This window comes from Lynx canadensis, chromosome A1 (genome assembly GCF_007474595.2).
Source record: "Lynx canadensis isolate LIC74 chromosome A1, mLynCan4.pri.v2, whole genome shotgun sequence".
Classification (NCBI taxonomy): domain Eukaryota; kingdom Metazoa; phylum Chordata; class Mammalia; order Carnivora; family Felidae; genus Lynx; species Lynx canadensis.
Genome location: NC_044303.2, coordinates 12,866,109 through 12,938,197, shown reverse-complemented (window position 1 = coordinate 12,938,197; position 72,089 = coordinate 12,866,109). Strand labels below are relative to the sequence as shown.

General features: G+C 39.4%; 1 protein-coding gene across 1 annotated transcript; it reads left to right on the top strand.

Moving 5' to 3' along the window:
• The first annotated feature begins 46,148 nt into the window (after nucleotides 1-46,148).
• On the top strand, nucleotides 46,149-48,288 carry LOC115510674. Its single transcript, XM_030311143.1, is given in 2 exon segments — nucleotides 46,149-47,426; nucleotides 47,428-48,288. Coding segments are annotated over 2 exon segments (2,139 nt in total).
• The last annotated feature ends 23,801 nt before the right edge of the window (nucleotides 48,289-72,089 follow it).

The window sequence follows — 72,089 nt, the reverse complement described above, 5'->3', positions numbered from 1 at the left end:
CCATTCATAAAATGGTTATAATAAGACCTCCATCATGGAGTAATCGTATAGACTACCTTAAATAATACATTATAACTACTTAGTACATAATAAGTGCCCAGTGAATATGAGTTATAGTTATTATTTTGTCTAGTAGAGATGATGTCTGAACTAAATTCAAGAAGAGGAGTAATCTGCTGAGGGTTAAGTAAAGTTAGGAGATTCCAAGAGAAGGGAAAAGATTTTAAAATAATAACATAACACATTTGGGGAACTGTTAGCACTTTAGTATGAAATATATCTATTGAATATTTACATATGCCAGTCACCAGTTTTAAAGCTGAGGATACAGATATGGACAATTTTGTCTTTAAAGCATTCATTCACTCTATGGAGAAATATACATACATACATGCACACACACACACATACACACACACAAATGTAATACAAAGCAGATTGTGGTAGGCATTACCACTGTTCACATATACAGTTCTTTTCCACTTCTGAGCACATGGGAAGTCTATACCTCCCCATCTCTTTAAAATTAAACATGACTGGGGCGCCTGGGTGGCGCGGTCGGTTAGGCGTCCGACTTCAGCCAGGTCACGATCTCGCGGTCCGTGAGTTCGAGCCCCGCATCAGGCTCTGGGCTGATGGCTCAGAGCCTGGAGCCTGTTTCCGATTCTGTGTGTCCCTCGCTCTCTGCCCCTCCCCCGTTCATGCTCTGTCTCTCTCTGTCCCAAAAATAAATAAACGTTGAAAAAAAAAATTTAAAAAAAAAAAATAAAAAAAATAAAATTAAACATGACTATCTGACTTGATTTAGTCAATTAAATATGAGCAAAAATAACATGGCACTCCTGTATGGAAGTATTTATTTCTAATACTCAGCTCTCTTCCCCACTCTGCTCTTGCCTCACTGACTGCAAAAGCCTAAAGAATACTAAAGCCATTTGGATCACAGAGCCATTTCCCAGAGAACAGGTGTCCTAGAGTTTTGTCCAGATCTCTTGTGGACTTTGGGGTATGCCACAAACTGTTGTCATGTTAAGTCATCAGGTGTTTGGTTCTTACCTCAGCATAACCTTGCCTATTTTTACAGATACATATATTGTTGCCGGAAACAGGTGATTCCATAACAAAGAAAATGAAAAGATGTGGAGGGCTTGGATGGTTGTGGTGAGTAAACTGATACTGGAAGCTACAAAGATGGTAACCCACGGTAAAAGCAGTTAGAAAATTCTAGTCAAAACTAACTTTTTAGGGAGATCATGAACATAATTAAGTCATAGTAATATGGGAAGAGATTGAAACACAGAGGAAGTAGTGAGTGTTGGCTGCAGTTGACTATGCTTGACATGGTACTCTGAGAAATAAATGAGCTGAAAAAGGGAAGACAAATTTGCAAAAGGCCAAGGAGCAGATTGCTCCAAAATAAGCCACTTTGGCATGAACATTAAGTTGAGTTAAAAGCAATCAAAACCCAGCAGATTCAGGAAAAGCTCTTTACCATTCCCTTAACTGCCTAAAAAGAACTTAGATTGAGAATCTGCTCCAGGAAGAGAGTGATCTCCACAGATAACTACATTATAATATAAACTACGGGTGGTAAACAAAGAGGAATTTAGCAAAGTCTGTTGGTTAAAATTCCTCTCTATGTCCCATTGTGTCTGTGTGGTCCAGCAAGCATTTGTTTACCAAACATTTACTCTTTTTCATCTTCTTATGAATTGCATTTCTTCCTTTGAAGTCCCAGACTTGTACACCCTTCTCCTTAGTTCAGAATGATATAGGTACCTCATTTTTCTTGACTATCTTTGGAATTTCATGTGTGTTTGGATTCCCCATCATATGAAACTAAATTTTATTTTTGTCTGTTACTCTGTCTCATGTCAATTCAACTCTTAGTTCAGTTAGGAGGAATTTGAAGGTATAGGAAGTTTCTTCCTCCCCAACACAAACATAATATTTTTACAAATGGAGAGGTCTAGAAATTCAGAGAATTTTTCTATTGCTTCTTAACTGCAAACAGAAAAAAAAAATGAGAAGAACTTTTAGAAAAGATGGCCCATTAAAACTGAACCTTGTACTGGAACTAAATTAAGGATTTGTCATCAGATCTATTTTGAAAATCTTTGGATAAATTAAAGTAATTCAGGGCAAATATCAAATTTGCCCTGATGTCGTATCTAGTAAGTCTTCCCAATTGGTTAAGATGGCTCAGGGAAAAGAACCTAGAGTTTTTCCATGTGCCTGACAGTCTCAGGTAGCTATATTTCACTCAAGGAGAGGTCGAAGTAGTAGCTCATGAGGGTAAAAAAGTAAATCAACCAGTTATATACAAATATAAATCTTAGGTTCTTACCTGTTCAATTCCAGGCAGTTTTATACACCAAGAGCCACACACACAGTCCTCAAGACTTGAATCTTAGTTTTTGATTCAATTTGAAAACTGGCTGATTTGAAAACTAAGATTCAAGTCTTGAGGACTGTGTGTGTGGCTCTTGGTGTATAAAACTGCCTGGAATTGAACACGTAAGAATCTAAGATTTTGAAAGAATCATATAGCAAAAGAATCATGTAGGCTAGACTAAAAATGACTGGTTTTTAAATTTTTATTTTTTTATTTTTTTTAACGTTTATTCATTTTTGAGAAACAGAGAGAGACAGAGCATGAGTGAGGTAGGGCCAGAGAGAGAGAGGGAGACACAGAATCTGAAGCAGGCTCCAGGCTCTGAGCTGTCAGCACAGAGCCCGACACGGGGCTCCAACTCACAAACTGCGAAATCATGACCTGAGCCGAAGTTGGACACTCAACTGACTGAGCCACCCAGGCACCCCAAAATGACTGATTTTTAAAACTAAAAATGATCCTTAGGCCCTCAGAAATCAATGGGAAGGGAGTGAGCTGAGAAAATGCTGCAGCACCCAAAGAAGGCATTCTCCAGCAACTGCTCTACAATGATAATGGAATAGAAAGTCTCACAGGGGGAAGAGCCAAGAGCTAAAGAAAACGATAGACTGATGAGTAGCATACAGGCCCTAATCATACACGACATTCTCTATTCCCAAGGTTGAGAGTTGTTGCAACATTTTCCCAGGGGGATTTCAGTGGTGCAGTGTACCAGGGATGAATGTGTATCTTTATTCTTCCTCCATCTTACTGCTATTGTGGTTATACTATTATAACACGTTATAACATGTTATACTGTAGTATATAGGTATGTGGGAGAGATACAACTTACCTAATTAGTTTATAGAACTGTGCAATAAGAGGAGATATGCCACGGCCAAAGTGACCAAACGCCTCACTCAGAGACCCTAGACTTGGAGTGGGATGCAGTTATTTGGTTGAACTTTTGAGCCATAATCCCTTAGGGAGGAGTAAATACTTTTGCATGTCAGAAGGAAATTGAACTCACTGTGTGTTGTGTGATAGGATTAGGTAGTCATCAGGGCTATCCACCAGATATTTCCAGCTCTCCTTCAGGCACATGGTTGGAAATAAGTGCTTTGCCCTCTTGAAATTGAATGTGGCATCTGACTTGCCTTAGTCAATGAAATTTTGTCAGAAGTGCTACAAGTTATTTCTAGCCAAAAGTTTTTAAAACCAGTATGCAATTCCATCCTCTCTCTTTCTGTCTGCTTTGGCAACGGTGCTCCAGATAAAGTCCACTTCAGCAATCTGGGTCCCAGAGTGAGGGTGATGTGAAGCAGAACTCACAGCTTACCTGCAGAAGATGCTTGGTATGAATAGATTCTTGCTATATTAAGCCAGTAAGACTGCAGGATTTGTTTTTTAACCCAGCCTAACCATCCTGTTAAGACTGATCCATTAACAATGGTACAAGGTGCCTCGTGATTTCATCCCTGCCTACTTCTCAAGCCATACCCCCAGTCATTCCCTGATACACATGATATTCCACCAGCCCTAGTAAACTAGTTTTAAAATAAAATCACTATATGGTGTAGAGCATGGATTGGAGGAGAAAAGAAACTAAAGAATCAGTCAGATTTATAGAAATTGACAACCCCTCACAAGTACACAAAGGAGAGTGTAAAGAGTCAGAACATAAAAGGTTGAGGACAAAATAAAGGTATTTAAAAGCTGAGTGGAGGAAGCTATTGAAAAGGCAGGAGAGAGGCAGAAGACAACCTATCAGAGAAATTCTGCAGAAATCGAAGGAGAAACATTTCAAAACTGTAAAGTCTACAGCATCAAGCCTGGCAAAAAGATGAGGTAGGATGATGAGATGAGGGTTAAGAAGAAATAATGGGATTGGACAATTAACAAGCCTGGGTTGTCTTCAAGAAGTTTCTATGAAGGAGGGGATCAATAAAAGTACTGAGGAGACTTGGACACAGAATGGGAAGAGGGAGGGAAAATTCCAGTAAGACAAACATAAGCTTGCTCCTGACAGTCACTGTCTCATTCTTCCCAATAAGCACATCTTCCTCTCAGGTTGCTTTACCCCCAAGCCCCAGGGACTCAATCCAAGAAGTGAGGTCTAGATCACACTGGGCCCAATCCAGGTGTATGATGGTTAATCTTGGTGCTAAATCTCTGCAAGAACCAGTATGGACTTAAAATCTAAGCTACGCCAAGCCTGAGAGTGTACAAGCCTAAATCCCTGGATAAGACTCTCTAAGCGGCTGTCTCTGAGGGTACCTTAATGTGGTGGAAGGAGCCAATATCTATTATGCTTCTTAGATCTGACATTCCATTTAATCCTCACTACAGCTCTACAAGATGTGCATTAAAGTCCCCATTGAGTGAGTAAGAAAACAAAATCTCAGAGTGTTTAGATGACTAACTCAAGGTCAAACTGTTGTAGGCAACACACAATATCTTCTTGACTCCAAAGTCCAGGCCGGTGTCATACTTCTCAACTTGGGGTGTGGTCACCACTGGGTACACATGACCCCTCACCATGACATAGAGGAAGAAATAAGGTAAACACGACAAAATTTTTTTTAAATAATAAATCTATTATACAGTGTAATTTAAAAGTTACATAAAGGGCACCTGGGTGGCTTGGTCGGTTAAGCGTCCAACTCTTGATTTCTGCTCAAGTCATGATTTCATGGTACATGAGAGTAAGCCCCATGTCAGGCTCTATGCTGACAGTGTGGAGCCTGCTTGGGATTCTCTCTCTGTCCCTCCTCCCACCTTCTCAAAATAAACAAATAAACTTAAAAAAAAAAGTTACACAAGTTTGTAAGATAAAACCTGAGACATCCCATTATCCCTAGACACTGGCCTATTTGCTCCTTTGCCAGGGTGAGAAACACTGTATGTTCATACTGTCTAGAAAGACCTAGGCTTACAGACAAATTTCTAAAACCAGAATCACAAGGAATCAGTGGTGAGAGAAACTGAGCCCATGCATATGGCAAATCTCTCCCTGCAGTACATCCTTCTGAACCCCAGGCTTCCGAGTGCACACAAGGTAACTTGGAAAGTTGAAAAGATTACTCAGAGATATGTAGCTATCCCAATTTATTGGCCTGGAGAAATGCCAAAAAGCAAGATTTTCTCCATATTTCATCTCCACCCCCCCCAAAAAAAGGATTTGGGCCAAATGAAATATAAACATTATTGATATACATAGACAAATATCTACAATATCTGATTTATTCATTTAGCTTTACACACATATATAAAAACATATTTACAATATATTTAGCAATATTGCATTTGTCTAGTCTTGCAATACTTGAAACAATTTTATTCAAATGTCTCATATGCACCTGTCTGTGTTGCCCCAACCCTCATTTTCTAAAAATGTTTAATTATTTTGAGAGAGAGAGAGAGAGAGCTAGAGCGAGCAGGAGAGGGGCTGAGAGAGAGGGAGAAAGAGAATCCCAAGCAGACTCTACACTGCCAGCACAGAGCCTAACATGAGGCTCAATCTCATGAACCATAAGATCATGACCTGAGCCGAAATCAAGACACTTAACTGACTGAGACACCCTGGCACCCTCTCACCCTCATTTGATTCACTTTTCAGATTCTAACAGTTTTCCAGAGTCCATCATCTGTTTTACAATCTAAATTGACTGAGAGATATTTTTAATTTGCGTAGGTGCCATCAGTGAAAATCTCATCCCAAGCCACGAGTACCATCGTATTTTTTTCAGGAATATATACTTTTTTATTTGTCTTATAGGCATTTATTTGCATATATATCCACTGTATTGCTCCCAAAATAACCTTTAAAACTTTAAGTCTTCCTTACATTCAAAACTTGAAATTACTTGGTCATACAAACAAGGATATAACCAAGGTGTGTCAAAATTTTACCTTTTTTTTTTCATCAGTTCTGTCAGCTGAGCTAAAAAAGTTTTCAAAATTAGCATGCCTTAAGGTATTTTCAAGCCTATGGGTCCCAAATGTCTTTATTATTCAAAATAAAGTAATTGAGGCAGTACCTTGTAATGTGAAACTCCTCTTTCCCCTGAGTGATGATTGTTTAAGGTAGAAGAAAAACTCACCATGTAGTCCAACATAAATGGTAACTATTGATGCCAGTGCAAAAACCTGCCTCTAGAACCCAAGACTTCAAAGGGGAGTCACTAATTAACTATTAACAATTCAAAAGTAGGTTATACCTTCATGGCGTGAAGAAATCAGCCATAGAGTAATAATAAATTTCTCTTTCTCTTGCCTCAATTTGTCCCTCTCCTAGCTTGACTATATTTGATTTCTATTCATAATTCAATTCCAGAACAACTGATATCACTTGCTGAGTCTATTGCAAGCCCCAGATGAATTGTGATTGGTAGTTTGGGTTTATGTCAACATAGCCTTTCTCAAAGATAATTGCTTATGAATGAGGGAGAATCTATTTCCATGTGACTGAAAACCAAACTGAGATCAACAAACTTAGAGCCCCTTGAGCATATCACTTAAAAATCAAATAAAATTACATTCAGGGGTCTTCATTAAAGGTTGACATTCTTTGAGTGATATTTACTTAATAACATTATCTGACATTCCCTGAGCTGATGTTTCTCAAATACCTCTGAGCAGTTCTTTCAATGCCTAATAAAAATGTTCTATGCTGCTCACTTCCATGTTTATATTTCCAAGCCCTGATTTTCATCCATGCTTCACTCCAATCTGCCCCTTGAATATCATTTCAAACCCTAGGATGTCCCACTATCACCTAAAATTCCTTCATGTAGAGAGTTTTCTAAAGGATATCTTTGCATCATCGCACCTTGGGAAGAGAAAATAAAAGTTACACTTAATACATTTGACTTAGAGTATATGCGTCTGAGTAAATTAATTGCTTTGTAGTGATCAGAAAGAACAGGTCATAAAATAGCTCCAGTCCTTTTTATTACTAAATTTTGTGCCCCATAGCAAGATTTTGAAAGCTGAGCTAATAATAATTGCATACTTGTTTTTCTGACCACGTTATAAGTGCGTATCAAGTGAGAACTAAATATTTCCTTCTGCTGTTTGAATACCCCTCAGTGAGTACTTCCTTGTGTGTTTATAAATGTACAGTTGTGGGGATGTGTGTACCTTTGTGTGTTTGTGTCTGAGTATGTTTGCATGTGTATATACATCTTGTGTTGATATGTACATGTCTGTGTGCATCATACAAAGATTCAACTCAAATCACTCACATAATGAACACTTATGTTGGCATATCCTCTTCCTCTTCAGATATAGCCCTGCCCTTCCATCAGTCCACCATCAATCCCTTCTGTCCACAGGAGGAATATCCTGGATTAAGTCAATCCCATCTTGGAATCAGAGAGAAACAATAGGGCAAACAGACTATGGAAGCCATCTTTTTCTCTGTCTACCACATTTAAATGAAAGAAAAGATACAGACTCTTTGTACTATATATAAACATAAAGCTTCCCCCCCCACACACATCTTTAGAACTATAATGCTTTTAAAAAGTGCTAAAAGGTATTTTAAGGTCAAGATATCAAAATGAGACAAAGAAAATGAAGAAAAATAACTTCTGAAGTTGGGGCGCCTGGGTGGCTCGGTTGGTTAAGCATCGGACTTTGGCTCCAAGTCATAATCTCACAGTAAGTTCGAGGCCCATATCGGGTTCTGTGTTGACAGCTCAGAGTCTGGAGCCTGCTTCATATTCTGTTTCCCTCTCTCTCTGCCCTTCCCCTGCTCACACACTGTCTTTCTCTCTCTCCTCTCAAAAACGAATAAACATTAAAAAATTTTTTTTAATTCTTATGTCTGCAAGCATAGGTATTTATATATTCAGGAGAAAACTATTCAACTTACTTTTTAAACCATTATCTAAAAACATCATTATGAGCTAGTAATGGATTTGGAAAAAAGAAGTCCCTTTTTGTTTTATTTATTTAATATTTATTTAAATATTAAATATAAATAAATAAATGTTAATAAATATTAAATTATTTATTTAAATTTAAATTTATTTAATATTAAATATTAAATACCCATTCCTATAACCAACTTTGGGACTGTGTGCAATATTCTTCACAGACTTCCCCTCTGACACACAACCTTTTCCTCCTGTCACCAGTCATTGTTCTTCTTCATCCCTCATATACAACACAGTCCCAGTTACCCTCCATGGTTCTTTTACAATGTCTTCCTCTCCATACTCACAGCCCTCCGTTCAGTCCAGACCCATCTCCTGACAGCCTTATGATCACAACACCCTCCTTACTGATCTCCCTGACTCCACAATCTTTCTCTCAGTCCATCTTGCCCATGGCACCAGATTAATCTTCCTAAATGCTCCATATCCTTATTCTGCACTGGTGCCAACTCACTGGTTATCAACAAATCAGGCTGCGTTTAAATGAGGGCCACTGAATAGAGAGGGGAAGATAAGATGTTTCTGAGCCTTCTTGGCTAACAGACAAGGACATTTCATGGGGGTAGAGAGAACCAGTGTCTCAGCCTGGTCTACCCTTATCCATCAGTCAGCAATCTTCAGAAACATACCGACTTTGCAGAGGACCTCATGGTCTATTTCCATTTTTGTGTCTGCTGTCTTCCTAAAAATATGATAAACCTCCTAAGAATAGGAACCATGCCATATGCAGTGAGTATATCCTCTACAGCGATCGGGGGGTACACGACTGGGCTCCTCTCTTCTCTGTCAACTCTGCCCCCTTGGACAAGACAGGAGATTTTTTTTTTTTTGGAGCCTTATTCCTTTTATGTAAATGAGACCAAGAATACCTGTCTCAAACTAGTTTCAATAATTCCATTAGCCAATGCAGCTAATGCGCTTACTGTCGTACCTGGCACACAGTAGGTACCGAGTTAAGTGTAGTAACTATGATTTTTGGCTGAGCGGAATGCAGCTACATCGGCTAAAAACCTTTGAAGACGTGTGCTGTGAGCATTCCCTGCTCTGAAATTCTGCCTGTGAGACAAAGAAGCAAGTGGCACAAACAACAAAGGCCTTAAAACCAATCGCCATGGCTAGAATTTAATCCGATATTTGAATTCGAGGGTGACAAGGCTTGTAAGCAAAGCAGCTGGTTCTCAAGAAACCCCCAGCCCCCCGCCCACAGAGATCCCTGCCACAGGAGATAGCCAAACTGAGTGAGAATGAGCTATTTGTGTAATCTCTGTGCCCTTATTCCAAAGCACTGGAATCAGTTTATCTTGAAGTGCATCCTAATTTCGTCACTCTGTTCTCTCTGACAACCACCCAGATGGTGGGCCATCTCTCTGGAGGAAAGGTTCAAGCTCAGCACCCTAATAATAACCATCACTGTGCCCAGAAAGGGGGGAAAGTTTCAGTCTCTCTTCCCCCTTTTTGAAAAAGGTCATTAAAAAAAAGTTATTGTTTCTGGTTCTCTGTTACCACTAGATGGTACTAGCCAGCTGCTTGTCATCTTTTTTATTTTGTTTTTTGTTTACTGATTGAACATTAAACCAAGAGACTGATCACAATAACAAGCTTTTTAGAAGTGAGACTTAGGGAGACCTTGGTCAGTCACCAGAAAGTCACTCAGGTGCCATTTCTTAGATGTGTCAGCACTTCCCTTTGGCATTCATTTGTATAAGTCCTTTTTTGCCCTCTCCTGGATAATGGAAATATTTAGTAATCATACAGATGACTCATGTCACATGTGCCCCTGTGTTTGGGACCTTACGAATGCCTGGGAGAGACGTGGAAGACAATGACTTTGACTTGAAGGCAGCCAGAGTGAAAATTGGATTTTCCACTATTCTCAGGAGTCCTGTCCTACTGCCTCTTTATTTAGGATATCTTATTCTTGTCTCAGCTTCCCAGCACATCCCTGATGCCTTAGGCTTTCCATACAGACATTTGGACCTTCTCTTTTCCGGATGGGAAAGACAGCAGTAGCCATCGCAATAAGCAAGTCATGGGAAATACTGGAAGAGACCGGAGAGTATGACCCTGACATCTGACCTTCTTCTTTCCCAAGCTGGTTGAAGAGAAATAGGGGGCACACCCCACCCTATCCCCACACTCTCTTTAAGACAATAGATGCCACTAAAGCCCAGCCTCACCTGGGACGGATGGATTGTAGGAAGTGGGAAAAGGGGTCCAGGTACTTGATATTGCAATTTACAATTAGGCTATGAGAATTAACAGGGAACCAATGGTGGGGGAGTGTGCTATGTTAAACCAAGATTAGTCACAAGTAATCATTTGGGGATGGGTATCAATCAGAAATTGTAGCGTTCGTGCAAAATATTTTAACTGAAGCAACATTTACCTATGATGCAGACCTAACTTTCCATTCCAGCAAAACCTCTATTTAACTGTAGGAAGTTGGAACAATGGCTCAATCTTTCTGAGACTCAGTTTCTCTACCTGGAAAAAAAATGCATCTTTTGGGTAAGATTATTAGACAAAGAGAAATTAAGTCAGTAAAGCTCCTGGCATTTAGCAGGAATTCCCCAAACGTCCCTCCCTCCTTAAACAGCTATAATGGCAAGTAGCCCTTAACTACCACCCAAGTCTCTCCTGAGGCTAGAGACTGAGTGCCCAGGAACTGGTCCCCAGTCACTGAAATTAGTGTAAGATGTAAGAAAACCTTGAATGCCAAAACTTTGCTTAACTTTTCATAACAATAGCAGTGGCTTTCACACCTCCTGTTCACATGTCCCATTTGTCTTGAGAAGGGGCACCTGCAAATCTCAGGAGAGGTTACCATCTGTGAGACAGCTGCATATTACTATCCATTTTCTTAAAGAAGTATTTCATTTCCTTAAACAGGATTTTTCTTTTGAAAAGAGAAACAATTTTCTTCATTGTTTTCTTTTCCCAGAAATACTTCTTAAAGGCCAGTGAGACAAATCAAAGGACAATATGAAATGATGGTGTAATCTTTCCTATCTCACTTGAAGGAAAGTATAGTGAAATTAGCAGGTTGTACCATACAATAATTGCTACAGGAACACAGCATGACAGTAAGTTAACATGGAATATTTGTCTCTGGATATAGAGAACAACAGATTTTAAAAGCAATGATTTGAACAAACTACAACACGTTCTAACTACATGGGGAAAGGACTGTTGAAATTTGACTTCTTCCAGTAAATGTTATTAAACAGCAAGTTGTCACAATCCAGCAAGTAAGCAGTTGCAGAATTAAGGAATCTTCTAGTTATCATTAAAATTGCAGGTACCTCAAAGCTAGTCCCAGAGGAGCACAAAAATGAAAGAAAGCTCAGCCTACATGGGCAGAAAGTACACAGAATAACATCTCTCATACGTTAATTTGTGCTTTCAAAGGACCTGAAACTTTTAGAACGTTAAAAACTTCAGAGTTAGAATGAAAACTTTGGTGTTTTTGGTAATAGACAGCTCCAGCATCATACTGGAAATGACTCCCAAAGCCATTTGTGTGAAAGAGAACTTGGATCAATTAGTGATGCCTGGGTGCTGCAGACAGGAGTGGCTGGTTCAGTGTCTCTCCAGTACACTTCTAGTACTTCATGAACAGAACTATCAGGATATTTACACATCAATTGATAATCATCTGTTTATATGATAGACCTTCCCTTTGTAGCCCCAGCACCCAACAAAGAATCAATACATCCATTTATAAAGACAAAAATAATTACTCTTGGATTCTGAGCAAATCATGGAGTAGGAAGCATCAGAAATCTGTTTTCCCTTGGGGCGCCTGAGTGGCTCAGTTGGTTAAGCATCCAACTTCAGCTCAGGTCATGATCTCGAGGTTCATGAGTTCAAGCACTACATCAGGCTCTCTGCTGTCAGCTCAGAGCCCGCTTTAGATCTTCTGTCTCCTTCTCTCTCTGCCCTTCCTCCACTGGTTCATTTTCTCTCTCTCTCTCTCTCTCAAAATAAATAAACTTAAAAAAAAAGAAAAGAAATCTGTCTTCCCTCCCAGACAATAATCTGGTGTAACTATTTTGGAAATCCGGAGTCTATTGAAGGCTTACAATGACCAGCGGAAAATTTCACCAGTAAATTAGGTCTTGGAAGGTAAGTTGTGGTTAACATCAGTTAATTTCAACTCTTAGCAAGTTAGCAGCTATCTATCTATCATTCCCCAGCTAAGTGACAGGCAGCTGCACATGTCTCCCTGGAGTAGCCCACACATAGCTTATGAGAGCCAGAAGCAGCAAAAAAGGAACTTTTCCTTCAAATATTGGAGATCTGTGCTCTGATCAGTGACTGCTGCTTCTGATCAAATGGGTGCAGCTGAAGGCAGGCAGCCACTGTTATTATACCTCCTCATTCTTGAAAGCCCCTCCCTCTGGCTGAAGTGACATAAAGGCAAAACTGGATTGAGCGATTTAAAAGCAAAACTTGACTGAGTCTCTGGGAAAAGAGAATATGGGAATTATTTTATACTATTCTTTTGTGGTAACATTTTGGTAAGTTTTGGAATCATTTCAAAATAAAAAGAAAAAAGCAAATTTGTCAGCACAAAAATACATACGTACATGTGTACATACATACATTAAGTAAATAAGTAAGCAAATACACTGGCCTTAGTTTGGGTACCCCAAAAATCAGAGCAAGAGATAATGACCTGGGTATAGTATTTATCTGGGAAGTGACACCAGGATGCAGGATTTGGGGGAAAGGGGAAGTTGAGTGAGATGGGGAATATGGAAAAGCCAATATGACGGTGTTTGTTCATGCAGGTGTTTCTGTCGCAATCTGGGCTTGACTGCACATTTCTGTCCATCTTTATAAAGAAGTACTTCAGTTCTCAGCAGAAACATTATAGGCTAGGAGATAGTGGAATGATTTATTCAAAGTGCTTTAAAAAAAATCTGCAACCAAGAATACTGTACCCAGAAAAATTGTCCTTCAGAAACAAAGAAGTGATAAAGACTTTTTCAAACAAACAAAAACTGAAGGACCTCAGTACTACCAAGCATGCCTTATGATAAATACTGAAAGGAGTTCTTCAAGGTGAAATGTAAAGACGCTGATTCATAACATAAAACATAAAATATACAAGGTGCTGATAAAGCTAAGTATACAGTCAAATTCACTAGGCTCTAATTCTGTACTTTGGTACATATTAACCACTTAATTCTAGTATCTAGTAATATGTTAAAGGACAAGAATATTAAAAATAACTATAGGGGCATCTGTGTGGCTCAGTCGGTTAAGCGGCCGACTTTGGCTCAGGTCATGATCTAACGGTCCGTGAGTTCGAGCCCCACGTCGGGCTCTGTGCTGACAGCTCAGAGCCTGGAGCCTGTTTCAGATTCTGTGTCTCCCTCTCTCTGACCCTCCCCAGTTCATGCTCTGTCTCTCTCTGCCTTTCAAAAATGAATAAATGCTAATAAATAAATAAATAAATAAATAAATAAATAGAATAACTATAGCTACAATAATTTGTTAATGAATACACAATATAAAGAAGTTGTGACAACAACAATATGAAAAAAAGGGGGGTAAAAGGGTAAAGTTTTTGTATGAGATTGAAGTTCCTATCAGGATAAAATAGACTATTATATCTTTGCCATATTTTATGTAAGCCTCATGGTCTGGCCAATGCAAAAATCCATAGTAGGATGCACAAAAGATAAAAGAGGGAAATCAAAACATATCACTATGAGAAGTCATCAATTTACAAAGGAGGATAGTAAGAGAGGAAGAAAGGAACAAAGGAAATACAAAAATCCAGAAAAAAAATGAATAAGATGGCATTATTAAGTCCTTAACTATCAATAATTACTCTAAATATAAGTGGACTTATTCTTTAATAAAAAGCAGGCAGTAGCTAAATATATAAAATAACAAGGCTCAACAATATGCAGCTTACAAGAGACTCACTTCAGCTTTAAGGACACATATATTAAAGCTGAAGTGAGTCTCTTAACTTCACAATGCAATGTGCAATGTGAAAGGATGGAAAAAGATATTCTAAGCAGCACAAACCAAAAAAGAATAGGGGCGCATGCCTGGGTGGGTCAGTCAGTTGCTTAAGCATCTGACTTCAGCTCAGGTCATGATCTCAAGATCTTGTGGTTCTAAGTTTGAGCCCTGCATTGGGTTCTATGCTGACAGCTCAGAGCCTAGAGCTTGCTTCGGATTCTGTGTCTCTCACTCTCTCTGCCCCTTCCATGCTCATTCTCTGTCTCCTCTCTCGCTCTCTCTCTCTCTCTCTCTCTCAAAATAATAAACATTAAAAAATTTTTTTAAAAAGAGAGAGAACAGGGGTAACTATATCTACATTACACAAATTGACTTTAATACAAAGTTATAACATGAGATAAAGAAAATCCTTTATATATATATATATATATATATATATATATTATATATACATACACACACACACATATATATAATATACATATATTATCAGATATATAATGATAAAAGAATCAGTTCGTCAAGAAGATATAATAATCATAAATATATATGCACCCAACATTAGAGATCCTAAATATATAAACAGGGGCACCTGGTGCTTAGTCGGTTGAGTGGCCGACTTTGGGTCTGGTCATGATCTCGCAGTTTGTGAGTTTGAGCCCTGCATCTGGCTCTGTGCTGACAGCTCAGAGCCTGGAGCCTGCTTTTGATTCTGTGTCTCCCTCTCTCTCTGCCCCTCCCCCACTCGTGCTTTTGACTCTCTCTCTCTCTCCTCTCTCTCTCTCTTTCAAAATAAATAACATTAAAAAATAAATAAATATATTAAACGAATACTAATAGATTTGAAGGGTGGAATAGACAAGTACTATCATAATAGAAGAGGACTTCAGTACCCCACTTTCAACAATGATAGATCACCCAGAGAGAAAATCAAAAAGGTAACATTGGACTGGAGCTATACTTTAGACCAAGTGGACCTAACAGAATGTATGAAACATTCTGACAGCAGCTGGACACATATTCTTCTCAAGAGCACATGAAATTTTCTCTAGGTCTGTATTGTGTTAGCCCACCAAACAAGCATTTTTCCCACTATTTAAACCATAGAAGTAACCCAAATGTCTATCAATGGATGAATGGATAAGCAATGGAAGATTATTCAGTCTTTAAAACATTTTTTGACATATGCTATGGCATGATAACAAACATTGAAGACATTATGGTAAATGAAATAAGCCAGTCCAAAAAGAAAAGTGTGGGACCCAAGGAATTTGACAAAAATCCCCTACCCCTGGACAAGCAGAGCAGACTAACTCCATTTTGTGCTACACCCACCATCTCATGTATAACCCCCCACATGACCTACTTATTGCTTAAGACACTCCCCACCCTAGTCAAGCCGCTGAGCACACCCTCACTGGAAACCGGCTCATATAGGAACTCAGAACCCCTAACTTGCCGAAGAATGTAAACGCCGCCTTTTGCCTGCCAAACTTGCACGCCAATTCTGACCAGAGGGATAGGCTAGTTCAGTTACTATAGGGTAATTGTAATTCAATTGGCCACCTGCGTGTGGGCTGACATGACTATGCAACTTTCTGTGTGTGTTACAATCTCATTGGCCACTGGCCCTATAAAACTGCTCCCGCCTCTTAACCTAGGGGTCCAAGTCCCTGCTCCGCTGTGTCGGGTACACTTGGGCCCAAGCTCGAGCTTGCAAATAAACCCTCGTGCGGTTTGCATCGGTATCGGGTCCTTGGTGGTCTCCGGATTTGAAATCGGGGGCATTACAAAAAAGTACTGTATTATTTCACTTGTATGACATATATAGAGTAGCCAAAACGAGAGAGAAAATAGAATGGTAGTACAAGGGGCTTCAAGTGGTGGTGGTGGGGATGGGGAACTGTTATTGAACGGATTAGAGTTTCAGTTATGCAAGATGAAAAGAATTCTAGAGATGGATGGTGGTAATTATTATACCACAATATGAAAGTACTTAACACTGCTGAATTGTACAATTAAAATGGTTAAGATAGTAAATTTTATATGTATTTTACCACAAAAATATTAGGAAAATTAAATATATGCCTTTTTGCTTCTTTCTACCATCTTCTTTCCCACCCTTCCTTCTTTTTCCTTCCATTCCTGGTCCCTGGTAACAACTGAAACTGATTTGTCCTTATGGTTTTCCTTTTTCTAGAATATGATATATTATAGAATCACACAGTAGGCAGTGGTCTTTTGTGCCTGGCTTCTTCCACTTAACTTTTATGCTTTAGGGTCTCAATCTTGTTACTACATGCATTAATTTTGTTCCTTTTTATTACTGTGGTGGTATTGTGTTGTAGGGATGCACCACAATTTGTATATTACTTACCAGGGGATAGACATTTGGGTGGTTTCCAATTTAGGATTTTAAAAACAAACCTGATATTAATACATACAGATCTGGTGTGTGACCTACTTATGATGTTTTGATTTTGTAAGTTATTTTTTCTAACTTCACTGTATTCCAAGTAGAGGAACATTAGTGGTCCTGTAAGTCACTGAAAGGAAGTCAAGAATTGATGAGGGCCAGCTCAAGTGGTTTTAACTGGAAATGTCACTCTAAAATCTTCCCTTCCTCCCCATTCTGCTTTGCTATTCCATTCAGTTTCAAATGCAGTTTTCTGATCTGACTCACATCTTAATTCCAGGCACTTGTTAGAAATTACATTGGCTGCAAAATGGCAGGAAGAAAAGATCAAATCTCTTTTGGATTTAAATTTGGAATGAAATGGGACTTTTGTTTAAATTCAATAGAAGCACTTAACAAAGGAATAGAGACCTTAAGATGTTTCATTAAAATTACCCATAATGCTACTCTGAGTGATTCATGGTTTTGAGCATTTAAATGAGTCATATTCACCCAAAAGCCTAAACTAATCTCTATTGTAAATGAGGTACTTAGGGAAATTCTATTAACCAGTTAAGCACCATGCAAATTCTCCCCAGCTCAGATTCTACCTCCTTCATGAAGGAGGCTCCTACCTCAATCAATTTTCCCTTCTCTGATTCTCTAAATTCAATATACTTCTACTCATTTGCTCTCTTATATAAGGTATGCATTTTAATTTAATTCAGTGTGTGTGTGTGTGTGTGTGTGTGTGTGTGTGGTAATTTCTGTTATAAGATTTAATCTCCAGCAGGTCAGGATCAAAGTCAGAAAGCATTAGAACAGAAAGAACCTTATGGAGATTATTTCATCCTTCATGATTAAACAATTATGAAAAGTTACATTTGTTGAGTGCCTTCTATATGCCAGGGACTATGCTGGCCAATTTATTTATATTTAATCATTTAATTTAATCTAATCCTTATAGCAACCTTATGGTATACTAAGGTGGCATAAGTAGTGGTAAAAAGATGGAATTTGGAATAAAACGGAATTGGATTCTAATTTCGGCTCTGTTGCTTACTCTCTATGTGATGTTAGGTAAGTATCTTAACCTCACATATAAATGCCTGAGCCAGGTTATGAATTAAGACAGCCACTCCTTATCTTATAAATTCCCATGTCTTCTTTACACATCCCTGTACACACACTCCTTATCTTATAAATTCCCATGTCTTATACTTCTTTACACATCCCTGTAGCACTTGTTACATCTTAGTTCTTAAATAAGGTGTACTTGTAGTAGATTAGCTGAAGGCAGAGGTATTAATGCCCGTAATTAGAAAGGGCTCTCATCTGTGCACCTTACTATCTAGATAAGATTGGTTAAGCTTTCAATTCCAACTCTTGAGGAAGCTGAATTGCACTGAGATTTCCAAGAAGTACTAGAAGGTCCACATTCCCATGGCCTCCTCTGCTCCTGGGTATCTGCTTCTGCATGTGTATCTTGATCTCATATTATGGATCCAAGTGAGACACTGCGTTTCTTCATGGAGCTTCATTAAAATAAAGTGTGGCAACCCACTAAGATCCCAGAGATGGCATGAAGATTATTTTAAACTAAAGACACTTGAGATAGAGCAAACTGGCAGGAGGAAGATTGTTAGAGCTACTCTTGTCTGACTAAAGGCAGAATCTTCTGAGAGGTTGTTATACCTCCCTTCTCCCAGGGAGAGCTTCGCTCCCAGTAAGGACATGACCACTCACACTGGGATAGAGAAGAGCACGTAAACAAATCGTATCACAACTGTCGTATCTTCCATTTGTTCTTCTAAAAGCCCATTTGTCTTTCCTAAAGCCCATTTGTTTTCCACAGGAACCCTTTCTCCCTGTTCCCTTTCCACTAGGAAGTCAGCATACAAACCTCTATCTCTAGCTGTTTGGGGATCCTCTTCATCTGAATGTTTCCCCCACACAAAATAAACATTTCTTCTGTTAATCTGTCTACTCTCAGTTACTTTGCAATCTCCTGGCCCTTATCACTGGAATTAAGTTGGCAGAGGGAAATTTTTCACCCCATACATGTATGTGGAGTAGACTTTCCTGAGAGCTGAGAAGAAGGGACCGTTGACTCTCAATTACTCTATTATGAGGCAATGCATCCTTCCCTGACACCCAAGTGCAGACTTTTCCAATCAGTCATCAAAAAGCCCAGCAGATAGTTTCTTCCTTTAATAAACACCTCCTTCAAAAGTAACTGTACCTGTCTACCTGCTTTCTGTTGAATACGTGTAAAGCTGTCAGTGTACTCACGGGCATATGCTGCATTGTACTCCACTGGGGTTTTCTTGTTCTCTGCTCATCATGGCATACAACGTAATCTCCTCGAGGGACTAAAAGGGCTACATTATTTTCATATGGTTTAGTTGATTGGGGAATGAATCTATAGAAATATTTTCATATTGAAGAATTTGTGGAGAATTATCTAAATACCTTTCTCTCAAAAGCTGAGGGTCTGCAGTACCTTGCTTATCCAGAATTTCAATACTTCTGTCTTCATGATTATCACATTGACCCAAGGCACCAGTATCTCATTGGAACTACTGCAAAAATCTCATAATTGGCTTCCATATTTCCACACAGCAATCAGTGATTTTTTTAAAAAATGCAAGCCACGATTGGGTTACTGTCATTGCTTTTAGAATCTAAATTCCCCATGATCACTTTACATTTTTCCTCTTCAGTTCTTTTCCCTACCATTACACCCTCCATCACCTGCTCCATCACCACCCACCCCAACTCTTCCATCTATCTACAACCTTAGATCCTTTACACTGTCTGTTTGCCAGGAACGCTCTTCCCCAAGATCACATGACTCACTCTTTCTTGTCAATCAAGTCTTACACCTACTGTCACTTCCTTCTAAAGGCCTCCTAGCTTCATCACTCTCCCTTAACACCCAGTTTTATTTTCTTCAAAGCATTTCTCTCTAGCCAAAAAAAAAAATCTGATCATTAATTTCGGTAATTATTTTTGTCTTTCTCACTAGAATATAAACTCCTTGAGATCATGTAATGAGCCCATTTTATTCATTCCTGTATTCCTAGTATGTAAAACTCAGCACCTAGCACATAAACAGCATTTAATATCTGTTGAACTAGTGAATAAATGGCCTCTCATCACCATTCCTACTGCCACTGTCTCTCTCTCAGTCTTTTATCTGAGCTGTTACATCAGCTTCTCATTTCCTTGGCAACGTGCTCTGCCCCTTCCATCTACTGTCATCATCATGTTTGCTTCCATAAATAGCAAACCTATTTATTCTATTCCCCTCTTTAAAAATTTCTATTCACTTCCTGTGTCTGAAAAAAGGGGGGATGGAGGCACCTGGGTGGCTCAGTTGGTTGATGGTTGAGCATCCCACTCTTGGTTTCAGTTCAGGCCATGATCCCAGGATCATGGAATTGAGCCCCTCGTTGAGGCTGTGTGCTGAGTGGTGGAGTCTGGTTAAGATCTCTCTCTCTCTCTCTCTCTCGCCACTCTCTCATCTCTCTCTCTCTCTCAAAAAATAAAAACAAAATTAAAACCAAAGACAAACTCGTTAGGTAGCCTACAAAGACTTTTGTGGTCTAGACCCTGCCTAATTGCTATTCCCTCAACATGATGCCCAGGGACCCTATGGTTGAGTGAAACTCAACATCTCACCATCTGATTAATAGACTAAAAATCAAAGTGGTTAATATGCCCCAAGGAATTGAATTCTTTATACTTTACCATTTGTCCTTAATGCTCCCTTCCTTTCTTACATTCAAACCTCTTGCTGTCTACAAAAACCCAACTCTTCCTTTGAACCTCAGCTTCTTGGAGAATATTCCATAACTACCAACTATCTCCACTCACTTTTAGGTCCTAACCTCTTGGAATGTTAACCTTTTTTATCTAGACATCTAGAATTCTAGAAAGAGCAGGTCTGGCCAGGGCTGGATTCCACAGCAGGCAGGACATGACCCAGCTAAGAAGCTCTTGACCTGGAGCTTCTCATTGTATAAAGCTAGTTGGCTTTCCAACTGAATTAACTTAATTAATTCAAAGTCCAACCAACTTATTAATTTATAACAAGCAATACAAGTAACCTGGCTCTTAATGGTATCCTTTTAGCCTGAAGGAGTTAATGTGGCTTGCAGATTAACCATAAGGGAGCAACTCTGAACTTCTGGTCCTGTTCATGAAGACATTAGGGATTCTAGCAAGTGTTTGGAACTACAAATAAATTAGTTTCCTGCTAAGTAAGCCATCTGGGATTGTCCCTAGGAAGCTACTAAAAGTCAGAAAATTCTCATGATGAAACAACCTCTGTATTTCTAACACCAGCTGCCCGGATATCACCAGGTGATCTCCAAGGGTAGCCCCAAATAATACACACCATAATTTGACAAGCTTCATTGTCAGAACAATCAACTTCCCCTAAAACAACTATATTTTTCCTGATGCTTTCCCAAACTTGCTTGGTTAACTGTGCGCTCTTAAGTACTTATACATTCCACACATACCTAAAATATCAGGAAAATATATTAATTTGCTTGATCCAAATAACTGATGATTCTTTGGTGTTTCAATCTCACTTGCCACTATTTCTTCAAAAAAATAGCACGTGTTCCTTTGGTATAGTGAATTGAAAGCCAAGCCCCTGGGAATTCTGGATATTTGGTAATACAGCAATCTTATCTTCTCTGTATTATCTACACACTGATTTTCAGCTTTAGTTTGATCATCTGTATTAGGATAAACACTTGGATTTTCTGAATTTCCACTCATAGGCCAAGTTACTATAATAAAGGACTATCAAGACTGTCAAGAATCAGGGTGCCTGGGTTGGCTCAGTCAGTCAAGTGTCTGACTTTGGCTCAGCTCATAATCTCATGGTTTGAGCCCCATGTCAGGCTCTGTGCTGACAGCTCAGAGCCTGGAGCCTGCTTTGGATTCTGTGTTTCCCTCTCTCTCTGCCCCTTCCCTGCTCATTTTCTGTCTCTTTGTCTCTCAAAAATAAATAAACACTAAAAATAAAAATAAAAAGGCTGTCAAGAATCATTGGAACCATCCAGATTATTTCAGAAAAAAAAGTTTATGTCTAAATGACATAAAATAATCATTTAACACCTGAATTTCTCTGTATTTATGGAAATACATAATATTCTATTCATGCAATATTCCCATGACTAAATAATATAACAGAACATTTTTCAGACTTTACAAAAAGTTTCTTTTACCTATGTTGTTGGAAAACATTATCTGTGATTGCTTCTTTATTAAAGTGGCAAAGCATATGCACAATAATGCCAAGTCATTTTAACTCCTGCAGAAGTCACTGAGGAGACATGTTCATAGTACTCACTGAGAATCTCATTGGTGGTGTGTGTGAAAATTTCTTATGCCACCAAACATCTTAGCAGAGCACAGTTCATAGACTGTGTCAGAGACATCTCACCAAAGAAATATAAAATTTTAACTTCTTAAAATTTTCAAGACCTTAATTTTCTAAGACATCTAAATATCTGGTTAGTTGGGGCATCTGGGTGGCTCAGTCAGTTAAGTGTCTGACTTTGACTCAGGTCATGATCTCATGGTTCATGGATTTGAGCCCACATCAAGCTCTGTGCTGAGAGCTCAGAGCCTGGAGCCTGCTTGGATTCTGTGTCTTCCTCTTTCTTTGCCCCTTCCCTGCTTGCACTCTGTCTTTCTCTGTCTCTCAAAAAAGAATACATGTTAAAAAAAATTTTTAATTTGAAAAAAAATAAAATATCTGGTTAGTAAATTTAAAAATCCTGTCAAATCATGAATCTGGTATCACAAAAGTCCTTTTCTTTGCTAAATTCAAACAGTAAAATTTATGACTTCTCAAATAAATAATGTGGTAAAAAAATGGTTTCATGGAGTCTCCAAATGACAAGTTTAAGGTTGCAGGCTAGAAGAGATCTCTTGCTACTGAAGTTTTTCACAAAAAGGAGGGGATTCTACAGAGAATTCTAATAAGCAATTGATTCTCAGCCTTGAACAACCTCTTTTTTTAATGCTTATTTATTATTTATTTTGAGAGAGAGAGAGAGAAAGAGAGAGAGAGGAAAGGAGGGGCAGAGGAAGAAGGAGTGAGAATCCTGAGCAGGCTCCACACTGTCAGTGCAGAGCCTAATGTGGGGCTCCAACCCATGAACTGTGAGGTCATGACCTGAGCCAAAATCGAGAGTCAGCTGCTTAATTGAATGAGTCACCCAGTAGCCCCTTAGCCCTTGAACTTCTTAAGGATTGAGTCTAGTGATTGGAAGAGATATGTGAAGACCAGCATATCAATGCACAATTGATTTGATTCTGTACATCCTTGAGTACATTTTTCCTCTCATATTTGTATATGTGTGTGAGTGCGTGCTTGTGTGTGGTAATGGTGTAGTCAGGGAGGATATTTCTGTTACCTCATCTTTAAAATTAATCTTATCTTGTCTTCATTATCTACACACTAATTTCAGTAAGTAGGTGATATACTGTCTTAAAGGGATGGTATCGTAAGAGCTAGATTAGGTTTTCCAAAGTGATATCAACATTTTAGACCAGTCTTTTTCAACTGAGATTCTATGACAGAATCAAATTCTACAAAAAAATTTGAGGGAATGTTTTCTCACTCCAAGAATGGTCCTTAGCTAGTACCATTTTAGATGCATAGAAAGAAGCCAATTCATTACATATAATGAATATCTTAGGGTATATATATGTATATATATATATACACACACATATATATAATATACATTTTGTATATTTATAAATATGTTATATATATAACTACATATATAAAGTTCTGAAATATATTAAAATAATATACAATTATAATTTTGTTATGTATAAATAAAATCCTACATACAAAATTCAGAAAACAGGTATAGTAGAAAAGTTAGACTCAGGCTACATAATACATCGCAATAGAAATGCAATTTTTTTTATGGGCACCTGGGTGGCTCAGTTGGTTAAGCGCCTGACTCTCAATTTTGGCTCATGTCATGATCTTGTGGTTCATGAGTTTGAGCCTCATGTCAGGCTCCACCCTGACAGTGTGGAGCTTGCTTGGGATTCTCTCTTTCTCCCTCTCTCTCTACCCCTCCACTGCTCATGCTTTCTCTCTCTCTCTCTCTCTCTCTCTCAATAAATAAACTTAAAAATTTTTACATATATTTTATGTGAGTAATTTCTGCTTCTATAACATGTTGTAATCTCAGCCCATTTTACAAAGGCAGAAACTGAGTCTCAGGGAGTATGGTTCTGGTCTCCAAAGAGAGCTCTTCAATGAATCATATATCCTGGTATTCTGGACTGGCCATAAGACTCATTTCAACTAATAGAATGCAGCAGAAGTCAGGTTGCAAGTCTTGTGAGGTTAAGTGGGAAGGAGTCTTACAGCTTCTGCCTTGATCTCTTGGAAACTGAGGAGCCACTTGGAATACCAGCATCGGTATGAAGCCCAAAAACATTTGAGATTCAACAGATGCAGGAAGAAGCCTTCTCTGAGTGTCCCTTATCTAATTAAAGACAACTTCTGGGAAATGAGGGCTACCATAAATTCCCTCCTTGGAGTAAATCTATTGCCATGAGGAAGAATTAGAATAAGCCTACCATAGATTCCCTGTCTAGGAGTTTTATGGCGCTGAAAAAGACCAAAAAGACCACTCATACCTATATAGACAAACATTATCACAAGCTTTCTTAGCTTCTGTTTGTTCTCCTAAAACTCCATTTGTCTTTCCTAAAGAAACTTATTTACTCTTCTCAATGAGCATTTTCCCTTCCCTTTTCTTTACTAAGTTGTGCATATAAGCCCCTAACTTTACTCATTTAACCAGCTAGCTAATTCTTTTCTTGGCTGCTGTGTATGTAAACCTTTCTGTCCCATTAAGCTTCCTTTTTTCAGTTTAATTTGCAAGCCCCTAGACAAAGGACCTAAAAGAATAGAGAAAAAGTTTTTTCTTTCCCAACAAAACACTCCCTCTTGGAGTCTGAGCTGTCAATGTAGAATTCCAACTGCCTGAAACTATGCTGCTGTGAGGAAGTCTAACCTAACCACGTGGCCAGACCAGGTGTAGAGAGAATAATGCTTGCTCATAGGTACCAGGCCTGTGAGTGGAACAGGCTCAGGCCCTCCAGACCAGAGAAGCCACCAGCCAATACCACTACAAGTGACTCTATTTGATTCCACATGGAGAAGAATTACCTAGTGGAAACATGCCTTAATCTCTGGCCCATTAAATTGTGAGACATAATAAGATGGCTGTTGTTTTAAGTCAGGTTTGGGTAGTTTGGTATGTGGCAATGGGTAACTGTGACAAGGAGGTTAAGTGGCATCTTCTAGACTGTTTCCTAGCAGCCCGGCCAGAAGAAAGCCAATATTTCCCACCTGTTCCTGAGCCAGCTTTAACTTTGAGATACCAAGTTTAAAAGCAAGAAGTACCCCCTGTGCCCAGCACCCTTGACCACCATCTCAGTGATTAATTCTCCTCTATACCATTCTGCTTTCATTAAATGATGACATCCATCATGACTATAATCCTATCTACCATTTTACATCTCAGTTTGATTCACTTCAAAAATTTTCCCATGGGAGTAGCTTCATAGAGGAAAAAGAAAAAGGTTACTGTGATTTGGGGTTGGGGAATATTTAAACTGGATAGTATGCCCAGTTAAACATGAATTTCAGACAAAGAACAAATTTAAATTGAGATTCTTATACTTAATCTGTCAACTCCTACTTGAGGATTCATCGAAAAAAGAGGCTGATTCTGTAGAGGAAAACATTTGTTTACTTCACAGTATTGTCTAGGGCCAGTCTTTTGCAGCCCATTATTTTGTCCAGTAGTCCACTTATCCTAACATACAAGAAGATGTGACAGCTTCAATGTTAAAACTTTCCTGTGGCTGGAAAAGCACTCAGATTCTCTGCTTTCTGAAAAGTGAGTTGGCAGGCTTTATTCCACATATAAAGAATAACTTATACCCTTCAACATGATTTATCAAAGGCCATATGTTTAGCACTTGGAGCATAGCTTGAAATTCAAAAGCAAACAAAAAAGTCACAAAACCCAAGTACTTGACTCATAAAAGGAATTGATTATAACTGTACGTAAATTAAGATGAGCAATTTGAAAACTTGGTAGAAAGTAACAATAGCAAGAAGGGACAACTGGCCATAAATAAGGTGACAGCAGATCTATAAGACAAACATATCAGGAACTCCAAATGCCATTTGGATAGCAGTCCCCCACTACCTCCTACTACATCTTAATTGTCCCTGTCTGCAAAACTATCAAAGTCAAGTACAAACAGCAGATACACCCCGGTGACCTAAAAATCAATGAGAGATTACATAACTTAGTATATTCAGTTGAAGAGGGAAGAATAGTGCATGGCATTTTGAAAAAATAAAAGTTTAATTTTTCAAAAAAATTTGTGGGGGAGGGCTGATGATTAAAACAAACTTCTTTGATTGAGCTAGAGAAGTCACATATGTGACTTCCTTAAAGATGTTCCATTACAACAGGTGTTAGTGTTTTAACTTGCTGGGTCTAAGACTGTGTTTTTGAATTACAGTGCAAACACACTTCTGTGACATGGTCCTTTATCATATCCTCTTGGCACATTAAAATATCAGAAGAAAGGAAGGAAGGAAGGAAAGGGAAGAGCGAAGGCAAAGGTCCAGAATAATACAAGCATTATCAAGAGCCCTAACTTTGCCATCAAAATAAATGTGCCACTTCCAAATGTTAATGTGAGATGAGCACTTGAGCAGGAGAAATGCTATGAAAACAAGAAGGAATATTTGTGGAAAAATAAATCCAGGAAATATTCTCTTGTTCAAAGAGTGCAGATCAACAGGAAGATGATGTTCTGGATAGTATTTCCTGACTGTTATTCAGGTTGTTATTTTGCAGCATAGTAAGCATAGCTTCAGGTGATAATAAAGGATAATGAATGAATGTGAGCTCACCAGCAGGCATATCTTTTCCTTGGCTCAGAATTTAACAATGGCCAAGGGAGAGCAGTGCAAAGCTAGTTTTTCTTTTATGATTTATTACTTTGCAGCCTACTAACAACGTGCTCCAAAGAAGTTTGGGTTAGGTATTAGAAATCTTTGTTCTACTGCCTAACCAGAATTCAGTCAAATTCAGTTAACTCGTGACCTCATCAGTAATTTGAGTACTATTGGAGGAAGCCCAATTTTGGTACTGTAGTCTCTGGGCCAACAGCATCTGGGTCACCTGGGAACTTGTTTGAAGTATAAATTCTCACCCTTCGCTCCACTCCTACTGAAGCAGAAATTCTAGGAGTGTGTTTTATCAAGCCAACCAGCTGATTCTGATACTGCTAAGGTTTAAGAATCACTGATTTAGAGAATCAGGGATGACTAGTAATTTTTGTGGTATTAGAAATCCCATCATCACTTCAATAATATGAATTATTTTTGTGTTTGGTTTTCTGTTTGGTTTTTAGCTAAGAGTTTTTCTATCTTCCTTTTCTTATTTAGGTATATATAACTGTAATTGCTACTTTTCATGAGAACTACAGCAGAATCCAAGGCACAAGGGAAGTTATAGGGTTCCCAAAATAACAGTTGCAAGTACTAAGTGGGGCTAGTCTTGTCATGAAGCGTTCTTGACATTATGATTAGTGGCTTAGAGACTTCTTAGATCACTGAGTCATGTCTTCTCTCCCCCAGTAGCACCCCAACTTCCTTCCCAGGAAAAGCTGCCAGATTTAGTCAATAAAAATACATGATATTAAATTAAATTTTAATTTCAGACAATTAATTTTTTTAAGTTTTATTTACTTAAGCAATCTCCATACCCAACGAGGGGCTCGAACTCACAACCCCGAGATCAAGAGTCACATGCTCCCAGCCAGGTGCCCAGAAACAACTCAATTTTTAAGTATAAGTATGTCCCAAGCAATGTTTATAATATACTTAAAAATTATTAATTGTTTATCTGTTTATCTGAAAATTGAGTTTAATAGAGTGTCCTGAATTTTGTCTGGCAGCCCTAATCCCAGGAATAGTGAAGAGTATAAGTAAAGAGAAGGCTCTGAAGTTTAAATCAATTCAATACATACACAAGTACTTCCTCTATGAAATAATAAGAACTAAAGAGTATTTCTACCATATCCTTCATTATTAATGAAATGGTTTGAGAATAGGTGGCTTTGGAGGTGAAGTACAAGACTGTTCCCATCTATTCCCTCACTATAGGTTGCCAGGTTACTATACTCCTTGCCTTGATGGGGAGGCAGGGCTGGGGTTATGGGGGGCACTGCTTTCTTGTACTTGCATGTGTAGGAGACCAGAATATGCCACCCCAAATATGGATCTTTGGCATAAGGATTATTTTGAACTGGTTATTTTGGGAAATAGCAGATACAGGAGAATCACTGAAAACAGAGCAGAAGTTACACTTTTGTAAGGGAAATTTATATTTATAAAGGAAATCACCATTTGTAAGGGTGTTTCCCTCTCTACCAGGAAAAGAAGGAAGGCTCTAAATCATGCCTATTATCAATGGAGAAGGAAATGGATTAAATCTGCATAACAAACTTTACCATTGTTTACCTAATTTTCTCAGTCACTTTCTCAAAACTTGCCTCCCTCATACCCTTTTTCCTTTGTTTTAGCTGAAGATGGTACTTAAACTCAAGTTCTAGCCACATCTTTGAGTTTACTGATCTCTGAGCTTCTTCCATGCATATATGAGACATACATAGTAACACATTTCTGTTTATTTCTTCTTAGACTCTTTTGTAACTGGGGCCAAAGCCAAGAACCTAAAAGGATAGAAGGAAAAGATATTTTCCCTCTACATGTGTGTGTGGAATATGTGGGTGCACGTGTGTGCATGGCTTGGGGTAGAGGGAAAAGCACTCAAAGACCATTTCTAACCGTATTATTTGGGATCAGATGCTAGAATGCTCAGTTTTCTCAACCATAAAATAGGGAATTACCTCATAGGGCTTTTGGAGCCTCAAATAAAATAAATTTTTTGAGAGTACTTAGTAAACCATGAAATAAAATTCAACATGATATAGTAGAAAGTGCATGGGTTTTGGCATCAAATAGACCAGTGTGAATCTCAGTTCAGAGACCTATAAGCTGAGTAAGTTATTTAAATCTCTGAATGAGTTTCCTCATCTGTAAAGGAGGGATAACAATGCCTACCTCCAACACTGTTATCAGGACTAAGAGAAATAATGTAGAAAAAGTTACAGGAACAAAAAAGGCAGTACTTGAACCTATATATTATGAGTTAAAGTTTTAGAAATTTGGGTAGTATAAAATCAACTTCTTTTTTTGTTGTTGTAGGTTATTAAGTACCTATGATCTGATTTTAATAAATTCAGGCTCTTTCTTTTCTTTTAAAAGTAATTAAAGGCAGCACAGATTTTTTTTTTTAATTTGCTACATAGATTGCGGGAGCTGAAGTCCTCATTAATGATTTAAAGAGCTACTTAGCATGTATTAGAACAAAGTGACCAACTTAAATAATTTACAGTCTGCTTAGATTACTCCCTTACACCCAGGATGGAAGTAACCCATATTTTCTCCCTTGGAGATCTGAGGCTGAGGGAATTTGATTTGAATATATTAAGAAGAAAAAAACCCCAATCTCCTTTAATTTGCAATGTAGTAATTTATTTGGAAATATCTATTATTAATTTCTATGTGCAACTGGATTAAATATATAAATATATCCATGCCTTGCCGTGTATCAGGATGACAGGACAGAGTAGGGAAGTTGTTTCCAGTCAAGTCCACTGTACTTCTTGTGAATGATGGTAACTATCAAGTAACATGATAGTATCTATCAACTTAACTACACAAAGCAATTATGTTGAGTTATAGTGAATTATACCATACAGGCACATCTCACTGTTAACTGGCCCATCCTCCTATATCCCATCATCCTTAAGAAAATAAATTTTTAAAACCAGATAAACGATGTATATAAGTGTATCTTTCCAGTGGAATCTACTATAAAATACAGTCTTGAAGAAAATCACATTTGACTTGTATCTAATGACTATTTTCTTTTTCAGCTTTAAATCTTGTGACCACTTGACCATTTTCATTTTGTTTTGTTTTTTACAATTTGACCTGCATTCATCCAGAGAGAAATGACTGAAAACACACACACACTGAGTTCTAAATGTTCAGATGTGAAGGGTTTGAATAACAGGCAGCCAGACCACAAAACCTTACCTAAAATTGCATGAAGGGCCTCAAGCGTTAGTCCCCTACATCACCATCAAATACTGCAGACTGCAGCCCCAAAAGCTCTGTAAATGACTGAAGTGATTTATTTATCTGAATGTTAGTACCCTAGTCTAGAAAATGAGCAAAGTGTAGGATCGAGGTGTATTGGTTTATTAGAGCTGCTATAACAAAGTAATGTAGAATAGTGTCCACTTGGCCACCCTGCACCCTTCCCTGGCCCCACTCCCCAGGGGCTTATGTTGCCAATCCTCTTCCCATCAAAACCAGCCTGGCTTGTATGTCATCTCCTTAGAGCCAAAGAATCAACCAACCTTGTATTAGTTGCTTATTATGGCTGTAACAAATTACCATAAACTGAGCAACTTAAACCAACACACCCATTATGTTACAATTCTAGAGGTCAGAAGTCCGAACTGGATCTCATCAGCTAAAACCAAAGTGTCAGCAGGGAAGTATTCCCTCTGGAAGCTCTATGAATCCTCTATTTATTTCCCTACCTTTTCCAGCTTCTAGAAGCCACATGTATTTGTTGGCTTATGCACCCTTCCTGCATTTAATAATGTCATCTCAAGTCCTTTTTATGCTGCCTTCTCTCTGATTCTTTCTTCTGCCTCCCTCTTCCACTTATGAGGACCCTTGTCGTTACGTTGGACTGATTAGAAACTATCTTTGTTAACTAGACCTGCCATAACAAATGACCACAAACTGGGAGGTTTAAAACAACAGAAATCCATTCTCTCATTGCTCTGGAGACCAAGAAGTCCAAAATCAGCAGGGCCATGCTCTTTCTGAAGGCTCTAGGGAAGGATCTTTCCTTGCCTCTTCCTAGCTTCTAGTGGCTGAAGGCAATCCTTGGCATTCCTTGCCATTCAATATATAAAATTGTTTCCCTGTTCATGACTCTTTGGTGGTCTTCCTCAGACTGCACAGCCCCCATTTCCCCCGCCCCCCTGCCCTGCATTATGACTCTCTTCATTTACCACCTCCATTCTTGACAGCAGAAGCTTTACTTCAGGCAATTCTCTGTGTGCAAAATGTCTTATTATTCCCATTTAGACTATTCTACTCAAGCATGCAAAAGCCAATATATTTCAACTGTTTTCCCCCTTAACCTTGCTTTAAACAAGTGATAGTTCATCTAGTTCTGATGCACTGTTTAAATGTTTGCTGATCATAGATGTTTTAAAAAAATGGCTATAAATTCTTTCATACTCCTCCCAGTGGAAGGTGAAGTCTAAGTCCCCTTTGAATCTGAGTGAGCCTCTGATCACTTTGAAATAGGGATTCCACTTCTGCTTGGTCATCTTGGAATACTTCCTCTTATGAGGATCTTTCTCAAAATATTTCCTGTAGGATCCCAATTGCCATGCCATGAGAAGCCCACACCACATAAAGAAGTAATATGTAGCTGGTTGTCAGTCTCAGTGTCCCTGCTAAGCCCATCTTCAGCCATCCTAGAGAGGAGGCTAGGATGTAAGTGAAAAGTCATCTTTGAAGTAGATCTTCCAACCCTAGTTGTCCCAGCCTCCAACCATTTGGGCCTTCCCAGCTAAGGTTGTGGGGGAAATCTCCTTGCTTAATTGATTTCTAAAAACGGCTTCCTTGGTTACACTTTGAGTTAATCTAATTAGCTTCGGTGAAGGTGCCTTTCTTTTCTTTCCTTTTTACTTTCCTTTTGTTTTCCTTCCTTCCTTCTTTCCTGCCTGCCTCCCTCCTTCCTTCCCTTCCTTCCCTTCTTCCTTTCCTTCTTGTTTTTCCTTTTTAACTTATCCTCTTAGAGGTTGAGAGCTGAAAAGTAGCTAACCACTTTGCTTCCTTCAGCAAGTGGTGTGCTGAGAGTCTCATGAAAGCTGATTGTTAAATTGCGAGGGATTTTACAAACATTAACATCATGTTGGTAGCTGGAAATCAACCAAGGTGCAAGTATTTGCACTGTGGAAATAAGCAAATGTTAGAAATCAGAGCTATTATTTCCAGAGATCAGTTTGTTAAACATTTACCAGCATGTCACTGACTTCCTTCAGAGCTGACCTCGACAAAGTAAGTGCCATTTTCTTAGAAGAATATTATTCAAGAAGAATAAGTTGTATTTGATTCATACTCTCTCCAGTTTCATTGTATCATAGACTTCCCAAAATGCCTTCCCTGCCCAGGGTAAATACTAATAAGAACTATTGAAAGAGGACAAGATATCTTGGCAGCCTGTCTTGGACAATGCTTATGCTAATATCACACTCAGCTACTGTGATCAAAGAAAAGTCCTAATACATACACAGTATGTTTCCTGAATTTGGTAGTATATACTTCAACTTTATTTTTCAAAATTCCAAAATCTAGTCCTGAAATACTTTGTGAAAACACACATTTGAAAATGGTATCAGATTTTAGATTGGTTCAGTGAGCTTTCTATACTACAAAATTCTATTTGGCACATACAAAACAATCACTTTTTCCATTTACCTTTGAAATAAATTCATTAATTTTATCCACTGAGTTAAAAGAAAAATTTAGAGTTTGTGATAGGGGAGAGAGAAAGATGAGGGAAATCTGATTTGTATTTTTACTTCTGTCACTAAGTGATCCTTTCTAGGCCTCAGTTTTAACCTATAAAACAAAGGGTTCAACATTATAATCTCTAAGGCAACTTCCAACTTTGAAATGCTATGATGACTGGCTATGAACACATTTGCAAAATGAGATGAAACTTGTAAGTAATTATCAGGTTAATTAAGGTCAAAAACACTTCTAGTTCTTTAGGATTCCACTTTTACTTGTGGGTCAAGCTAAAAGTCTAAAGATTTTGCTGAAAAACTTTACTGAATTTATCTTTAAAAGACAGGCAATGGGATAAATAGTGGTATATTCATACAATGGGATACTATTCAGCAATAAAAGTAAACTACATACAAGAATGTAGGTAAAATTCAAAAGCATTATGCTGAGTGAAAAAGCTAAACTCAAAAAGGTACATACTCTGTGTGGGATTCCATCCATATGTAGTTCCGGAGCATGCGAAACTAATCAATGGGGATAGAAATCAGATGAGTTGTTGCTTGGTGAGGTGTTTGTGATTATCTGCGAAGGGGCACAAAGGTGTTAAGAAGTTGGAAATACTGTATATATTGATAGACTTGTAGGTTATATGAACATGTACATTTTTCAACTAGATAAAATCACATTCTTAAATCAGCATATTTCATTATAGGTAAATTATACTATAATTTAAAATATTAAAAAAGATAGCCTGGAATTTATAATATCTATTTAGATTATAAAAATTGAGACTTAATATGGTTACTTCTCTTATCACTATGCTTCTGGGATTCTCAATAAAAACTGATTAATTGAAATACAAATACAAATACAAATACTATCTTTTTAATTGAAGTATAATTAACAAACAGTGTTTTATTAGTTTCAGGTGTACAGTATAATGATTCAACAATTCTATCTATTTCTCAGTGCTCATCAAGATAAGTGTAATCTTAATCCCCTTTATTTAGTTCACCCATCCTCCCATCCACCTCCCCTCTGGGGACCACCAGTTTGTTCTCTGAACTTAAGAGCCTGTTTTTTAGGTTTTCTTTTTAATTTTTTTGTTTATTAAATTGTATATACGAGTGAAATCATATGGTATTTGTCATTCTCTGACTTATTTCACTTAGCATTATACTCTCTGAGTCCATCATGTTGTCACAAATGTCAAGAGTTTACTTATTTATTTATTTTTTGGTCTGAGTGATATTCCAGTGTGTGTGTGTGTGTGTGTGTGTGTGTGCGCGCGTGCGCATGCGTGCACATGTGTGTGTAACACGTCTTTGGTCATTATTCTATTGATGGATACTTGAGTTGCTTCCATATCTTGGCTATTGTAAATAATGCTTCAATAATCATATATCTTTTTGAATTAGTGTTTTCATTTTCTTTGAGTAAATACCTAGTAGTAGAATTACTGGATCATATGGTAATTCTATTTTTAATTTTTTTGAGGATTCTTCATACTGTTTCTACAGTGGCCATACCAGTTTGCATTTCTACCAACAGTGAGCGAGGGGTTCCTTATTCTCCACATCCTTTTCAACACTTGCTATTTCTTGTTGTTTTTCTTTTTTATTTTAGCCATTCTGATAGATGTAAGGTGATATCTTATTGTGGTTTTAATTTGCACTTCCTTGATCATTAGTAATGTTGAGCATCTTTTCATGTGTCAGTTGGCCATTTGTATGTCTTCATTAGAAAAATGTCTATTCAGATCATCTTCCAATTTTTAATTTAGTTTATTTGGGTTTTTGTTACTGAGTTGTATATGTTCTTAATATATTTTGGATATTAGCCCTTTATTGATTTTATGATTTCCAAATATTTTCTCTCATTCAGTAGGTTGATGGTTGTCTTGTTGATGGTTTTTGTCTTGTTGATGGTTTCCTTAGCTGTGAAAAAGTTTGGTTTTTTTTTAATGTAAATCCAATAGTTTAATTTTGCTTTTGTTCCTCTTGCCAAAAGGAGACATATCTAGAAAAATGTTTCTATGGCTGATATCAAAGAAATTACTGCCTATGTTTTCTTAAAGGAGTTTTATAGTTTCAGTTCTCACATTTAGGTCTTTAAACCATTTTGAATTTATTTTTTGTATGGCATAAAAAAATGGTCCAGTTTCATTCTTTTGCACACAGCTGTCCAATTCCCCCAGCAACATTTGTCGAAAAGACTGTCTTTTTCCTGTTGTATATTTTTGCCTCCTTTTTCATAGATTAATTGGCCATATAAGCTTGGGTTTATTTCTGGGCTCTCATTGTGTTCTATTGATCTATACGTCTATTTTTTGGTGCAAGTTGCATATTGTTTTGATTACTATACCTTTGTAGTATATCTTGAAAGCTGAGATTGTGATACTTTCAGCTTTGTTCTTCTTTCTCATGATTGCTTTGGCTATTCAGGGTTTTTTGGGGTTCCATACAAATTTTTAAGATATTTGTTTTAGTTTAGTGAAAAATGTTGTTAGTGTTTTGATGGGGGTTGCATTAAATCTGTAGATTGCTTAAGACAGTGTGGCATTTTAACAACATTGGTTCTTCCAGACAATGACATGGAATGTCTTTCCATTTGTTGTGTCATCTTTAATTTCTTTCATCAATGTTTTATAGATTTTGGAGTACAGGTCTTTCACCTCCTTGATAAAGTTTATTCCTATGTATGTTATTATTTTTGGTGCAGTTGTAAATGGGAGTTTTATTAATTTTTCTGCTACTTTATTATTAGTGCATAGAAATGCAACAGATTTCTGTATATTAATTTTATATCCTGTGACTTTACTGAATTCATAACCAATTCTAGCAGTGTTTTGGTGGAGTCTTTACAGTTTTCTACATAGTATGTCATCTACAAATAATAAAAGTTTTACTTATTTACCAATTGAGGTGCCTTTTATTTCTTTTTATTGTCTGATTGCTGTGGCTAGGACTTCTAGTACTATGCTGAATAAAAGTGATGGGAGTGGACATCCTCATCTTATTCCAGACCTTAGAAAAAAAAAAGCTGTTTTCCACCATTGAGTATGATGTTAACTGTGAGTTTTTCACATATATATGGTTTCAATTATGTTGAGGTATGTTCCATCTAAACCTACTTCATTGAGAGTTTTTTAATCATGAATGGATGCTGCATTTTGTCAAATGGCTTTTATGCATCTATTAAGATGATCATATGGTTTTTATCCTTTCTCTTATTAACATGATGTACCAGGTTGTTTGATTTGTGACTACTGAACCACCCTTGCATCCCTGGAATAAATCCCACTTGACTGAGGCGAATTATTTTTTTAATATATTGTTGGATTCGGTTTGCTAATATTTTGTTAAGCATTTTTATATCTATGTTCACCAGAGATAGTGGCCTTTAGTTTCCTTTTTTAACAGTGTCTTTGTGCAGTTTTGGTACAAGGGTAATTCTGGCTTCATAGAATGAATTTGGAAGCTTTCTTTCCTCTTCTATTTTTTGGAATAGTTTAAGAGGAATATGTATTAACTCTTAAATATTGGTAGAATTCACCTGGGCTTTTGTTTGTTGAGATTATTCTTATTAACGATTCAATTTCATTGCTAATAATTGAGTCTGTTCAAATTTTCTATTTCTTCCTGATTCCATTTTGGAAGGCTACATGTTTCCAAGAATTTATCCATTTCCTTTAGGTTGTCGAATTTGTTGACATACAATTTTTATAATATTCTCTTATAATCCTTTGTAATCCTGTGGTGTCAGTTGTTACTTGTCTCCCTTCATTTATTTATTTATTTTTTTCATTTGTGTCCTCTCTCTTTCTTTCTTGATGAGTTAGGCTAAAGGTTTATCAATTTTGTTTATCTTTTCAAAGAACCAGTTCTTGTTTCATTAATCTGTTCAATTGTTTTGGGGTGGTTTTGTTTGTTTGTTTGTTTTTATTTCATTTATTTCTCTTCCACTCTTTATTATTTCCTTCCTTCTACTGGATTTGGGTTTTGTTTTTTCTTCTTTCTCTCTCTTCTTTAGGTGTAAGTTTAGGTTGTTTGAGCTTTTTCTTGTTTCTTTAAGTAGACTTGTATTGCTATAACCTTCCCTGTTAAGACAGCCATTTCTGCATCCCAAAGATTTTGGACCATTGTGCTTTCATTTTCATTTGTCTCCATGTATTTTTTTATTTCCCCTTTGATTTCATGGTTGATTCATTCGTTCTTTAGTAGCTTGATATTTAACCTCCATGTATTTGTGTTTTTCCCAGATTTTTTCTTGTGATGGATTTCTAGTTTCATACTGTTGGGGTTGGAAAAGATGCATGATATTTCAGTCTGTTTGAATTCATTGATATTTGCTTTGTGATACAACATGTGATCCATTCTGGAGAATGTTCCATGTGCACTTGAAAAGTATGTGTATTCTATTGTTTTTGAATGGAATGTTCTGAATATATCTGTTAGGCCCATCAGTCCAATGTATCATCATTCAAAACCACAGTTTCCCTGTTGATTTTCTGTCTGAACGATCTATCCATTGATGTAAGTAGGCTGCTAAAGTCCTCCGCTATTATTGTATTATTGTTCATTTCTTCCTTTAGTCTGTTAATAGTTGCTTTATGTATTTAAGTGCTTTCATGTTTGATGCATAAATATTTACAATTGTCATATCCTCTTGTTGGATTATTCCTTTTATTATTATTATCTGATGTCCATTTTTGTCTATTATTACAGTCCTTGTTTTAATGTGTTCTGTGTCCAATATAAGTACTGCTACCCCTGCTTTCTTTCCACTTTCATTTGCATATAAATGTTTTTCTAGCCCTTCACTTTCAATCTGCATGTGTCCTTAGATCTAAAATGAGTCCCTATGTAGGCAGCATATAAATGGGTTTTGCTTTTTTATACATTCAGTCACCCTAGGTCTTTTGATTGGAGCATTTAGTCCACTTATATCCAAAGTAATTATTGATACATATGTATTTATTGCCAGTCTGTTACTTGTTCCACAGTTGTTTTTGTAATTCTCTATTCCTTTCTTCTCTTGCTCTCTTACCTTGTGGTTTTGTAGCTTTCTTTTGTGGTATGCTTGTATTCTTTTCTCTTTATTTTTTGTGTATCTATTATAGGTTTTTTATTTGTGGTCACCATTAGGTTCATATATAACATCTTAAGTATATAGCGGTCTGTGTTAAGTTGATGGTTGCTTGAGTTTGAACTGATTATAAAAGCACTAAATTTTTACTCCTTCCACATTTAATGTACGTAATTTTAGACTTTACATCCTTTTGTTTTGTGAGTCCCTTGACTTATTTTTACAGATATAATTGGTTTTACTGCTGTGTGCTTTAACCTCCATACTGGTTTTATAAATAATCAATCCACTACTTTTGTTACATGTTTGCATTTACTTATGAAATTTTTTACTTTCATAATTTTCTTAGTCCTGATCGTGGCCTTTTTTTACCACTTAAAGAATTCCCTTTAACATTTTTTTAAGTTTATTTATTTTGAAAGAGAGAGAGAGGGAGAGAGAACACACTCATACGGGCAAGGTAGGGGCAGAGAGAGAGAGGGAAAGAGAATCCCAAGCAGGCTCCATGTTGTCAGTTAAGAACCCAACGTGGGGCTCGATCTCACTAACTATGAGATCATGACCAGAGCTGAGGTCAAGAGTCGATGCCTAACCAAATGACTGAGACACCTAGGTGCCCCTCTTCAAATAAATTTTATGTCTCTTCTCTCTGTCTTCTCCTTCTGGGATCCCTGTAATGTGTGTGCTATTATTCTTGATGTCTTTGAAGTTCCCTTAACCTATTCTCAATTTTTTATTATTCTTTTTTTTTCTTTTTTCTGTTCAGCTTTGTTGCCTCCATTACTCTGCTTTCTAGGTTGCTTATCTTCTGCCTCCTCTAGTCTGATATTGGCTCTCTGTAGTGTGTTTTTTATTTCAGTTATTGAGTTCTTCATCTCTGATTGGTTCTTTTTAAAATTTGCTGTCTCTTTGTTGGAGGTCTCACTGAGTTCCTCCACTCTTTTCTCAAGTCCAGTGAGTATTTTTTTGACCATTGCTTTGTATTCTTTAATCAAATATATTGCTTATCTCCATTTCATTTAGCTCTTCTGTTGTGGTTTTGTTCCCTTCTTTCATTTGGGACAAGTTACTCTATCTCATTTTGTCTAACACTCTGCATTTGTTTCCGTGTATTAGGAAAGTCACCTATGTTTCTTGATTTTGAAAGTAGTGTCCTTATGAAGAAGAGATCCTGTGGTGCCCTGTTGCACAATGTCCCCTGTTCACCAGAACCAGGTACTTCAGGGGGTGTCCCCTATGTCAATTACATTCACCCTACTGTTGTGGTTGAGCTGTGTTTGCCTTCACCTCAGTCAGCTCTAATGGCTCACTTTGCCTGTTGTGAGTGCACCAGGCGAGGTTTGGTCCCTGCACTGTGAAGGGGCCAGTCGGGGGCTGTTGTGGCTTTGTAGCTGGGCAGTATCAGCACTCAGCCACCATTCCCTCTGTTGGGACTACATTATCACTGATCTGCAGCTTGTTCGCCCTACCTTGTCCCCTCAGAGGATTTTGTTGGTGGGTGGGGCCAGCAGTCAGACCAGATGCCTGCCCCAGTCTGTCTGCTGGGGCTGTAGTCATCCTGAACTGCAGAGCTCCCTGTCCCTGAAAGGCTTTTGTTGAGGGGTAGGGCTGGCAGTCACATCTTATGTCTATCCCCAGTCCATCTGCCAGGGCTGCAGTTGCACTAATATGTGTGGTATCGTCCCCTCTCTCCTGGGCAGGAGTCACTTTGGAGTGGTGTTGATCCCTGCTAGGGATGTTTTCAGGGTGTGTCAAAATAGGAGTTGCTTTGGCAGTGGATCTGCTGAAGAACGTGAGGGCAGGGAGCCTGGTGTTAGCAAGGTAGGTGGAGAGCGTTCATGCTGGTTCCCACAAGTGTCTGGCTATCTAGGCTGGGGGGGGGGGGGTGGGAAGGAGGAGGGAGTAGAGATAAATGGCACTCACTAGCTCTTTTGCTCTTGGAGAAGTCTCCTAAACATCTCTGCCCCTCAGTACACATTTTGAGATTATTAAAAAAACAAAACCAAACAAAACAAACAAAACCTCCTTCAGATATAGCCCAAGGCACTTTTCAAACTGCTGCTTCTGTGCTATATATCAGCTGGTTTATTTGTTTTGCTAGATCTTTTAGGGTGGGGACTAAATTTCCTATCACCCTAAGCCCACTGATTTTTAAAGTACCTGGAGGTAAGCCCCACAGATTATAACAGCTCCTGAAGTAAAGCCCTACTGGTTTTCAAAGCCAAATGTTATGGAAATTTATCTTCCCCTTGTGGGTCCCCCTTCTCTGGGCTGCCTGACATGAGGTCTGATCCTCTTGCTTCTCTGTGCTTGTGGTGTCCCTGTGTCTCTGTGCCTTGGGGTTAGTCTTGCCTGGAGTGTTGTTCCTAACTGTGTCTCTGCCTCTCCTACCCTTTTCTACGTGGCCTCCTTTCTACAATTAACTGTGGGAAGTCTGTTCTGCCAGTCTTTGGGTCATCTTCTGAGTTAGTTGTACTGATGTGGCTGTTATCTTAGTGTGTCCTTGAGATGAGGTGAGTTTAGGATCCTCCTACTCTGCAACCTTTCCAGAAGTCTACAAATGCTATTCCTTAAAATTTTAAAGATCACATTGTTTTGCTTTACAATTGTATGTAAATATAATTTCTGTTCATTGGATACATTTAAAAACCTAAAACAGCTAATGATGTCACAGTCACAGCCTTTAGGATGAACAAATATCTGTGTTCTATCAACCCAGAAAACTATAGATGTGGATATTAGCAAAGCCATACCACTAACTTCTTGCTTGGGTGGATAGGGGTCCAATGGTGGTGTATATTCAAAGATAAGGATCTCTTTCATACACCAGCACTTCTCAACTGCCCTGTAAATGGTGTCTATCGGAAACTGAGTTTATTCCATGTCACCGTGAGCTCCTCTTCAAGGACACTGATGAGCATCTTAGCATTTGGAATCTGATCCAATGAGCCTTAGCTGAATTTCATATTTGCTCAACAATTCAGGATTGATGTTTTAGTGTCACCAGTTTCTCTTCCACACAAGAGAGATAAAAACATTGAGCTATCATTGTAAGTATCTGGGGGATGAGGGTGAGAGTAGGGAATAAACTCATTATGGGTGGATGACTTCTCACACATTTCCATTGACCTAACACATCAGCTACTCAACTCAATCCTACTCTGCCTTGGTTGAGCTAATGTTGCATTAAGTTTGATTCAGATATCCTAATGGTCATTTATGCAGATGATATGTATGAAAGTGAAAATAATAATTGGAGAGCCCAGACACAAATATTTCATTTTCTAAGATTTCATAATGTTTACAAAATCTGCCATCCAGTAGCAACACCCTGCTGTAATGCTTGTTGGTTTCTAAATATACACTCTGATATGATAAACACTATGTCTACAGTCTTAATATAAAGTAGGTATAAATGAAAATTATTGCCGCTGTTAGAACACCGATGTTGGAAATAAAAACTGCTAATATAATGTCAGTCATGGTTAAAGGTTAATAAAACAAATCTTTTCATTTAAAATTAACATAACAAAAGAACTTATTTGTATTTATCTTCAGAATACCAACAGAGAGTGGAAAATAGTATACTGGTTTTTAGAACCTTGAAAATAAACAATTTAATTAATTATTCAGTATAATATTTATAGAAAACAAAAAAATTTAGCTATCACTCACTGAAATTCCGTAGTGGAAAGTAGGGTAGAAAAAAATATTCTAGAGAAGATCCAGTATACATTTCCAATGAAATGTGAAAGAAGTTGGGGATGGCCAAGTTGTCCTAGAGTACAGAATAGAGCACTATTTGTTTGATTTATTGTTCTTTTTTTAGTGCAGATCAGCTTCCACAAAATTGTGAATCCAACCAATGTACTGAATCCAACCAATCCCCCATGTCTTGTGGAAAGGCTAATCATTTAAATACAGATACTTAGATTTCTAATTTGTAAAATGCACTAATAATGTAAAATGCCCCATGGGGTTTTTACTAGAAAATATTAATGAGTATAATTCATTATTAATTCATTCACAAAATCTTTGTTGATGTCCTCTGTATGCTTAATACTGTTCTCAGTCTGGAATAACGGTGGTGAGCAAGACAGATGAGATGACTTCTCTGTTCTAGAGAGGAGAAATTGGTAAGGAACGCAGTTGTTTGTGTGTAATAAAAACCCTCCTTAGATAGTGTCTGCACAACAGAGTACCCATAGAGAGACCCATAAAGAGTTGTTGGAGTGGCTTTAGACAGTGGTTAATAACAGTGGAGATAAAAGAGGTCAATATATAGGGGATATATTTTAGATTAAAGTTAATGGACTCACTGATGGATTGTGTGCTGGGGGTGAAATATGGAGGGTATTCAAACATGACTTCCTGGTTGTTGTCTTGATAATTAATGATATAATAATAACAATAACAATAATAATAATTCTTTGTATTTTAACTCAAGGATTTATTTTATTTTATAGTTTTATGGTATTTTATTATTTTTAAAGCATTTTCAATCCTACAACAGCATTCAAAATAATTTTGTAGTTAAACATGACTTATCTTACAAAGTCAGATAAATAGCATGTCTCCAATGCTAATTTGAAGTAGTTAACTTTGCACTAAGCCCTAAAACTAGGAAATTTGCAAAAATCATTCCATTTGGTTTTTATAACATCCTTATGAAATGCAAGTCCATAACCCCATTATGAAAATGAATAAACTGAGGTTCAGATAAGTTAGTTCACTTATTCAGACTTACAAAGCCAGTTAGCAATATCAGGATTCTATTCTCTTTAATGTTAGTCTTGGGTCTAGAAACTGTAGAGGCTGCTTTTGGGCAACAGGCTTGAGCAATGGAAACCTGAGTACAGTAAAAAGGCCAACAGTGACCACCAGGCTGAACGCAAACAGGCTCATTAGGTGACCCACCTCAAAATACGGGCTACTTAACAACCAGGCACAGGTACCCAAACGTAAACTTCCACATGTTCCCAAACCCCCTCACTTCCTCAGCTTAACTACAGCCCCCTACTTCTGCTTCCTGACAGATAGCCTCTCCTTTGCTGTCCTGCCCACTGGCCCATTGCAGTCTTTTCAATAAACTTCTATCTCCTCTGTTCTGCCTCAGGTGGGTTCTTTCACCACCCGTGACACCAGCCTCCACCTGATCGGGTCATCTAACACTGCATTCTTCCCACAGGCCAACCTATAAATTCTTAAGAGCTTCCTCATAATATAACCTATCCTGAGAGGTTACTGGGGAGTAACGTTACCTTTGTCTACTTGAAAAGGAGAGGACAAGACCCTGAAAGAATGGGACATCCATCAGAAGGGTCCATCTAGATAGAAGTGGGAAGGGCAGGGGAAAGGTGAGGACGTTTGAGAAAAGTGGGCACAGACAAGTAGAGGCAGAAAGATGCAGAGAACCTGGGGAAATCAGAGGGCAAAAGGGTCATGTTGTTCCTACGGGAAACCAGAACAGAGGCAACTGTTGCTTTTGATATGCCAGGTGGGCACTGCTTCAGCAAATTCAGTAAACAAAAGCCTTGGGGTCAAACATCTGAAACAGAGATTGTGCAAATATTCCTAATGGGCCCTTTGTTTAGAAACTTTGGTTAAACCTTGCATTTAAGAGAACCTGAGATCTGCTGAGACCTGAGATCCACAGTAGAGAAAGCCCTTTGGTTGGCTTTGCACGGCTTCTGTTGAGCAATGCTGCTTACAGATCTGTTTCTCCTAGGTCATTCACACCCAAATTATGCCTCCTCCCTTGTGGCTCAGGTTAAATTTCCTAATAGCTTAAGAAAAAGCAGAAGTTTGGACACTTTTTGCCTATTAGAGACATTAACAAAGAATAGCCTATCTGCTTGTTATTTCTATTAAAAAACAAAACAAAACTGCAGTGTAGACTGCCAGTGTTACCTTGGTGATTTCCTTGCCTCTGTTCTGAGCTGAAATTGTGCAAGGCTACTATGAGTATCTGAGACATGCAAGGGAGGATTGTTTCCCTTTAGAGAGTGAAGCTATTATGGATCAGGGAAAGGAATGGGTCCTTCTCTAGGCCCAGCGCTAACCAGATTAAAATGTGTGCAAGAAATTATATGTAAGCATTTTAAATCTAAGGCAACTGAGCAGGTGCACATTTTTATACCTAAAGGAGTGGGGGAAATGAGCTCACTGAAGAGGGTGGGGAGGGTGGCTTCATGCTCGCCTTCCCCCTCAGTCCCCTTTACATTCCACAGCACCCTGCAGAGTGACCATTTTTCTCCTCCATGAAAATAATGATTCCTTAAAAGGGCCAGAAGGCACAGCTGATTCCAAGGGAAGCTGACTCAGACTGATGGAGGGAAAGGAAAAGTAAATGCAATTTCATTTCAGGTTTCTGAAAGCTATTTACAAATGAGGGCAAAAGACACTGCAGAAATGAGGAACACAGTATGCAATGTCGCCAAATAGGTGGTTAAGATGGAATGAGATCACTTAGTAATACCGACTGAATATTCCATGATTATCAGGGAGCCAGCCCAGAAAAATTGAGACACTGCCAGAGGTGCCTCATTTCCTCTCCTCTTGATAGGTGAATCTAATCACCATGTCAGGGAGGTATTGCCTGTCTTTAAATGTTGCTAGGTCCGAGCTTTGAAGTTTGCTAATGCAAGTTTGATTTGGAAGCTCTGCACTGGGCCTGGAAAGCATGAGCCTCTGGGTTGCAGAAATCCAGTGTGACCCAAGCACAGCACATACCTAGTACTTTGTTTCTAGCGCCCCTGTGAGCAAACTGCCTGTTACACTTGGGAGGTAGGGGATCTGCTGTGTGCCTGACTTAGCTGTGATTATGTGAGAGCTCTCCGCTCTGAAAGAGTTTATCTACCCAAATAAGTCCACCAGCCCAATTCCTCCTATTGTTACTTATTACTATATTTTCTGAACTCTGAGACACAGGCTTTTTTTTCCAGCTTAAAACCTCTGAATTTGACTGAGTGAATATGGTATCATGGCCTATAAAATTGAAACTCTGCCTCCAGCCTATAAGGCTACAGGGACTAAAGGTTGACAGAAACAAGTAGGAAGATGAGTGCCCAGACCTGAGTATCCAAGGCAGGTGGGACCAGGGAGGTGGGGCGTGCAGAGCCACCTGTGACCAGATGGTAATTGTCTTAGAATGAGGTAACCAAGCCCACATTTTTCCCTGTGCTTTTGTTTTTGCTTTGTTTTAGTTTTGTTTTCCCCATCATAGCTGTACTTAGAGGAAAAGCATCTTTGTCTACACAAGAGTGGTAATTGGAGCACCTTCCCAGTCACCTTTTCATGTTCTTTTTGAAAATGTGTCCCTTGATGTCTAAAATGCACATTTTCCCCTAGCTCTTCAGAGCACCTGAAGCACTGGGGTTCTGTCATCCCCCCCCCAGACTAGCCCAACATCCATAGGCTGTGGGACCCAAGGAATTTAACAAAAATCCCCTACCCCTGGACAAACAGAGCAAGACTAACTCCATTTTGTGCTACACCTACCATCTCATGTATAACCCCCACATGACCTACTTATTGCTTAAGACACCCCCCCACCCTAGTCAAGCCGCTGAGCACACCCTTACTGGAAACCAGCTCATATAGGAATGCGGAACCTCTAACCGCCAAAGAATGTAAACCCCGCCTTTTGCCCGCCAAACTTGAGAGCCAATTCTTAAACCCCGCCTTTTGCCTGCCAAACTTGCGCGCCAATTCTGACCAGAGTGATAGGCTAGTTCAAACAGTTACTATAGGGTAAATTGTAATTCAGTTGGCCACCTGTGTGTGGACTAACATGACTATGCAACTTTCTGTGTTCAATTCAATTGGCCACCTGCGTGTGGACTAACATGACTATGCAACTTGCTGTGTGTGTTACAATCTCATTGGCCACTGGCCCCTATAAAACTGCTCCGCCTCTTAACCTAGGGGTCCAAGTCCCTGCTCTGCTGTGTCGGGTATACTTGGGCCCAAGCTTGAGCTTGCAAATAAACCCTCGTGCGTTTGCATCGGTATTGGCTCCTTGGTGGTCTCTCGGATTCGAAATCGGGGGCATTACATTTGGGGACTCGTCCGGGATTTGAGAGACCCCCCACCAGGACCCCACCTGGAGGGTCCCACGTCTGGTGAGTGCACTCAACTTCTTCTACCTTTCGTGCGCATATTTTCTGAGAGCTCTGTACTGTATCTCTACCTATAGGAATTCCAAACTGTCTTTGGGTCGGCATTGGCTTAAGCGGACGCGCTGGCGAGCCGTCGACCGGGGGTCTTGGGAGACGTCCCTTGCCCCCGCCAGGAGGACGAAGTCCTCATCTGTGAGGAGGGCCAGCTGCCATTACGGACAGCCAGCCCTTCGTTTTATTTTCTGTTTTGTCTCCGCAGCTGCGCTGGAACATTTGTCTGTGTTATTGTGTCCTTGTTAATGCTCATAACTGTTTGTGTCTTGGTGTGGAATGAAATGGAGCAGACCCAAACCACCCCCCTGTCTCTTATGCTCTCCCACTTCTCGGACGTTAAGGAAAGGGCTCATAATTTGAGCACAGACATAAGAAAAGGGAAATTTCAGACTTACTGCATGTCAGAATGGCCAAACTTTGACGTGGGATGGCCCCAAGAAGGAACTTTCCACCTACCTATTATTTTGCAGGTCAAGTCGTAATCTTCAAGGACAAACCGGATGGCCACCCTGACCAGGTGCCCTACATCCTGGTCTGGCAGGACATGATCAAAAACCCCCCTTCTTGGCTAACACCATTCTTAGCCCCCAGAGCAGGACCTACCAAGATTCTAGCCCTGCGGAAAGCGGAGGAGACTGACACAAAGGCCAAAATGCCCCTTTATCCAGTCTTGCAGGATTCCTCTCCGGAGGACCTGACCCATCCGCTGCCCTACGAGGCTCCCCCTCCCCCTTCCGCCCCTCCATCGGAAGCACCAGGGGCTGCAGGAGGGGCACCAGCGCTCCCTGATGAAAGAATTCCTGTGCGAGGGCCAGCAGCAGGGACACGTGGACCCACCCACCGGGCAGCCCCACCCTCAAATATGGGGCCTGCCGACTCCACCGCCCTTCCCCTCCACGCCGTGGGTCCTCCCGACGAGTCTGGAGAACAACCAATGTTATATTAGCTGTTCTCCACAAGTGATTTATATAATTGGAGAACTCAAAATGCAAAGTTCTCCGATAACCCTAAAGATTTAATTGGGCTTTTAGATACTGTTCTTTTTACCCACCAGCCTACTTGGGATGACTGTCAGCAGCTCTTGCAGGTTCTCTTCACCACTGAAGAGAGAGAACGAATACAAGTGGAAGCTCGGAAGTCTGTCCTGGGAGAGGACAGACAGCCGACTCAAAACCCAGACCTCATAAATGCTGCCTTCCCCTTATCCTGCCCTACCTGGGACTACAACTTGGCTGAAGGTAAGGAGAGACTCCGGGTCTACAGCCAGACTTTAATGGCAGGTCTCAAGGCTGCCGCGCGAAAGCCTACTAATCTAGCCAAGGTATATGATGTAAGACAAGGTAAGGATGAGAGTCCAGCAGCCTTCTTAGAGAGAATCACAGAGGCTTTTAGGCAGTACACCCCTATGAACCCAGAAGCCCCAGAAACAAAAGCCGCAATTATCATGGCTTTTGTTAATCAGGCCGCTCCAGACATCAAAAGGAAATTACAAAGAGTGGAGAGGCTAGGAGAGAAGAGCCTGCAGGACTTAATAGTAGTAGCAGAAAGAGTTTACAATAATAGAGAAAGCCCGGAGGAGCAACAGACTAAACTAAGCCACCGGCAAACCCGAAATCTGGCTAAGATCCTGCTGGCTACAACCATGGATGACCCACAGGAAAAACGGAGGCACCTCAAGAAGCTGACTTCAGGGACAGGGACTTCCTGGTCCCCGATGGGAGCTCCCTAAACTAAACAAAAACCAATGTGCTTATTGCAAGGAAGAGGGCCACTGGGTGAAAGACTGCCCTAACAAAAGATCTAAGGCCCCTGCCAAGATATTGGAGATGGAGGACCTGGACGACTAGGGGAGTCGGGGTTCGGTACCCCTCCCCGAGCCCAGGGTAACTCTCAGAGTGGAGGGGCAACCAGTTGAATTTCTAGTGGACACTGGGGCACAACATTCGGTCTTATTACAACTGAAGGGGAAATTGGTGAGCAAGACCTCATGGGTGCAAGGGGCCACAGGGACCAAACAGTACTCATGGACTACCTGAAGAACTGTGGGCCTCGGCATGGGCCGGGTATCCCACTCCTTCATGGTCATCCCTGAATGTCCCTACCCGTTGTTAGGTCGGGACTTGCTCACCAAGATGGGGGCACAAATTTGCTTCCACCCCGGAGGGGCAAAAATCCTAGACAAAGAAGGGCAACCAATTCAGGTGCTTGTCCTGAGTTTGGAAGACGAATATCATCTCCAACAGATGCCCCCTGCCCCAATGACTGACATTGACCATTGGCTACAGGGATTTCCTCAGGCATGGGCAGAAACTGGGGGAATTGGGCTGGCCCGACACCGACCAGCTGTATACACAGAACTAAAATCAGGGGCCGACTCTGTCAGGGTCCGCCAATACCCTATGCCTCTCGCGGTGCGAACGGGAATCACGCCCCACATACGGCGACTACTAGACTCAGGCATATTAAGGCTCTGCCAATCGGCATGGAACACTCCCTTGCTGCCAGTGCGAAAACCGCACTCTAACGATTACAGGCCAGTCCAGGACTTAAGTGAAGTCAACCGGTGAGTAATGGATGTGCACCCCACGGTCCCAAACCCATACACCCTCCTCTCTACCTTGCCTCCAGACAAAAATTGGTGTACGGTATTAGATTTAAGAGATGCCTTTTTCAGCCTGCCTTTAGCACCCAAGAGCCAAGACCTTTTTGCCATTGAACGGATGGACCCCAAGAAAGGCATCAATGGCCAACTCACCTGGACTCGACTACCACAAGGATTCAAAAACTCACCAACCTTCTTCGATGAGGCCTTACATGAAGACTTGGGTGAGTTCCATTCTGAACACCCTCATTTGACCTTATTGCAATATATAGATGATATCCTGCTAGCAGCGGAGGACCAGGACACTTGCCTGTGAGGCACCAAGGACTTACTCCAGACTATAGCGGCTCTAGGATACCGGGCCTCAGCCAAAAAGGCCCAAATCTGCAGAGCAGAGGTGAGCTACCTGGGGTACAAATTAAAGGATGGACAAAGATGGTTGACGGATGTGCGGAAGGAAACTGTCCTAAGGATCCCACAGCCGCAAACCGACCATCAGGTACGTGAATTCCTGGGGTCGGCAGGGTTCTGTCAATTATGGACTCTGGGTTTTGCTGAGATGGCCAGACCCCTCTATGAGGCCACCAGGCACCAACAAAATTTTGAATGGACAGAGGCCATGAACAAGGCCTTTAATGACCTTAAACAGGCCTTGCTGTCTGCTTCGGCTCTTGGGTTGCCTGACCTAATCAAGCCCTTCTACCTATATGTAGACGAGAAAGACGGGGTGGCAAAAGGGGTCCTTGTCCAGTACATAGGTCCCTGGAAAAGACCCATAGCTTATCTCTCTAAAAAGATGGACACGGTGGCCGCTGGATGGCCCCCATGCTTAAAAATTATTGCCGCGGTGGCCACTATGGTCAAGGACGCAGACAAGCTAGCCATGGGGCAAGAGCTATATGTTACCACCCGACATGCTATCGAAGGAGTACTCAAACAGCCCCCAGACCGCTGGATCAGCAATGCTCATCTGACCCATTATCAGAGCCTACTGCTAAACCCCACCGGAATTTTATTCAAGCCACCTACAACCCTGAATCCGGCAATGCTTGCGTGGCTGGTGGAGGGCTACTCCCTAACCCAGACTGGGACTCCCCCTCCATAACTGTCAAGAGATTTTGGCACAGGTCCACGGAATCAGGGCTGATCTCCGGGACCAGCCACTGCCGAACGCGGATGCCACCTGGTATACGGATGGCAGCAGTTTTGTCCGAGAAGGAATCAGATACGCGGGGGCAGCCGTAACCACAGAGACGGATCATCTGGGCAGAGCCATTGGCAGCCGGAACATCGTCTCAATGGGCAGAACCGATCGCCCTGGCCAAGGCACTAACCATGGGAAGAAGGTAAACGAATAAACATTTACACCGACAGCAGGTACGCCTTTGCCACCGCTCATATCCGCGGAGCCCTTTACAGAGAGAGAGGGCTTCTGACAGCAGAGGGAAAGACTATTAAAAACAAAACAGAGATTCTTGAACTCCTAAGGGCCCTCTGGCTGCCCAAGGCACTAGCTATCATCCATTGTCCAGGACACCAAAAAGCAGACACACCGGTAGCCAGGGGAAACCGGCTAGCCGACTCAAAAGCAAAGGAGGCGGCCCTTTCAGTGACCCAGGTTTTAACAACCACGCTACCCAATCTGGGGGCACCGACCCTGCCGGACACCCCCAGCTATACTGGCACTGACTTACAATGGATTAAATGCTTGCCTACGACCCAATGCTTGCGTGGCTGGTGGAGGGCCGCAGACTCCGGCATCATCCTGCCAGAGGAATCAGGATGACAAGTCCTATCCAAAATGCATCGGAGTACTCATATGGGAACAAGAAAGATGGAAGACCTCATACGACATGCTAAGATCATTATTAAGGACTCTCGAGCAAAGATGGAGCAGATCGTGGCAAGCTGTCATGCATGCCAGCTAACCAACGCCACCACCCATGGGTCTAACCCCGGAACCCGACTCAGGGGAGACCGCCCAGGAGCATAGTGGGAAGTAGATTTCACTGAGGTAAGGCCTGGAAAGTATGGGTACAAGTACTTGCTAGTTTTCCTAGATACCTTTTCAGGGTGGACAGAGGCATTCCCCACCAAGCGCGAAACAGTGCAAATCGTGACCAAAAAGCTGCTGGAGGACATTCTGCCAAGGTATGGATTTCCTGCCAGGATTGGATCCGACAATGGACCGGGGTTCATTTCTAAGGTAACACAGGGAGTAGCACAAATACTGGGGGCAGATTGGAAATTACATTGTGCTCACAGACCCCAGAGCTCAGGTCAGGTAGAGAGGATGAATAGGACATTAAAAGAGACCTTAACTAAATTAGCCTTGGAGACTGGTGGGGACTGGGTCACTCTCCTCCCCTTTGCCCTATATAGGGTGAGAAACTCACCATATAAGATGGGACTGACTCCCTACGAAATCATGTTTGGTATACCCCCACCTATCGTTCCTGCCTTGAAACCCGAAGTGCTTGATGAGTTCAATGACCAACAGCTTCTTTTCTCCCTCCAAATGTTACAAAGGGCCCATGAGCAGGTGTGGCCTAAGCTGAAGGCCCTCTACAAGACCAGCCCACCTCCTGACCCCCGTTGGTATCGACCAGGCGAATGGGTGTACCTGCGGAGGCACCAACAGCAGACACTCCAACCTCGCTGGAAAGGACCCTACATGGCGATCCTGACCACGCCCACTGCTCTCAAGGTCAACAGAATAACTCCCTGGGTCCACTACACCCACGTCCGGCCAGCTGATCCACACGCCGTCCTCAAGGACTTTGTTCCGGAATGGAAGAGTCAGCCCGACAAGGACAATCCCTTAAACCTAAGGCTGTGTCGCTCCCACTTACCCCACTAATATTACTTGCGCTGTATCCCCTGGTGTCTAAACCCAACCCCAACCCCCACCAACCATTTAATCTAACCTGGCAAATCATCACCCCAAGCTCTAACCCATGATTGGGTCCTGCATAGGATCCTCTGGAAAAGGGGGGAATGTGGGACCCAAGGAATTTAACAAAAATCCCCTACCCCTGGACAAGCAGAGCAAAACTAACTCCATTTTGTGCTACACCCACCATCTCATGTATAACCCCCACATGACCTACTTATTGCTTAAGACACTCCCCCACCCTAGTCAAGCCGCTGAGCACACCCTTACTGGAAACCGGCTCATATAGGAATGCGGAACCCCAACCGCCAAAGAATGTAAACCCTGCCTTTTGCCCGCCAAACTTGTGCACCAATTCTTAAACCCCTGCCTTTTGCCTGCCAAACTTGCGCGCCAATTCTGACCAGAGTGATAGGCTAGTTCAAACAGTTACTATAGGGTAATTGGCCCCTGTGTGTGGACTAACATGACTATGCAACTTTCTGTGTTCAATTCAATTGGCCACCTGCGTGTGGACTAACATGACTATGCAACTTGCTGTGTGTGTTACAATCTCATTGGCCACTGGCCCCTATAAAACTGCTCCGCCTCTTAACCTAGGGGTCCAAGTCCCTGCTCTGCTGTGTCGGGTATACTTGGGCCCAAGCTTGAGCTTGCAAATAAACCCTCGTGCGTTTGCATCGGTATCGGGTCCTTGGTGGTCTCTTGGATTCAAAATCGAGGGCATTACACAGGCCCTCATCCCCATCTTTCCCAGAACATTCCCTGCCATTCACTCCTTCCCTCAGGGCTCTGATAAGTAACCAAAACTACCTTGGAGAAACAAATTTAGGCAAAGACATTAATGGATAATAACATTTCCCCTTCTTGGGTGTTGCATTGTAAAGGGGTCTGGAGAAAACACAATATCTTAATTCAAAATACTTGACTTTGAATTGATGAATTTTCAAGATACCAGGAAGGATATATTAGGAAAGAGAGATTTTAAGTATCCATCAAATTCCATTATATACACACCCACATGCTCTTTTTGAGCCCAAAGATTCTAGGCAGCAAGAAATGTCAAATGTAAATGTAAAAATCTACCTCTTTGCCCCTGGTATTTTCATCACAGCTTTGGCGATCCTGATAAGAAAGAGAGAAAAAAGAAAGAAACCAGTTTTTCATTTGCAAATTGCTTACCAATTAGCTTTTAATGAACACTTTATTCTTTCATGATGGCACAGACTAAGGGTATTTACTCAATCTAATTTCTCCTCAGCTTAATGGGAGCATTTGACTAGTCCCTGCAACAAATTCATCAAAACAAACATTTATTCTGCTACCATTTGAGAGACACTCTGCCAGCCATTGGGAGAGATTAAAAATATATGAGACATGGTCTCTGTTCTCTAGGCACTTAATATCCAGCTTCAGAGAAAAGTTTATAAGAGCTCAATAACAGATTCAACACAATAATACATGTAATGGCACAAAGCACTAAGAAATGCATTACTAAATTCAGTGTTAGGGTATTTAATTGAGAACCAGTGTGACTAAAATGTCCATCTTGGTGCAGCTAAATCTAACAGGTAATGTTACGAACATCTGTTATTTCTATTCACCTAGCAGCCTTATAACCTTTGGAGAGATTTCCTGGCCCCATTCCCCACGGTCCTGCAAGCTATCAAATATGAGTCTGCATAGCGCGATACCTAATCCAAGTTGCACCAGCTACGATTCTTCACTCTTCTGACAAAAAGAATTATTTGTTGGTGAGTACTTGATTCACCTTGGGCCAATCAGAGTCCTTCTCTGGATTTCTGATTCATACACACTGGGAAGGAGCAGTCCTCTACTGGTATGGATAAATAAAAAGGAATAAATACAAGAATATTAAAGGCCATGTTTTGTCTCATGGAGACAGCCTTCTTAGAGAATGAAGCCAAAAATCAGGAGAAAGCCAAAATGAAAGAAGAAACAGGCATATTCCTGACATCTTTTGAGCACTTAAATGTAGCGGGCCTAATGGTGCACCGCTTAGTTTTACAGGCCAACAAATTCCCTTTGTATCTTATTTATCAAATACACTCTCTACTCTTCCTGGAGATCAAGTTTCACATGTTAGTCTTCTTAATATTGTCCCAGAGAGTCACTGATGCTGTTTTCATTTTTTCCCTATATTTTTATCTTAGCGTGCTTAATTTTGGATAGTTTTATTGCTCTGTATTCAAATTCATTAATCTCTTCTTTTGCAGTGTCTAATATGCTCTTAATCTCATTTTGTGATTTTTCTCATTTTAGATTTTTTTTTATATCTGAAAGTTCTATTTGGTTCTTTTTTTATATCTATCTTCTTTTCTCATCTCAACATGTTCATTTTTCTTCCTACACCTTGAGCATATAGAACATATTGTAAGAGATATTTTAAGACCCTTGTCTGCTAATAACATTGTCTCTGCCATTTCTGGGTCTGTTGAATTTTCTCTTATGGTTATGAGTCATATTTTCCTGCTTCTTTGCTTTTCCTGGTAATTTTTTATTGAATGCTGGATATTGCAACTTTTATATTGTTGGATTTTGTCTGACATGCAGTTAATTTACCTGAGATCACTTTGTTCTTTAAACACTTGCTTTTAAGCTTGGTTAGGAAAGGTCTAGAACAACCTTTAGTCTAGGGTGAGTTTAGCTCAATTACTGAGGCAACATATTCTTAAACACTCTATCTGATGCCTGTGTATTATGGATCCTACATGAGTTCTGGAAGTTATGTTCTCTCCTACTTTCTCTCCTGGCCTCACAGAGCTTCAACCACCAAATGCATAGGATGATATTCAACAAAAGACTCCAGAGGATCTGCTGAAGATTTCTGGAGCTCTCTCTCTTTCCCATTTTGTCTTTCTCTATCTGTCTCTGCCTCTGCACCTCTCTCCTCTCTGATATTCTCCAATTTTAGCTGTCTGAATACTGATGTCTGTCTCCTGAACTCACTAAGAACTTTGAGTTTTCTTTGTATCTCCCTCCCTGCACTATACCTCAAAACTTCCTCCTAAATGGAGTAATTATAGGGCTCATCTCATTTACTTCCTTTCTGTCAGGATGACATTGCCTGTTGTTCAATATCTGAAAGTAGTTATTTTCTATATTTTGTTTGGTTGTCTAGTTCTTATGGTGGAAGGACAAACCCTACCATATCAGTTAATCCTTCATGGATGGAAGGAGACCCAAACTTTATTTTTTTAAATCTACTCCTTATCAAAAAAAAAAAAAATCTACTCCTTATCAAAAAATAAGACAGTGTCTAATATTAACAAATTTATATTCCTCTTGCCCAATTCCCTAATTACTAAACTATGTCTCTACCTTTCTACTTGAACTTATCCCAGGAGCCACAAGGTATGAGACATGATTTCATCTGTCAAATGGAAATAATAAAAAGTACTCCTAAGTTTATGATGAGGATCAAATGAGATAAATTACATAAAGTCTGGCATACGGTGTTTGTTCTACAAATGGCAACTCTTAGTAGCACTGAATGAATCATAGGAAATGGAAACAATGATTGTGTTAAGCAGGAGTCAACATTAGTGGCTCCATTTTTCTAAAAGTAAACACAAAACACACACACAAAAATTCAGTTATGAATACATTTGATGTTTCCAAATGTACTCTCCAAATATGCCCTGTTAATTTTGTTATAAAAGTTTCTCGAGTTCAAAATTTCACTGAAAATGCATTTCATTCAATATTTCTATGTTCTGTAAGTCAAATTTTAAAATAATGATGAAAACTATGAACTGCAAAACTCTCATTGAAAAGTGATGCTAAAAAAGCAACAAGCCCTGGTTTTCTGAATCCTTCTAGAACTTTAGAATCTCAGAAGTGAGAGCATGAGAGGAAGGAATGGCTAGACTGGCCTTGAATTGAAAGATAAATTACATAATTGGCATTTATACTAAATCCTGGAAACAGAAGTAGCAAAACTTAGTGTCTGCTTTGTCATAAAACTTAAAATGCATTATTTATATACGGAGGCATTTATCCTGGAGTTTGTTTTCAAGATATCATTGATCTCATTTTAAAATAGCACTCCAGGGGCGCCTGGGTGGCTCAGTCAGTTGGGCGTCCGACTTCGGCTCAGGTCATGATCTCGTGGTCCGTGAGTTTGAGCCCCGCGTCGGGCTCTGTGCTGACAGCTCAGAGCCTGGAGCCTGTTTCCGATTCTGTGTCTCCCTCTCTCTCTGACCTTCCCCCATTCATGCTCTGTCTCTCTCTGTCTCAAAAATGAATAAACGTTAAAAAAAATTAAAAATAAATAAATAAAAAAAAATAGCACTCCCATCAGCTATTTGTATTGGTAGATCACAATTATTCCTCCCTTGGAAAATGAAGGGTCCCCTTTAAATATTTAGGTTTTCTATTAGGTATTCTACTAGGTTCTGTCACATGCTAGATTGCATTTTATCTCTCACAATATATATAATTACCGTCATTTTATAGGTGAGGAAACTGGAGCCAAGAGTGATATTATGACTTGTGTTAAATCACACAGCTATTTAGTGGCACTTCTAGAAAACAAATAGCACTGAGCTATTATCCTCAAGGAACACTCTGCCTGTAGTTTTAAAAATATCTCTTAAAGAGTGAGGAAAGGTCTGGAAAACAATATGGAGTTTCCTCACAAAACTAAAAATAGAACTGTCCTACAACCCAGCAATTGCACTACTAGGTATTTACCCAAAGGATACAGGAATGCTGATTCAAAGGGGCACATGAACCCCAATGTTTATGGCAGCACTATCAACAATAGCTAAATTATGGAAAGAACCCAAATATCCATTGACTGCACACACAGTGGAATATTGGAATGTTTCTCAGCAATCAAAAAGAAATGAAATCTTGCCATTTGCAACAACGTGGATGGAACTAGAATGTCTTCTGCTAAGTGAAATAAGTCAGTCAGAGAAGGACAAATATCATATTATTTCACTCATATGTGGAATATAAGAAGCAAAACAGATGAACATAGGGAAAAGGAAGGAAAAATAAAATAAGATAAAATCAGAGAGGGAGGAGAACCGTAAGAGACTCTTAAATACAGAGAACAAGCTGAGGGGTTGCTGGAGGGGAAGTGCATGGAGGGATGGGCTAAATGGGTGATGGGCATTAAGGAGGGCACTTGTTGGGAGGAGCACTTGGTGGTATATGGAAGTGATAAATCACTGGGTTCTACTCCCGAAACCAGTATTACACTATATATTAGCTAACTTGATTTTAAATTTAAAAAAAAAAAAAAAAAGAAGTGAGGAATGGCTGAGTCTCAAAGAGACCATAAAAACTATAGTTAGAGTAGGTGGATCGACGCCTCCCCCAACTGTGAGAGGCCATGTGCCTGCATGGACAACACAGCCAACTCCTGGTGGACCAATTTCAGTGACTTCATTCGGCTCTCCATCCCCAAAAGGCAACGTCCAAGGGCTACTATATTATTTCTTTCAGAAGCCTTCTGAAATTTTGCCCAATATCTAAGGAATTAAGACATTCTTTAAAGAAAGCCTGCAATTGAGGCATTTCATTTCCTATTTTGTTTCTTTCTATTTGCTCTGTAGTTCTCCACAGAGATTTGAACAAAGAATTTACTACAGGGTTTGTATATTCATGCAAATAACACATTTTCCTACAAGACTACACCCTTTGTTCTTCCAGATGCTGAAACATTTCTGTTTGCTTTTCTAGTTGATTTTGAAGAATTATGATGCAAATGTGTAGTTGGCAGATATTTTGTATTCTTCTCAAGCTCTTCCTTATGCTCTGAATGAGAGAGAGCTGTGCTCCTGAACTTGGGTTCCCTGCTGCTTCCAGCAGGTGTGGATTTGCCACAGCCAGAGACCAAGCTGGTGTGCAGCGTGAGTTGCTCCTGAAAACATGTATGTTCTGCCTTCAGCTGGAGTGCTTTGAAGTCACTGTGTGCTTTATGGCCAGCTTTTCTAATTCTGCAGATTTAACTTTTATTTTATTAGGGTTTTGTGTGTGTGTGTGTGTGTGTGTGTGTGTGTGTGTGTGTGTCTGTGTCTGTCTGTCCCTGTCTCAATTTAGTAAAGGAATAAATGTTTTTCCCCTTTGGTATAATTTGACCTCTTGGTCTCTGGAACATCCAGAGAGATTGAAGTAATAGGTGAAAAGCAGTCAGGTGCTGTGCCAACAGAGCCTCCTGAGAAGAGCTAGCAGGGGAGCAGGGAACCCAGAAGCAGCCCTAACCTGGAATCATCCTCTAGAACCACGCTTGGATCATCTGAGGCGCACGGGAGCAAGAAGACACAATTATGCAGTTCCAGTCTACATAGACCATTAGTAGTAAGAACATCGCTAGGGACAAATCTGTGGCCCAAACCACTCAAGGTAGAAACACACAACTGTTTTGTCTCCCTCCTTTATTGTAGAACGTTAAAAGACACACTTTTACAAAATAAGCACCCTTTTTTCCTTATTTTTTTATGAATCATAATTCTGCTTGTGCCATGAGAAATGATGTCACTGATACCCTCACTGACACCCTGAACTAACTTATCCCACAGACAGGCATTATTCCTGTTTTATGTGAAGGAATGAAGACTGTGCTACATGAAGGAAATAGCTGACTATTTTTTCCATAAGTAGATGCAAAATAACAGAAAATGCATATATTGATCTGTGCCCCATGTTCCTGACACAGAGCTCCTAAAACCTTTGTCATTTCCTGAGTAACAGCAACATCTGATACAGAACTCAACTCCTTTGGAATTTCCTGGGTAATAGGAACATCTTTTGTTCTGGTGAGATGACTCTTTGTGAGCTCCTTGATGGGGACTGGTCACCAGAAAAACCAGAAATTAGAAACTTTTAGCACCACCTTCCATTCTCCAGAGAGGGGAGAAGGGCTAGAAATGGAACCAATAATCAGCCACGCCCACATAATGAAGCCTCCATAAAAGTCCCCAAAATATGGTGTGCAGAGATATTTTCCAGGTAGGTGCACAGCTATATGCCAGAAGGGTGGTACACACCAACTCCAGGGGGACAGAAGTTCGTGCCCTTGGGACCCTTCCAGACCTTACCCTATGTATGTCTTCATCTGAGTATTCATCTGTATATTTCATCATGTCTTTTACTATAAAATAAACTGATAACACAAGTGTTTCTCTAAGTTCTGTAAACTGTTAAAACCAATGACAGATTCCAAGGAGGAGGTCATGAAAACCTCTGATTTGTAACCAAACTTGACAGAAGTTGTGGGTGACCTGAAGACATACTACTTGCAGTTGGTATCTGAGGCAGGGTTAGTCTCGCGGGACTGAGTCCTTAACTGACGGGGTCTGCACTAACTCCAGGCAGCCAGTGTCAGAACTGCTTGAGGTGAAAACCCCACACATCTAGTGTCAGCAGTGTTTGAGAAGAATAGAACTGTAGTTGTAGAGAGTGAAGGAAAAGTAAAAACAGAGAGCTTTTTTCTAGACAATGGAAAACAAGTGCCTTCCCTGAACACTACTGAAAAAACAGAAATTCCTCTTACCTCTTTGGCTGCTCTTTTTAGTTTCCTTTGCTGGATCCCACTATCTCCCTGGCCTCTGAAACCTGGAGCACTCCAAGGCTTTGTCCTTGGCCTCGTTTTCTGCTCTTTCTGTGCTCACTGCATTGTTGCCCTGACCCATCCTCAGGGCTCTCAAGTTTGCTTAAGCAATGATGCCTCACAGATTTATATCTTTAATACCAACCTTTTCTTGAACTGAAGACTCAAATGTCCAATTTCTAACTTCACATCTCTACCTGGATGTCTAATTAACACCCAAATCCTAACATGTACAAAGCTGAGCTCCTGGCATTTCCACCAAATCTTGCCCCTCCCATGGTCTTGCTCATCAAAGTACAGGCCATATGTGTACTTCTAGTTGCTCACGTCAAAAGCCTTGGTGTAAATCTTGATTATCATCTTTCTCTCACATCACACATGGTATAAGCTTTCAGCAAATCCTAACAACTCTATCTTTATCCAGAACCTGAGCATTTCTCGCCAGCTCCAATATCACCATCCTGGTCAATTCATCCTGGTCAAACCATCATCTCTTACCTGGATGACCACACAGCCTTGTAGTTGATGTCTTTTCATCCTTGTATAGGTTTACTTTGTCCAAAACACAGCACTTAGAACAATCTTATTAAAATCTCAGTTAAGGGGTGCCTGGGTGGCTCAGTCGGTTAAGCGGCTGACTTCAGCTCAGGTCATGATCTCCTGGTCCGTGAGTTCAAGCCCTGCGTCGGGCTCTATGCTGTCTGCTCAGAGCCTGGAGCCCGTTTCAGATTCTGTGTCTCCCTCTCTCTGACCCTCCCCTGTTCATGCTCTATCTCTCCTTGTCTCAAAAATAAATAAAACGTTAAACAATTAAAAAAAAAAAAATAAAATCTCAGTTAAATCAATTCACTCCTATGTTGAAAATCCTCCAATGGCTTCCTATCTCATGAAGAATAAAATCCAAAGCCCTTTCCCTGAGTTACAATGTCCTACCCCATCTGCCCCTGCTTGAGCCCCATTGTGTTTCTGACCTAGTATGCTGCCATCTTCTCCCTCTCTATCCCAGTCTACTGGCCTGGCCTCCTCATGATTCTCACCTCAGGGCCTCTGTGCTTCTTCTGTCTGCCTGCAGTGCTCTTCCCCCATCATGGCTCTGTCTCTTCCTTGTTCCAAGTCTTTACTCTGTGGAAATAAACAGAGACCAACCAAGTGACAAAAAAGGCTGCCCGTTCAGCATTCACTACAGCAAAGGAGTCAGCACCATCACTTTTTCCAGAGTTTCAGCAGAGACTCACAGACAGGAATAGGAATGGGAAAACTTTATGGCGGGAAAGGAGGTTTCAGGTATGACCAGATTGGAGGTTGTTGGCATAGGAAAGGTGTAAGTGGGCTACATATGTGATTTGTTAGGAGTGCTTTCTCTAGTTGGTCTTAAATTTGGAAAGCTGTCAGTTATTAAGTGTTGGACATTTGGGGCCACTTCTTAAAGGGATTATTGTTTTGGCTTCTTGGAGTGTTTACTAAAGATAGTGGTCTGACTTCCTGCAAGTCTGATTTAGAAAGAGCAGACTGGCTCCCTGGGCTGGTTACTGTAGATCAGGTATTGATTTCCTGAGCTGGATGCCATAGGTTGTAGATCAGTGTTCTATTCTTTTATATGGTGTGGACATTGCCTGCTTGCATATTCAGTCTCTCACTTCTCAGGGAGACTTTCTCTAACAATCTCTTCTAAAATGTCAACTCTTCCCATACCTTTCCTTTTTAATTTTTCTCTTTAAACATGTATCTTTTGATTATTTATCTTATTTACTATGTGCCTCTCCCACTAGTATGTAAACTCCTTGAGAAAAGGACTTCTGGCTATCTTTTTTCATTGTTATATCCCAGTACCTGGATGACCATCAGTTTGGCCCATAGTACAAGTTAGTGACTATTGTTGAATAAAGCAATGAAATATTTATTTAATACCTATTACTAAAGAAGAATTCTATTAGTTATTAACTTTACTTTGGAAACACCTGGCAGTCACTACTTTAACAAAGTGATCATGAATAACATCACCAGTAATAAGTCATGTTGATGTCATGCATTCTGATATATGATGATGAGATGGTTATATCACTTCTGTGGTTTTCTCCTCCAAAACCCATAACCGCAATCTAATTATAAGAAAAACAACAGAAGGGCCCCTGGGTGTCTCAGTCGGTTGGGCATCTGACTTTGGCTCAGGTCAGATCTCACAGTTGGTGAGTACGAGCCCCACGTCGGGCTCTGTGCTGACAGCTAGGAGCCTGCTTCAGATTCGGTGTCTCCTTCTCTCTCTGCCACTCTCCCACTTGTGCTCTGTCTCTGCCTCTCAAAAATAAATAAATGTAAAAAAATTTTTTTAAAAAGAAAAACAATTGAGAGTCCCATATCATGAGACATTCTGCAAAATACCTGGCCAACACTCTTCAAGTGTCATGAAAGACAAGGAAAGACAGATTAATTATCACAGTTTGAAGAAGACAACTAACATGTAATGTGGCATCCTGAATTAGAAGCTGGAAAGAAAAATGACGAAGTTTTCAGTGGAAAAACTTATGAAATCCAAACAAAATCTATATTTTAGTTAATAGTATTAAGCCAATGTTAATTTCTTAATGTTATTAACTGTATCATGCTATAGAAGATGTGCACATCAGGAAAAGCTAGATGAATGGTATACGGAAACTATCTGTACTAGTTTAGTAACTTTCTTTAAACCTAAAATATTTAAAATTAAAATATTTAAAAAAGAAAAAATGAGTGCATTGAGAAGTGGCAGGAAGGGAGGACTATACAGAATCATTCCAAATGCACTTATGAAGTACCCACAATGTGGTGAGTGTTGTTGAAAATTCTGGTGACACAATATCAAATAAAATTGTATCTCTACACCTAAGGGCCTGGCATATACGGTCCAGCAGAGAGATGCATACTATACGTTACAGCTACTCTGATTGGCATCCAAATAAGAGAAAGCAGAAGAACAAAGAAGAGAGTTCAATTGTAAGGACATGTTGAATAAAAGGAGAGCGAGTGTGAAAAAAGGCTTGTTAGAGAAGGTGATTGTTGAGCCGAATTACAAGAAAAGAGTGTTTATTCCCTGGAAAGGAACGCTGTTGGGGAAAAGGGTTTGGAAGGGCCTGGAGAATGGTCCTGAAGCCCTGAGTCAGGCAAGATGACTTCACCCCAGGGTTTATAAAAGTGGGTGCAAAATATCTCCAACATAGCGATGTCCTCACAGAGCTCTACTGCTTTTCCAAAATATAATTTGTCTATTATTTGCTGCATAACTTTTAAGTTGATTCTTTACTCTGTATTAGTTTTGGGAAATAAACCAATAAACTTGGATCTCATCTTTTAAGAGAGACATGCCTCTGAAAGAATTCCAGTTAACCTTAAACTGTAAAGTATTTCATTCACACTTTAAAACAAGCTCATAATTTAAAGACTTGTGTTTAGATGAGATTGAATTTTATTAAATAAAACTACTAGAGGCAATTTAGGAATCTTTACAATGTTAAGGAAAGAAGTTGTATATCCTGTTGAGTGACATTTTTGAATGTGTGGGGTAAGTACTTTGGAGTCCTTATAGCTTGCTGAGGTCTGGTCTGGAGATAAATCTCAATTTTTACCAATTGAATTGTTTAGTTCCATTCAGTGGTTTTGGTTGTTATGGAATGCCAACTATAACATTGATAAAATATCAAGAAGTCAGTCCACATGTTTGGAAGTACAGCATAGGATATGTGAGAAAGATGTCATCTATCCATTCATCTATCTATCCATCCACTTAGCAACAGACACAACAGTATACAAAGTAGACTTGATCTTTCCCCTCAAAAAAGTATGTACCTCAAGAGAATAGGCAATTATATCCAGAATGATAAGAACTCTAAGAGGGGTAAGCAGGGGTGGGGGTGAAGTGACCCCAACCTGGTATGAGGCAGGTCAGGCAAGCTATAGCCTCTAAAGAAGTGGGATTCTGGCCACAAGGTGTGTAGGTACTTTTTGTACCTGGGTACAAACAGTGGAAGGAAGGGGAAACATTTATACCAAGTAACAGCAAAGCCCTTCCTCCCCTACTGCCTCATAGATATGAAGTACCCTGTCAATGTGTGCACAAAAGTCCCTTAATGGCACGGAAACTTCCTGCTTTATTAGGCTGGAGCCAGTGGGGCACTAAAGAGCAATTCTGGTGACAAGTATGAAAGGTTCCAGGAAATTCTATTTCTATTGCTTGGTGACTTATTTGCTTTCTTTTTTCCCCCAATCTTTGAGTCATCTGTTCTCTGAGCATTGCCAAGGACATGGGAAAGTTGAAGGTCTTAACCTGTCCCTGTGTGTATCCCTTCACTCTACATCATTTTATTTCTTTAGTCTGTATCTTAAGTGATGCAATGATGTCCATAAATGATCAAGAAAAAAACTAGCCCCTGTTGAACTAGCACGTTCCTGAAGTATTCAGCAGGACTATCCCAAATTACTCATCTTTCCATCCCTGGAATTTCTCCCTGATATTTTACTGCAAACTGACCCCAGCTGGAAATGGGCTTCAAATCATTTTTGCTATTGGCCTCCCAGTTCTACAAGTCTTCTAAGGAATTAGTTGCAGTTCACTATCTATCAACTACCACCCCCACCAAAAATAATTTCTCCTGTCCCATAGGAGCTCCAGTGAAGAATGTCTTTCTCTTTGACGAGATGATTTCTGAAACTCAATCTAATGCAGCCCTTGATGCATTTGGAATAGAAGGCAGAATTAGAAACACACGGTGAGTTTAAGTCCCTGATTAGTGGAAATTGCTTAAAACTACATCCAGTAAGTTAGTGTATTTGTTTAGCAGTGGCATACCTAGCATATTATTTTTTTTTACTTTTAGGTATGATCAACATATAATAAATTGCACATGTTTAAAGTGCACAGTTGAGACATTTGCATATATATACATATATACATATATATACACACATACACACCTGTGAAACCATCACATAGTCAAGATAATGAACATATCCATCAGCCCAAGTTCCATTATTTCCCTTTGTTTCTCATAAAAGGTGCTAAATATAGATGCCTGTGGACAAGAAAGAAGAAAAACTTTCTAGTTTTATTAATAGATGCAATTTTAGGGGCGCCTGGGTGGCTCGGTTGAGTGTCCGACTTCAGCTCAGGTCATGATGTCGCGGTTTGTGGGTTCAAGCCTCGTGTTGGGCCCTGTGCTGACAGCTCAGAGCCTGGAGCCTGCTTCAAATCCTGTGTCTCCCTTGCTTTCTTCCCCTCCTCCACTTATGCTCTCTTTCTCTTTCTCTCCAAAATGAATAAACATTAAAATAATTTGTAAAAAATTGATGCAATTTTAACTGTACATTACCATTGGAGTAAGAAGCAACATCCCACAATAGAGTCAGCCTAACATCATTCTAAGATCAAGGAGCTAAACAGGTTCATAGAGTGACTATGTGACATGTGACATCTAACTTAGGTAGTCTGAAAGCTCTTCTGATGCGTGTTGCCTTGATGAATGTTCCCTGTTATAGTGCTTCCCAAGACTGCATTAGGTATTAACTGTGTAGTCCCATAGCATCTTCTCTTTACTCCTAGAATAAAATCATACCATTGCATTGCAAAAGCTTATTTACTTGTTTTCCTTTCCCACTATGATATCAAGAAGGATTTTCGTTCTTCACTATCCCTGATGGAATGCCTACCACATAGCAGAGCTCAATGCATTCTTATTGAAGGGAAAAATTAATGAGTCTTGTTTTTCCTGAAAGCAACTGAGCAGATGGCTTGGTCTAGCCCTTTTCCATGCAGGAAGGGACTCAAAGTACACAACTGACCAGTGACATGATACAGTAGCATTATCTATGAGTCTGGAAGCAGCATATTTCACCAATCAGTAGAGCTTGGATCATATCCTGCCTAACATTGTCATTACTGAGAAATGTTCCTTTAAGGTGATATTCTTATTGAAGCATGTCCAGTTCGCTAAAGGAAATATATATATATACATATATATATATATATATGTATATATATATATATTAGGGAGAAAAGATAGAAGGTGAGTGCTTTCTTTCTTTTATAATTGATTGTAAAGAAATTCATTTGTTTGCCCACACATTCTAAGCATTGCCTACATGGTTTTGGGAATATTTTATTTTTCCTTTGAAATCATCTTAAAAGAGAAAAGCAATGCTTCTGAGAGTTATGAAATCTCAAAGGCAGTTAGAAATTCATTTATCACTTTAATGCAGGAAGATAAACAGGGATGTATTAAGCAAAGATACTCCATTATGCTGTAGCAGAGTTATATTTTAGCTTTGGCTTTGGCTTTACTTGAGGATTCTAATGGAAACATTGATCTTATTTCCAACATTGCATTCCAGCATTCTCCTGAAATGAAAATTCCTCTTCTGCGTTTGTTTCTAAGCATGGTGAATTAAATCCTCCCTGTGGTTATGCTTAAATACCATGGCCTACTGAATGCTTTTCCTGACCACCACTCAGCCACACTCCATAACAAATAGCTATATACTGATCTTCTGGGCTCCCCAAATACCTACTGCAAAGACTATAATAGATCTGATCAGAGTTTGCTACAATTGACTATATGTCTGAATAACTGGACTGGGAGATCTGTGAGGTTTCTTCAACTCACAGAGAATTTTCATAAATTTGCCTAGTTCAGATCAGCTCAATAGAATAAAACAGGAAGTAAATCGAATAGCCTAAAAAATAAAAATAAAAATAGCTTCTACATATCTCTTCTTCTTTTCCAAGGAGAATTCAAGAAAATTCAATCTCTCTTTTGGAAATTCCACTTACCCTTAACAATTATGTATTAGACAATTTTCCTCATGTATTCATTTGCTCTTTTAACAAACATTACTGAAGTCTTACTTTAACCCACTTGTAAAAGTACTAATATGAATACACCTGCTATCAAGAAATTTGAAGCACAGCAAAGAAGATGTGCGCAAAAACAACTGCAACACAAACTATCTATAACATGTAGAAACTCATGCACAGGGTGTTCTAGAAGCCTGGAGAACAAGCACAGAAAGCTCACCAATTGTGGGTAGGGTAGGGGTGATGGCCAAGGAAATCTTCCACAAGGAGGTCGTGCTTAAACTGGATTTAAAGACAGAATGGGAATTTTCTATCAGAATACAAAGGGAAGAGGAATCCAGACAAGAGCATAGCACAGGAGGTCTTAGAAAGCAGAGTATACATTGAAAACAGGGATGATATATGTCAAGAAGTGTTTGGAGCTCTAGGGGCGACCTAGGAAGGGTTTTGCACCCCTACTGGGTAGTTCTGAACTTGCCCCTATGGGAAATGGATAACCAATGCAACATCTAAGCACAATTGTAACACAGTCATATTTACATCTTGGAGCGTTCACTTAAAAATGTACAGCGATGTTTGTAAAGAATGTTTCTAAGGACGTTGGCATATTAAGAGTTATGACTCAATGATTTCTGGTCAGGTAAGTCTGAGAAAATGATGGGTTAAGCATATTTGAACACCTCAAATATTTAACTTGCTCACCTTTGTTTTGTTTCTCCAAGAAGGGCATAGGCAACCTTTCCCAAACTTATTTCACTATGGAAACTTCACCAGATATCTTATAGGATTAGGGTTCCCAAGAATACACTTTGAGAAATGTAAGTGTAGAGGACCAATTGGGATGTTGCAATGACGTTGATATGATCATTGATGAGAATATTATGGTATTAACAGGAAATAAACTGTCAGCAGCCGAGGCATGGAGAAGATGGAACTAAACCATGTTTAGCTCTCATAATGGTCAAAATTGGCAAAGCTTGGTCTGGCGAATCATTTTGACACCTGTGATGTTAATTCATTAGAGTCACAGAACTTTTCAGAAGGGGCTAGTCTAATGCTAAATTTAACTCCCCCCCACCTTTTATAACATAAGGAAATTGAGTCCTCAGTAAATTAATGACTTAATAAAAATTGACAATCATGATACATAGAATCAACTCTCCAAGCTCTTAATGTTTTCACTGGAGGAGAGCCAGAGTGTGAATATTTATAAACACTAGATAATCACCAAACAAGTTATGTTTGTCTTTGGATTATATTTCTTTACTTATATTTGAATAGAGATTCATGTGACATTTAGGGAATAGATGATGCTCTAATAAAACTAATGAAGTCGCACTGTCAGGACTTGACTCCAAAGGAGCTGGAAAGCTGCCCAGCATTTTTATTCTGTCTGCATGAATTCTTGCCTGCTGCCCACACTGTGCTGGGCAGAGAAGGTAGCACCTGCCAGGCATGCCTGCAAGTTCCCCCCGGGCGTGGTGTTCTTTCCGAATTCAGTCTGCGAGATGCATTACTTCTCTAGTGAAAGGGGTCAAGAGGGAATTATGTTTTGGTTTCAGTAAGGTTGTGCCATAGTTATAGAGTTATCCCCTTAAACAATCATTTTTAGGAAAGTTGGATGCTAAATGATCTTTTATTATTGTAGTTTCCATTGTTAATATATATTTAGAGAGCATTCAAAATCCAATACCACTCTTAAGATCCTGTGATTTCACCTGAAATGACACAGTCTTTCCTTTTGAGCACCATCAACATAAGAGGAAATATTTTGCTTCGCTCTTCTTTCTGCTCCACCTGCTGCTATATTGCATGGGCCCATGACAGCGACCACTTGACCCACTGGCCAAATGAGACTTTGGTCCTCACCGCAGTAAGATCAAAGATTGGGATAACCTTGAAATGACTGCTGTGTCTTTATTCGGGCATTTGAAATGTGCTGACGTTATATAGTCTCCTAGCTGCTGTCTCCACCCTGACTTTTTTGGTAGCTTTCGATTTTCCCTGACAAGAAGATTGTTTTGCATAGGATGTGCCAAATAAGATTCACCTTCAACTGAATGTGCTACTCATTCATGGATGGCAGTCTCTGAAAGGTGTTAACTGGAATACTAACCACTCTTCTTGGCTATTAAAAATTACTAAAGGTCAAAGACAAGCAACTTGCTCTATTCTCATGCATTTTCTATCCTGGTAAAAATGTTTGTGACTTGCCTTCACTCAGGATTAATGAGAAGGCAAGAGGGTTATTATTGAGACACACCTGATCCACTTAAAGAGCTGCAATCTTCACACTAAGGGACTGCATTTGGAAAAAAAAAAAAAAAAAAGGAAAGAAGAAAGGAAGAAGGAAGAAAGAAGAAAGGAAAGATATACACTGAAAATTCTGAGGATTGGGATAATTCTAAGCCAACTAATCGAAGGAAATGCTAGAACAAAGAAGTAAAAATTAAGTTCCTTAAACCCTAAGAAATAACCCTTATACACTAAGAAAGACATTTCATGTTGTTATTCCATAAATCTTGAGTTAATAATTTTCAGCCATAATATTATGAAAATGAATATCTTTCCCCCTGTTTTTTTCTTTAAAGTGATCATCAGAATTTTTCCCTCAAGAAAGGTAAAAATTTGTAATCATTTTGAAATGTTTTTGTCCTCTGGATGATCATGGCTATACCTAAAACAGAAGCTGAAGCAAATTGTGAATATTTTTAAAATTTAGCTATAATTAAGTGGGTACATTAGGAATACCAGTCAGCCTCCATATGTTAAACTTATTCTGGAGTCATTGACAAAAAGTGTACTTTCATGACTTTGAACATTATTAAAGACCGGGATCAAGTACAGCCTCTCTATGAAAAATCCCCCTAATTTTCCAATTTACATAGACAAAATTATACATCATCTATTTTGTGCCTACAGTCTACCTAAGAGTACCATACATAATTAGATAGATAGATAGATAGATAGATAGATAGATAAAACACTACATTTATCGAAATACTTGGAATGCAATACGTAGAATCACTCTCTACTGTGAGATTTCCACAATGGCAGGAATGAATTTTCCCTACTTTGATTTTCTGTGCCTAAAAGAGCCTAGTACATAGTATTATATGTTGATAGTGTTAGGGGCGCCTGGGTGGCTCAGTCGGTTAAGTGTCTGACTTCAGCTCAGGTCTTAATTTCACTGTTCCTGTGAGTTTGAGCCCCACGTCAGGCTCTGTGCTGACAACTCAGAGCCTGGAGACTGCTTCGGATTCTGTCTCCCTCTCTCTCTGCCTCTCCCCTGCTCGCGCTCTGTCTCTCTTTCAAAAATAAATAAACATTAAATATATATATATATACATATATATATATATATACACACACATACATGATATATATATATGGTATATATATATATCGTATATATGGTATATATATACCATATATATTAATATATTTTTAATAATATATTTTAATAATATATATGGGATATATATGGGATATATATGGTATATATATATGTGTGTGTGTATATATATATATATATATAGTAGTGTTACCAAAGTGGTAGGTTCTTTGCCTACTCAATATGGTTCCCCACATAGGCAAATAACGATGCTCTAGGACCTCCCCAATTAGGTCAGAGTTTTTTAGGTGAGAGTAATTAAAGGACTGGTAAGCAAGCTGACATAGGGGGTTTTCAGCAAAGTGGGAGGAGGCTTTTCAGAATCAGAGTGCCACCCTTCTTCTTCCCTTAAATAGGCACAGTCTGATGTATCATGGCCCTGGTTGGTGTATTTTACTGCTATTACAATTAGATGGTAATGAACTTGAGATCATCTGGAGGGTTAGCATGGTGCCTGACCTGGATCAAACAGGTCAAAAACTGGGTCAGGGGGCTTATTTGGAACCTGTGGTTTCTGGCATCCTGCCTTGGTTTCTGATGACAAGCGGCATCTATAAGCAGGGCTAGAAAACTGGGTTATTGTGGCTTATTAGCAAGTACCTGGTGACAGTGGGACATTTGTTTTTTAAACATCCAGTGAAATAAATGATTAAATATATTCAGGGTGATAACAACTATGAAGCTATTCCTTGAATCTATTAGCTTGGAAAATGGAATCATCTTTCAGCTCCTAAATATACAACACTTAGAAGTATTCTGAAGTACTTTGCTTCCACATTTTAACATAACGGATATGAATTTTAAACACATCAAATGGCTGCTTATTTTTATTTGAAAGTTTTAAACTCCAAATGTGAAACCTCTCCCTTATTCCTCATTTGCAGTAGACTTTTAACAAGGCCTAGTTGTTAGAATAATGAAAAATATTTTGACAATATCAAGGTCTTATATGAATTAAAGTTGTTAAACCAAAGAAGCTCCTGAAAATTGTATGTCTCTTTACATATAGAGAAAATAAGAATCATTTTCTAAAAGGAAAGACAAAGATGATACGAGGAAAAGATTTTAGAGATTATGCGTATATGGAGAAAATCTAGATAAATATAATAAGAACATGGTAAAGATGCCATATATTGCACTAGCCAGGACAATAGTGGCTAGCATGATGTGAAATTAGACACTTAAAATGTGGCTAGTCCAAGGGCGCCTGGGTGGCTCAGTCGGTTAAGCGTCTGACTTCAGCTCAGGTCACGATCTCGCGGTCCGTGGGTTCGAGCCCCGCGTCGGGCTCTGTGCCGACAGCTGGGAGCCTGGGGCCTGCTTCCGATTCTGTGTCTCCCTCTCTCTCTGCCCCTCCCCCGTTCATGCTCTGTCTCTCTCTGTCTCAAAAATAAACATTAAAAAAAAAATTAAAAAAAAATATGGCTAGTCCAAACTGAATGGTGCCATAAGTATAAAAATACATACACTTGAAGATTTAGCACAAAACCGTATAAACTATTTCACCAATAGTGTTTACATTCATTATACTGAAATTATAATATTTTGGATATACTAGATCAAATAAAATGGTGTTTTAAAATTAACTCCATCTATTTCTTTTCCATTTTTTTAATGTAGCCTAGCCATGAGAAAATTTAAAATTACATATATGGCTTATGCTGTAGTTCTATTTGCTAGTTCATAACATTGCTATAGAGAATAATTTTTTTCTTTTCTGATTTTATTTTTAGTTTAAACTTGTCTTTCATTAAATGGACTTCAGCTCCTTGGTGCATGCAGGCTAGATATTTTTTAAAGCCCTCCTCTTATAATATCCCCTGGATAAATTGTAACAAGCACATTTTCAAATTCATTGATGAGCTTGCAAGACAGAAGGTAAAACGCCTACCAGGGGAAAAACGAGCCGAAAGCACATGAGTGAAGAATAACCTCCTAACCCAGGATCTGTCTGTTGTGGGGGCAAAAGGTGAGCTTTGGCGATTACTTGGAATCCAACAAAGCCCTGGGACGGCTCTCAGTGGCAAAGCTAAAGGTGAGATGTGCACATTAGATCAGGAGTTAGGAAGATGACTACATCATTGTGAAAAATGGGCCAGAAAAACAAACGCCTGCCAGAAAAACGATCCTTTACAGAATCTTTGTTCTCTCCCCTATGGTTTCAAATAGAAAACTGATATACAATAGAGAAAATTAACACTTTCAATATCTGGTTCTTAAAACACACACCCAGCAAAAATTATAAATATCTGATAAAGATTCATGAAAATTTAGTATATATGCTATATTAGAAAATGTTTAAAAGACATAATTACAGATAATGCAGACAAAATTCAAAAAAATTCAAAATTCAAAGAGAATACCATGAATAGCTTTGTGCCATCAAATATAAAACCGTATTAAATGGACAGAGGCCTAGTATGAAATAATGTACAAATTCTGACTCAGAAAGAAATAAAAAAGCCTGAATGAAGAGTCTTTTAATATGTGAATAAATTGAATCAGTAGTTTAAAATCTTCTTACAAGGAAGATAGCAGGTCAACAAGTGAGTTCTATTCACTTATCAAGGAATGGATTATTTCAATATCTTATGCATTTAAGGGGGGAATTATACAAAGGGAATACCTCTTAAATAATTTTATGAAACTACAATAACTTGATCCCCAAACTTGGCAAGGAAGGTATGAGAAGGAAATTAACTACAATGTCACTTGTAAATATACATGTGAAAATCCTAAACAAAATGTTAGCAAATCTAGCAATATATTTTTTAGTCCTTACCAAGCTGGATTCAAGTTGATTTCAATTAGACAGAGTTTTAGAAACAGGCAAAACTAGGGATGATGCAAACACATCAGTATTTGCCAGGAGTTGGTGATGGTGGGAAAGGAATCAGTTACAATGGGCACAAAATTGTTTTAGAATAAGGGAACTGTTCTAATCCTGATTTTGGTGATAGATACCCTGTATAATTTAAATCAAAGAACTTTATTATATATACATAAAGTCCTTAATAAAAAGAGATATGAAAGAAAGATTGAAGGGATTCGCACTGACCAAATGTGGGAAATGG